Source organism: Heterodontus francisci, unplaced genomic scaffold, assembly GCF_036365525.1.
Source record: "Heterodontus francisci isolate sHetFra1 unplaced genomic scaffold, sHetFra1.hap1 HAP1_SCAFFOLD_178, whole genome shotgun sequence".
NCBI classification, from domain to species: Eukaryota; Metazoa; Chordata; class Chondrichthyes; order Heterodontiformes; family Heterodontidae; genus Heterodontus; species Heterodontus francisci.
Window position 1 is genome coordinate 1,011,787 of NW_027140578.1, and position 72,089 is coordinate 1,083,875.

The following is a 72,089-nucleotide window of genomic DNA, read 5'->3' on the forward strand; positions in this document are numbered from 1 at the left end:
TATATGGACAATAACAGTTCACCTGGAGATATTTATTGGCAGTAACAGCTCACCCGGAGGTGTACAGGACCGGTAACAGTCCACCTGGTGGTGTATATGGACAGTAACAGTTCACCTGGAGATATATATGGACAGTAACAGTTCACCTCGAGGTGTACATGGATAACAACAGTTCACCTGTATGTGTATATGGGCAGTAATAGCTCATCTGGAGGTCTATATGGAAAGCTTCAGTTTCCCTGGAGGTGTACATGGACAGTAACAGTTCACCTGGAGGTGTACATGGACAGTAACATTTCACCTGGAGGTGTACATGGACAGTAACGGTTCACCTGGAGGTGTACATGGACAGAAACATTTCACCTGCAGGTGTACATGGACAGTAACTCTTCACCTGGAGATGTACATGGATAGTAACAGTTGACTTGAAGGTGTGCATGGACAGTAATAGCGCACGTGGAGATGTACATGGACAGTAGCAGTTCGCCTGCAGGTGTACATGGACATTAACAGTTCACCTGGATTTGTTTATGGATTGTTTCAGTTTCCCTGGAGGTGTACATGGACTGAAACAGTTCACCTGGAGGTGTACATCGACAGTAACAGTTCACCTGGAGATGTATATGGAAAGTAACTGTTCACCTGGAGATATATATGGCCAGTAACAGTTCACCTGGAGATGTATATGGAAAGTAACTGTTCACCTGGAGGTGTATATGGACAGTAACAGTTCACCTGGAGATATATATGGCCAGTAACAGTTCACCTGGACATTTAGATGGACAGTAACTGTTCACCTGGAGGTGTATATGGACAGTAACAGTTCACCTGGAGGTGTACATGGACTGTAACAGTTCACCTGGAGGTGTACATGGACAGTTACAGTTCACCTGGAGATATATATGGCCAGTAACAGTTCACCTGGACATTTAGATGGACAGTAACTGTTCACCTGGAGGTGTATATGGACAGTAACAGTTCACCTGGAGGTGTACATGGATAGTAACGGTTCACCTATCGGTGTATATGGGCAGTAATAGCTCATCTGGAGGACTATATGGACTGTTTCAGTTTCCCTGGAGGTGTACATGGACAGCAACAGTTCACCTGGAGATGTACATGGGCAGTAACAGTTCACTTGGAGATGTACATGGACAGTAACGTTTCACCTGGAGGTGTACATGGACAGTAACATTTCACATGGAGGTGTACATGGGCAGTAACGGTTCACCTGGAGGTAAACATGGACAGTAACATTTCACCTGGAGTTGTGCATGGAGAGTAACGGTTCGCCTGGAGGTGTACATGGATAGTAACAGTTGACTTGAAGGTTTGCATGGACAGTAATAGCTCAAGTGCAGATGTACATGGACAGTAGCAGTTCACCTGGAGGTGTACATGGACTGTTTCAGTTGAACTGGAGGTGTACATGGACAGTAACAGTTCCCCTGGAGATGTACATGGACATTAACAGTTCACCTGGAGGTGTACATGGACAGTAACAGTTCACCTGGAGATGTATATGGACAGGAACAGTTCACCTGGAGGTGTATATGGGCAGTAATAGCTCATATAGACGTGCTGATGGACAGTAGCAGTTCACCTGGTGGTGTATAGGGAAGTAACAGTTCACCTGGAGGTGTACATAGGGAGTAATAGCTCATCTGGAGGTGTACATGGACAGTAACATTTCACCTGGAGGTGTACATGGAATGTAACGATTCTCCTGGTGGTGTACATGGACAGAAACATTTCACCTGCAGGTGTACATGGACAGTAACGGTTCACCTGGAGGTGTACATGGATAGTAACAGTTGACTTGAAGGTGTGCATGGACAGTAATAGCACACGTGGAGATCTACATGGACAGTAGCAGTTCACCTGGAGGTGTATAAGGACACTAACAGTTCACCTGGATTTGTTTATGGACTGTTTCAGTTTACCTGGAGGTGTACATGGACAGTAACAGTTCACCTGGAGGTGTACATGGACAGTAACAGTAAACCTGGAGATGTATATGGACACTAACTGTTCACCTGGAGATATATATGGGCAGTAACAGTTCACCTGGACATTTAGATGGACAGTAACAGTTCACCTGGAGGTGTACATGGATAGTAACAGTTCACCTATATGTGTATATGGGCAGTAATAGCTCATCTGGAGGTCTATATGGAATGCTTCAGTTTCCCTGGAGGTGTACATGGACAGTAACAGTTCACCTGGCGGTGTACATGGACAGTAACATTTCACCTGGAGGTGTACATGGACAGTAACGGTTCACCTGGAGGTATACATGGACAGTAACAATTCACCTGGAGATGTGCATGGAGAGTAACGGTTCTCCTGGAGGTGTACATGGATAGTAACAGTTGAGTTGATGGTGTGCATGGACAGTAATAGCTCACGTGCAGATGTACATGGACAGTAGCAGTTCACCTGGAGGTGTACATGGACTGTTTCAGTTTACCTGGAGGTGTACATGGACAGTAACAGTCACCTGGAGATGTACATGGACAGTAACAGTTCACCTGGAGATGTACATGGACAGTAACGTATCACCTGGAGGTGTACATGGACAGTAACATTTCACCTGGAGGTGTACATGGGCAGTAACGGTTCACCTGGAGGTATACATGGACAGTAACATTTCACCTGGAGTTGTGCATGGAGAGTAACGGTTCTCCTGGAGGTGTACATGGATAGTAACAGTTGAGTTGATGGTGTGCATGGACAGTAATAGCTCCCGTGCAGATGTACATGGACAGTAGCAGTTCACCTGGAGGTGTACATGGACTGTTTCAGTTTAACTGGAGGTGTACATGGACAGTAACAGTTCACCTGGATGTGTACATGGACAGTAAAATTCACCTGGAGATGCACATGTACAGTAACAGTTCACCTGGAGGTGTATATGGGCAGTTATAGCTCATCTGGAGGTCTATATGGACAGTAACAGTTTACCTGGGGATGTATATGGACAGTAACAGTTCACCTGGAGGTGTATATTGCCAGTAACAGTTCACCTGGAGGAGTTTAAGGACAATAACAGTTCAGATAGAGGTGAATATGGACAGTAAAAGTTCACCAGGAGGTTAAGGTCAATAACAGTTCAGATCGAGATGCAGAAAGACAGTAACCATTCACCTGGAGGTGTATATGTGCAGTAATAGCTCATCTAGAATTGCATATGGACAGTAGCAGTTCACCTGGAGGTGTATAGGGAAGTAACAGTTCACCTCGAGGTGTATATCGGAAGTAATAGCTCATCTGGAGGTGTACATGGACTGTTTCAGTTTACCTGGAGGTGTACATGGACAGTAACAGTTCACCTGGAGATTTACATGGCCTGTAACAGTTCACCTGGAGGTGTACATGGACAATAACAGTTCACCTGGAGATGTATATGGACAGTAACAGTTCACCTGGAGGTGTATATGGACAGTAAAAGCTCACCTGGAGAAGTACATGGACAGTAACAGTTCACGTGGAGGTTTATATGGATAGCAACAGTTCACCTGGAGGTGTACATGGACAGTAACAGTTCACCTGGAGATTTACATGGCCTGTAACAGTTCACCTGGAGGTGTACATGGACAATAACAGTTCACCTGGAGATGTATATGGACAGTAACAGTTCACCTGGAGGTGTATATGGACAGTAAAAGCTCACCTGGAGAAGTACATGGACAGTAACAGTTCACGTGGAGGTTTATATGGATAGCAACAGTTCACCTGGAGGTGTACATGGACTGTTTCAGTTTACCTGGAGGTGTACATGGACTGTAACAGTTCACCTGGAGAAGTACATGGACTGTAACTGTTCACTTGGAGGAGTACAAGGACTGTTTCAGTTTCCCTGGAGGTGTACATGGACTGTTTCAGTTTACCTGGAGGTGTACATGGACTGTAACAGTTCACCTGGAAGTGTTTATGGACAGCAACAGTTCACCTGGAAGTCTACATGGATTGTTTCAGTTTACCTGGAGGTGTACTTGGACTGTAAATGTTCACCTGGAGGTGTACAGGGACTGCTTCATTTTCCCTGGAGGTGTACATGGATAGTAACAGTTCTCCTGGAGATGTACATGGACAGTAACAGTTCAGTTGGAGATGTACATGGACAGTAACGGTTCACCTGGATGTGTACATGGACTGTTTCAGTTTACCGGGAGGTGTACATGGACAGTAACAGTTCACCTGGAGATGTACATGGACTGTAACAGTGCACCTGGAGGTGTACATGGACTGTTTCACTTTACCTGGAGGTGTACATGGACAGTAACAGTTCACCTGGAGATGTACATGGACTGTTTCAGTTTTCCTGGAGGTGTACATGGACAGTAACAGTTCACCTGGAGATGTACATGGACTGTTTCAGTTTACCTGGAGGTGTACATGGACAGTAACAGTTCACCTGGAGATGTACATGGACCGTTTCAGTTTACCTGGAGGTGTACATGGAAAGTAACAGTTGACTTGAAGGTGTGCATTGACAGTAATAGCTCACGTGGAGATGTACATGGACAGTAACAGTTCACCTGGAGGTGTACATGGACTGTTTCAGTTTACCTGGAGGTGTGCATGGACAGTAACATTCACCTGGAGATGTACATGGACTTTAACAGTTCACCTGGAGGTGTACATGGACTGTTTCAGTTTACCTGGAACTGTACATGGACAGTGACAGTTCACCTGGAGGTGTTTATGGACTGTTTCAGTTTACCTGGAGGTGTACATGGACTGTAACAGTTCACCTGGAGGTGTATATGGACAGCAACAGTTCACCTGGAAGTGTACATGGACTGTTTCAGTTTACCTGGAGGTGTACATGGACTGTAAATGTTCACCTGGAGGTGTACATGGACAGTCACATTTCACCTGGAGGTGGACATGGACAGTAACGGTTCACCAGGATGTGTACATGGATAGTAACAGTTGACAGGAAGGTGTGCATGGACAGTAACAGTTCACCTGGAGATGTACATGGACAGTAACATTTCACCTGGAGGTGTACATGGACAGTAACGGTTCACCTGGAGGTGTACATGGACAGTAACATTTCACCTGGAGGTGTAAATGCAGAGTAACGGTTCACCTGGAGGTGTACATGGATAGTAACAGTTGACTTGAAGGTGTGCATGGACAGTAACAGTTCACCTGGAGATGTACATGGACAGTAACAGTTCAGCTGGAGATGTACATGGACAGTAACGGTTCACCTGGAGGTATACATGGAGAGTAACAGTTCACCTGGAGGTGTACATGGACAGTAACATTTCACCTGGAGGTGTACATGGACAGTAACGGTTCACCTGGAGGTGTATATGGGCAGTAATAGCTCATTTGGAGGTGTATATGGACAATAACAGTTCAGATCGAGGTGTATATGGACAGTAACAGTTCACCTGGAGGAGTTTAAGGACAATAAACGTTCAGATCTAGGTTTATATGGACAGTAACCATTCACCTGGATGTGTCTTTGGACAGTAACAGTTCACCTGGGGATGTATATGGACAGTAACAGTTCATTTGGAGGTGTATATGGGCAATAACAGTTCACCCAGAGGAGTTTAAGGACAATAACTGTTCTGATCGATGTGTATATGGACAGGAACAGTTCCCCTGTAGGTGTATTTGGGCAGCAACAGATCATTTGGAGGTGTATATGGACAGTAACAGTTCACCTGGAGGTGTATATGGACAGTAACAGTTCGTTTGGAGGTTTATATGGACAGTAACAGTTCTCCTGGAGGGGTATATGGACAGTCACAGTTCAGGGAAGATCTTGTTTGAGGGTTTCGAAGAAGGGTCACTGACCCAAAACGTTAACTCTGCTTCTCTTTCCACAGATGCTGCCAGACCTGCTGAGTGAATCCAGCATTTCTTGTTTTGGTTCTTGTTTGACCAACTTGATCGAATTTTTTGAATAAATAACAAGGAAAATAGATGAGGGGACTGCAGTTGATGCTGTCTGCATGGAGTTACGTAAGGCTTTTGACAAGGTCCCACGTGGCAGACTGGTTTAGAAAATAAAATCCCATGGGACCCAGGGAAATGCAGCAAGGTGGCTACAAAATTGGCTCATTGGCAGGAAACAAAGGGTAATTGCTGACGGGTGTTTTGCGACTGGAGGGCTGTTTCCAATGGCGTTTGCAGAACTCAGTACAAGTTCACCTGCTTTTTGTGGTATATATTAACGATTTGTACGTAAATGTTGGGGGCATGAACAAGAGATTTGCGGACGACACTAAGATTGGCCGTGTGGTAGATAACGAGGAAGATAGCTGTAGACTGCAGGAAGATATTGATCGTCTGGACAGATGGGCAGAAAAATGGAAAATGGAATTCAACCTGGAGAAGTGTGAGGTGATGCATGTGGAGATGTCAAACAAGGCAAAGGGACACATGATTCATGGGAAAATGCTAATAAATGTAGAGGAAGTGAGAGACATTGGAGTGAAGGTCAGCAGATCCCCAAAAGTGGCGGGACAGGTCGATAAGGTAGTTAAAAAGGTATATGGAATGCTTTCCTTTATTGCCCGTGGTATAGAATATAAGAGTAGGAGGTTATGTTGGAACTGTATAACTCATTGGTTAGGCCACATCTTGAGTGCTGTGTGCAGCTCTGGTCACTTCATCACAGAAAGGATGTAATTGCACGAGAGAGAGTACAGTGAAGAATTACGAGGATGTTGCCAGGGCTGGGAAAATGCAGCTATGAGGGAAGATTGGACAGGCTGAGGCTATTCTCCTTGGAACAGAAAAGGCTGAGGGGGAATCTGATTGAAATGTACAACATTTTGAGGGGCCTGGATAGAGTGGAGGTGACGAGTCTATTCACTTTAACAGAGTAGTCAGTGATGAGGGGCATAGATGCGAAGTGATTGGTATACAAATTAGAGGGGAGATGAGGAAAAACGTATTCACCCACAGTCGAAACTCTTACTTTCTATTTTATATTAGTAATTAGTGTTACGACCAGGTGAGAAAGGGGTCCAGTGTTCCCTTTCAGCCTTCACCTGGTCTTACTGTCACAGGATTTAATTTGAAACACACTGTGTTTTTAGGTCCACCTTGGTGAATCCTTGTTCACGGCTTACCAATTCTAAGGCAAAGTAACCAGCACAAACAGGCTTTCTTAGATTTAAAGAAGAAAGATAGAAATGTATTAAACTTAAACTCTAATTCGGTTGAAACTTACGAATACACAATGCTCCAAAGCTAGCATGCATACCTGACTCATACATGCAGATGGAGACAGAAAAGAGCAGAATAAAAATAAAGTGAAAAGTTTGTGGTGATATCTGAAGAGTTGTTGTTATGGTTCCTTAAGCTCACTGCAGAGTTCTTAATTGTAGGCAGATCTTGCTTTTCTTTGGGGCCCAGTATTCTTCTTAAACCTTGTTTAGTGTAGGAGACATTTATCTCTTGGGGTTCATGTGGCTTCAGTGGATTCAGAGGCTTGTGTGAAAGTGATGGGAGCAGACAGGAGAGATATCATCGCAGTCCAGGAGCAAACAGAAACTCTGACGTCCAACTCTGTGTGGCCAGTTCAAAAAAAAACCTGGAACAGCAATGTAGTCATGTGACCAGCTGATCTAACCAGTCCTGGCCCTTTTGGATTGTGGCCTCCTTGGCAGGCCCTGGAATGCACTTCGTCACCTTCGATGTACGTTAGTATGTAAAAGTTTTTATTTCAGCCATGGATTATCTGCTAAGCAAGTCATTTCCTCGCTCCAACAACAGTTAAAAATCAACGTTCATGACAAAATTAATGTGCCTTATTCTTGGCACTTGGGTGCCTCGCATGGCACTAGCTTTCCCTCATACTCTACCTTCTGGCTCTTTAAAATGTTTTTGTTATTATGCTGGTTCTTAAAATCTATACAACCTTCTGACCTATCACTAATCATTGCAAATTTGTGCAGTGTTTCTTTCAAATTGATACTATCCTTAACTTTCTTATTTAGCCACGTGCGATGCAATTTTCTCGAAGAGTCTTTCTTTCTCACTGAGATAAATCTTTGCTGAAAGTTATCAATACCTCCTTAAAAGTCAGTAACTGTATCTCTACTGTCCTAACTTTAAATCTAGTATCCCAATTCACTTTCACTAGCTATGCCTTCATAGCCTTGTAATTTATTTTAAAGGCAGGCTCGGGTCTGCAAACGAAACCAGACCCTAGCCCTACAGAACCACATTCAACCCCGAGCCCGACTCAGCACGAGTCGTTCCATTTTTCTCCCGTGCCCGACCCGACCAGACCCGACCATCAGTTAATTTACCTTCCATTTTTCACTTTGTTGCTGATCTGCACAAAGCTTAAAATAACTGAAACAAAACCATCTTTCCAGTCCAAAAATTACATTAACATTGGAGCCAATTAGCTGAGGTTGTGATAGACTGTGTCCCACCAGGTCCGAACTGGCCCGAGCCCAAATGCTGGACCCGGCCGTGTGACCCGACCCGACCCGAACCCGACACATGCTGTCGGATCCAATCGGGTTTGGATTGGGTAGCTAGCCTTTCATTTATCTACCTTTATTTAGTTTAAAAAAAAATAGTCGTCGACTCACAGTTTTCCCTTGAAGCTGAACGCTAAAATTATATCATGTTATGATCATTGTCCCCTTTACCATGAGGTTCTTGATTAATCCTGACTCATTGCACATTACCTGTTCTAGATTATCCTGCTCTATAGTTGGCTCAAGAATGTACCGTTCTAAGGAACTGTCCTGAATACACTCGATGAACTACTTTTCCAGGCTACATTTGTCAATCTGATTTGCTCAATGTACATGTAGATTAAAATCACCCTTGATTATTATGGTAACTTTCTCACACACCACATTTATTTCTTCCTGTATACTCTGCCCTCGAGAAAGCAATGTAGTTCACTGAGCACAGGGATGTCGGGTGAACGAGATTTAGTGTGAGTTAGGATGTGAATAGCGGAGTTAGAACATAGAACATAGAACATACAGCACAGAACAGGCCCTTCGGCCCACAATGTTGTGCCGATCCTTTGTCCTCTGTCAAGGACAATTTAATCTATACCCCATCATTCTCCTTTATCCATATACCTATCCAAAAGCCTTTTGAAAGTCCCTAAAGTTTCTGACTCAACAACTTCCCCGGGCAAGGCATTCCATGCCTCGACCACTCTCTGGGTAAAGAACCTTCCCCTGACATCCCCCTTATATCTCCCACCCTTCACCTTAAATTTATGACCCCTTGTAACGCTTTGCTCCACCCGGGGAAAAAGTTTCTGACTGTCTACCCTATCTATTCCCCTGATCATCTTATAAACCTCTATCATGTCATCCCTCATCCTTCTCCGTTCTAATGAGAAGAGGCCTAGAATGTTCAGCCTTTCCTCGTAAGACTTATTCTCCATTCCAGGCAACATCCTGGTAAATCTCCTCTGCACCCTCTCCAAGGCTTCCACATCCTTCCTAAAATGAGGCGACCAGAACTGCACACAGTACTCCAAATGAGGCCTTACCAAGGTCCTGTACAGCTGCATCATCACCTCACGGCTCTTAAATTCAATCCCTCTGCTAATGAACGCTAACACACCATATGCCTTCTTCACAGCCCTATCCACTTGAGTTGCAACTTTCAATGATCTATGCACATAGACCCCAAGGTCTCTCTGCTCATCCACATGCCCAAGAACCCTACCGTTAACCCAGTATTTTGCATTCATGTTTGTCCTTCCAAAATGGACGACCTCACACTTTTCAGGGTTAAACTCCATCTGCCACTTTTCAGCCCAGCACTGCAACCTATCCAAGTCCCTTTGCAGACGACAATAGCCCTCCTCGGTATCCACAACTCCACCAACCTTTGTATCATCTGCAAATTTACTGACCCACCCTTCGACTTCCTCATCCAAGTCGTTAATAAAAATCACAAACAGGAGAGGACCCAGAACTGATCCCTGCGGCACGCCACTGGTAACTGGGCTCCAGGCTGAGTATTTACCATCTAAGACCACTCTCTGCCTTCTATCAGTTAGCCAATTCTTAATCCAACTGGCCACATTCCCCACTATCCCATGCCTCCTGACTTTCTCCATAAGTCTACCATGGGGGACCTTATCAAATGCCTTACTAAAATCCATGTACACCACATCCACTGGTTTACCCTCATCCACTTGCTTGGTCACCTGCTCAAAGAATTCAATCAGGCTTGTGAGGCAAGACCTACCCCTCACAAAACCGTGCTGACTGTCCCGAATCAAGCAGTGTCTTTCCAGATGCTCAGAAATCCTATCCCTCAGCACCTTTTCCATCAACTTGCCTACCACCGAAGTAAGACTAACTGGCCTGTAATTCCCAGGGTTGTTCCTATTCCCTTTCTTGAACAGGGGCACAACATTTGCCACCCTCCAATCACCTGGTACCACCCCCGTCAGCAGAGAAGATGAAAAGATCATTGCCAGCGGCTCTGCAATTTCATCCCTTGCTTCCCATAACATCCTTGGATATACCCCGTCAGGCCCGGGAGACTTGTCTATCTTCAAGTTATTCAAAAACCCCAACACATCTTCCCTCCTAACGAGCACTTCCTCGAGCTTACCAGTCTGCTTCCCACCGTCCTCTTCAGTAATACACCCCTTCTCATTCGTAAATACCGAAGAGAAGTACTCATTCAAAACCTCACTTATCTCTTCCGGCTCAACACACAGTCTCCCGCTATTGTCCTTGACCGGACCTACGGTCCCCCTAGTCATCCTCATATTTCTGACATACGCGTAAAAGGCCTTGGGGTTTTCTTTTATCCTACCCGCCAAGCATTTTTCATGCCCTCTCTTAGCTCTCCTAATCCCTTTCTTCAGATCCTTCCTGGCCATCTTGTATCCCTCCAGAGCTATGCCTGTGCCCTTTTTCCTCAACTTTATATACGCATCCTTCTTCTTCCTAACAAGACTCTCAACCTCTCTTGTCAACCACGGTTCCCTCACATGACCATCCCTTCCCTGTCTGACAGGGACATGCTTATCAATGGCCCCTACTATCTGCTCCTTGAAAAAGTTCCACATTTCGACCGTGCCCTTCCCTGCCAGCATATGCTCCCAACTTATGCTCCTCAGTTCCTGCCTGACAGCATCATATCTACCCTTCCCCCAATTGTAAACCTTGCCCTGTTGCACATACCTATCCCTCTCCATTACCACAGTGAATGCTACAGAATTGTGATCACTATCTCCAAAGTGCTCGCCCACCAACAGCTCTATCACTTGCCCTGGTTCATTACCTAGTACCAAATCCAATATTGCCTCCCCTCTGGTCGGGCAGTCTACATACTGAGTCAGAAAAGCTTCCTGGACATACTGCACAAACACTACCCCATCCAAACTATTCGATCTAAAGAGTTGCCAATCAATATTTGGGAAGTTGAAATCCCCCATAATTACTACCCTGTGACTTCTGCTCCTTTCCAAAATCTGTTTCCCAATCTGCTCTTCCACCTCCCTGCTGCTATTGGGGGGCCTATAGAAAACTCCCATCAAGGTGACTGCTCCTTTCCTGTTCCTGACCTCAACCCACAGTGCCTCAGTCGGCAGATCCTCCTCGAAAATTCTTTCAGCAGTTGTTACACTATTTCTAACTAACAATGCCACCCCCCCACCTCTTTTACCACCATTCCTAATCTTATGAAAACATCTATAACCAGGTACCTCCAAAAACCATTCCTCCCCCTCACCTATCCACGTTTCAGTGATGGCCACAACATCGTAGTCCCAAGTGCCCATCCACGCCTTCAATTCACTCACCTTATTCCTGATGCTTCTTGCGTTGAAGTATACGCACTTTAACCCTTCTCCGTGCCCATCTGTCCTCTGCGACAGTGCTACCTTCCCCAATACCTCACTACACTCTTTGTCTTTCTGAGTGGACCCACTGGTCCCTGGATTACAAGTCCGGTTCCCAACCCCCTCCCAAACTAGTTTAAACCCTCCCGAACAGTACTAGCAAACCTCCCTCCCAGGATATTGGTGCCCCTCTGGTTCAGATGCAGCCCGTCCTGTTTGAACAGGTCCCATCTTCCCCAGAATGCAGTCCAATTATCCAAGAACTGGAAGCCCTCCCTCCTACACCATTCCTGCAGCCACGTGTTCAGCTGTGCTCTCTCCCTATTCCTAGCCTCACTATCACGTGGCGCCGGCAACAAACCAGAGATAACAACTCTGTCCGTCCGAGCTTTCAGCTTCCAGCCTAACTCCCTAAACTCACTTCTAACATCTGTGCCACCCTTCCTTCCTACGTCGTTGGTGCCAATGTGCACCACGACCTCTGGCTGCTCCCCCTCCCCTTTAAGGATCCTGAAGACGCGATCACAAACATCACGGACCCTGGCACCAGGGAGGCAACAAACCATCCGTGCGTCTCGCCTGCGCCCACAGAACCGCCTGTCCGTACTCCTCACCATCGAGTCCCCGATGACTAGTGCTCTCCCATTCTCCCTCCTTCCCTTCTGAGCCACAGTGCAGGACCCCATGCCAGAGGCCCGGTCACTGCAGCCTGCCCCCGATAGGCCGTCCCCCCCAACAGTATCTAAAACTGTATACTTGTTGTTGAGGGGAACGACCACAGGAGATCCCTGCACTGACTTCTTCCCACCTCTAACTGTTACCCAGCTGCCTTTGATTTGTGGAGTAGCGACCTCCGTGTAGCTTCTATCTATCAACCCCTCAGCTTCCCGAATGATCCTCAGTTCATCCAGCTCCAGCTCCAATTCCCTAACACGGTCTGATAGGAGCTGGAGACGGATGCACTTCCAGCAGGTGAAGTCGGCAGGGCCACCGGAGGTTTCCCTCACCTCGAACATTCTGCAGGAGGAGCAATACACTACACTGGCTGCCATTTCTTTTATTCAATTACCCCTTAGTTAAGTACAACTATAGATATTAACAAAAACAGTAAATAGCTTACCTGCTCAGTCCTTTTTGGTTAGAGGAGGAGGGTAAAAAGGGTCTTATTATTAGGTTAGAGGAGGATGGGTGGGAGACACTACATTTGTAGTGGCTCGGGTTTACTCAGCTCCGCACCTTTAAGGAAAATACCTACCCAGGAGTCCTCGCTGCCGACCAGCTTCCGGTTCCTCCGGCGCCAAAAGAAACTCAAAGACAAGGAAAACAGTAAGTAAAACAGTAAGTACTTACTTTTAAAACACAGCTCCTGATGCCTTCACTCACCCACCGAAGAGTCGCTACCTTCTCCTGCTGCTCCGCCGGGAAATGAGAGTTTTGGATAGACTGTGGCTTATGCCATGTGCAATAGGGAGGGTAAGCAGAACAGCATTGGAATAGACAAGTCTGGATTTAACAAAGGCACAGCTCAAGTTTTATGCAGTAAATGGGCTCACACAGGGGAGGATATCACAGAGGTGGTAGTTGGTAAGAACAGTCTGAGAGTCAAAGAGTCATCGAGTCATACAGCACAGAAACATACAGGGAGGCACAGTGGCGCAGCGATTAGCACCGCAGCCTCAAAGCTCCAGCGACCCAGGTTCAATTCTGGGTACTGCCTGTGTGGAGTTTGGAAGTTCTCCCTGTGTCTGCGTGGCTTTCCTTCGGGTGCTCCGGTTTCCTCCCACATGCCAAAGACTTGCAGGTTGATAGGTAAATTGGCCATTATAAATTGCTCCTAGTATAGGTTGGTGGTAGGGAGTTTTGAAATGCTCCACACGGGGCAGGTGGGGATGCGGTAGGAATATGGGATTAGTATAGGATTAGTGTAAATGGGTGGTTAATGGTCGGCACAGACTCCGTGGGCCGAAGGGCCTGTTTCAGTGCTGTATCTCTAAACTAAACAAAAACAGTCCCTTCGGCCCATCGTGTCTGCGCTGGCAATCAAACACCTACCTATTCTAATCCCTTTTTCCAGCACTTGGCCCGTAGCCTTGTATGCTATGGCGTTTCAAGTGCTCATCTAAATACTTCTTAAATATTATGATGGTTCCTTCCTCTATCATCTCTTCAGGCAGTGTATTCCAGATTCCAGCCACCCTCTGGGTGAAAAGATTTTTCCTCGAATCCTCTCTAAATCTCCTGCCCCTTAACTTAAATCTATGCCCCGTTGTTAATGACCCCTCTGCTAAGGGAAAAGGTTTCTTCCTATCTAATCTATCAATGCCCCTCATAATTTTGTACGCCTCAATCATGTACCCCCTCAGCCTTCTCTACTCTAAAGAAAACAAACCTAGCCTTTTCAGTCTCTCTTCATAGCTGAAATGCTCCAGCCCAGGCAACATCCTGGTGGATCTCCTCTGCACCCTCTCCAGTGCAATCACATCCTTCCTATAATATGGTACCCAGAACTGTACACAGTACTCCAGCTGTGGCCTAACTAGAGTTTTATACAGATCCATCATAACCTGCCTGCTCTTATATTCTATGCATCAGCTAATAAAGGCAAGCATCCCATATGCATTCCAACCACCTTATTTACCTGCTGCCTTCAGTGATCTGTGGACAAGTACACCAAGGTCCCTCTTACCTTCTGTACTTCTTCGGGTCCTACCATCCATTGTATATTCCTTTACCTGTTAGTGCTTCCAAAATGCATCACCTCACACTTCTCAGGATTAAATTCCATTTGCCACAGATCCACCCATCTTACCAGCCCATCAATATCGTCCTGTAATCTAAGGCCTCACTATTTATGACACCACCAATTTTCGTTTCATCTGCGAACTTACTGATCATACCTCCTATATTTACATCTAAATCATTAATATAGACTACAAATAGTAAGGGCCCCAGCACCTATCCCTGTGGTATACCACTGATCACACGTTTGCACTCACAGAAACAACCCTCGATCTTCAACCTCTGCCTCTAGCCATTAATCCAATTTTGGATCCAATATGCCAAGTTGCCCAGGATCCCATGGGCTCTTATATTCTGAACCAATCTCCCATGCAGGACTTTATCAAAAAACCTTACTGAAGTCCATATAGACTACATCAACTGCTTTACCCTCATATACACATCTAGTCGCCTTCTCGAAAAATTCAATTAAGTTGAATTAAGCTGAGAAAGCCATGCTGACTGTTAGAATTAGAATTAGAATTAGAACATTACAGCGCAGTACAGGCCCTTCGGTCCTCGATGTTGCGCCGACCTGTGAAACCATCTGACCTACACTATTCCATTTTCATCCATATGTCTATCCAATGACCACTTAAATGCCCTTAAAGTTGGCGAATCTACTACTGCTGCAGGCAGGGCGTTCCACGCCCTGACAACTCTCTGAGTAAAGAACCGACCTCTCACATCTGTCCTATATCTATCACCCCTCAACTTGAAGCTATGTCCCCTCGTGTTTGCCATCACCATCCGAGGAAAAAGACGCTCACTATCCACCCTATCTAACCCTCTGATTATCTTATATGTCTCTATTAAGTCACCTCTCCTCCTCCTTCTCTCCAACGAAAACAACCTCAAGTCCCTCAGCCTTTCCTCGTAAGAGCTTCCCTCCATACCAGGCAACATCCTAGTAAATCTCCTCTGCACCCTTTCCATAGCTTCCACATCCTTCCTATAATGCAGTGACCAGAACTGCACGCAATACTCCAGGTGCGGTCTCACCAGAGTATTGTACAGCTGCAGCATGACCTCGTGGCTCCGAAACTCGATCCCCCTACTAATAAAAGCTAACACACCATATGCCTTCTTAACAGCCCTATTAACCTGGGTAGCAACCTTCAGGGATTTATGCACCTGGACACCAAGATCTCTCTGTTCATCTACACTACCAAGAATCTTCCCATTAGCCCAGTACTCTGCATTCCTGTTACTCCTTCCAAAGTGAATCACCCCAAGCTTTTCCGCATTAAACTCCATTTACCATCTCTCAGCCCAGCTCTGCAGCCTATCTATGTCCCTCTGTACCCTACAACATCCTTCGGCACTATCCACAACTCCACCGACCTTAGTGTCATCTGCAAATTTACTAACCCACCCTTCTACACCCTCTTCCAGGTCATGTATAAAAATGACAAACAGCAGTAGCCCCAAAACAGATCCTTGCGGTACACCACTAGTAATTAAACTCCAGGATGAACATTTGCCATCAACCACCACCCTGTGTCTTCTTTCAGCTAGCTAATTTCTGATCCAAAGCACTAAATCACCTTCAACCCCATACTTCCGTATTTTCTGCAATAGCCTACCGTGGGGAACCTTATCAAACGCCTTACTGAAATCCATATACACCACATCCACGGCTTTACCCTCATCCACCTGTTTGGTCACCTTCTCGAAAAACTCAATAAGGTTTGTGAGGCACGACCTACCCGTTACAAAACCGTGCTGACTATCTCTAATGAACTTATTCTTTTCAAGATGATTATAAATCATGTCTCTTATAACCTTTTCCAACATTTTACCCACAACCGAAGTAAGGCTCACAGGTCTATAATTACCAGGGCTGTCTCTACTCCCCTTCTTGCACAAGGGGACAACATTTGCTATCCTCCAGTCTTCAGGCACTATTCCTGTCGACAATGACGACATAAAGATCAAGGACAAAGGCTCTGCAATCTCCTCCCTAGCTTCCCAGAGAATCCTAGGATAAATCCCATCTGGCCCAGGGGACTTATCTATTTTCACACTTTCCAAAATTGCTAACACCTCCTCCTTGTGAACCTCAATCCCATCTAGCCTAGTAGCCAGAATCTCAGTATTCTCCTCGACAACATTTTCTTTCTCTACTGTAAATACTGACGCAAAATATTCATTTAACACTTCCCCTATCTCCTCTGATTCCACACACAACTTCCCACTACTATCCTTGATTGGCCCTAATCTAACTCTCGTCATTATTTTATTCCTGATATACCTGTGGAAAGCCTTAGGGTTTTCCCTGATCCTATCCACCAATGACTTCTCGTGTCCTCTCCTTGCTCTTCTTAGCTCTCCCTTTAGATCCTTCCTGGCTAGCTTGTAGCTCTCAAGCGCCCTAACTGAGCCTTCACGTCTCATCCTAACATAAGCCGCCTTCTTCCTCTTGACAAGCGCTTCAACTTCTTTAGTAAACCACGGCTCCCTCGCTCGACAACTTCCTCCCTGCCTCACAGGTATATACTTATCAAGGACACACAGTAGCTGCTCCTTGAATAAGCTCCACATTTCTATTGTTCCCATCCCCTGCAGTTTCCTTCCCCATCCTACGCATCCTAAATCTTGCCTAATCGCATCATAATTTCCTTTCCCCCAGCTATAATTCTTGCCCTGCGGTATATACCTGTCCCTGCCCATCGCTAAGGTAAACCTAACCGAATTGTGATCACTATCACCAAAGTGCTCACCTACATCTAAATCTAACACCTGGCCGGGTTCATTTCCCAGTACCAAATCCAATGTGGCATCGCCCCTGGTTGGCCTGTCTACATACTGTCCCCCATTAATCCCTGCCTCTCCAAGTGGAGATTAATCCTGTCCCTCAGAGTATCTTCCAATAGTTTCCCAACCACTGATGTTAGACTCAGTAATGCAGTTAATCATGATTTATAGCTTTAATAGCTTGATAGAGAGACTTGCGAGGGACACCAACAATAGCGAGGATTTCATAATAAATGCATTGAGTCATCTTCAGTGCATAATAGATCCGATGTGCGAATGGTATCCAATAATAATCTTCAGCAAGATAGTCAATTCAATAGGATAAACTCCTGCCCATTGTTGTAATGTTCCAATCAATTGTTCTCTGATTCTGATCCATTGTTGTAACATTCCAATATGTTAATCTAAGATGCAAACCCATTGCTGTAACATTCCAAAGTATTGTTCCCAGATTCCGATCTATCCTGCCCCTTTCTCTAGAGCTGCTGATCCTTGTTAGTGCCGAGGTGATGCTCCCACTGATACTACGGGATAACACAGTGAAAGGAGACCCTTATTAGTGGAAGGTGGAAGCACTCCAGTGACACAATTAGGGTACATGGACACTGATATTAATTACATTTACTGAACAATCAGGTTAAATGAACCCCTTTCAATCCAGCACTGTTTGTACCACAATAAAGTAGAGCACTTGCCCGCTCTGGATGGGGGTTTCTGATGGAAGGAATTGTGGAAATAGCAGAGTCACTGGGCAGAATGATTCGATACTCCTTGGTTATGTGAGTGATGCCAGTACACTGGAGGCTTTCGTTAATTACACCCTGTTGAAAAGGAAGGATGGGGTAAACCCTATAACTACAGTACAGTAAGATGATCATCGATGAAGGGAATGTTTCAGCCATTAACCGGGACAAATATATCTGTAGTTTTGAAAAATATCAACGGTTTATAAATGTCAACTACCATGAACTTGTTAAAGATAAATTGTATCTTACAATCTTGAAGGAGTTATTTAATGAAGTAATCGAGGGGATTGATAAGGGTGGTGCAGCTGGTATATAAACTTTCAAAAGGGTTTGATCAAGTGCCACTTAATAGACGTTTTAGGAAAATTGAAACCAATGGATCAAAGTGTCACTGGTTGTATAAACATTCAATTGGCTAAGGCACAGAAAATAGAGAGAAGTTGTGAGCTATTGTTTTTCAGGCTGGGGAGAAGTAGACAGTGCTGTTCCGAAGGCATCAATAATAACAATAACTTATATTTATATAGCACCTTTTACGTTCCTAGCTGCTTCACAGAGGCATTATAAAACAATATGTCACCGAGCCATTTAAGGAGATATTAGGGCAGATGACCTAAAGCTTCGTCAAAGATGTCGATTTAAAGGAGTGTCTTAAAGGAGGAAAGAGAGGTAGATAGGCAGCAAGTTGTTGGGAGGCTATTCCAGATCTCAGGGCAGGGGCAGCTGAAGGCATAGCCATCAATCGTGCAGCGATGATAATTGGGGATGCTAAAGAGACCAGAATTGGAGGAGTGAATATATTTTGGAGGGTTGTCGGGCTGAAGGAGTTTGCACAGATAAGGAGGGGCCAGACCACAGATGTACTTGAAAATAAGCATGAAAAGCTTAAAATCGAGCAGTCTTTTAACTGGGAGACAAGGTGTAGCAGCGATCACAAAGGTTGTTATTGTCTAATGTTTTGTTGATTGAAGTTAAATATCGAGTAGTTGAAGGTAATAGGGAGGACAGGTTTTGGGTGTTGAATATTTAGTTGTACTCAGATGTATATATTAACAAGAGCCAGTCAGCACTGACTGGGCATTGTTAGGAGTGGAGTAGTATGCTCTTGGGAAAGGAATAAACAGTCTCCACCAAAGCATCCTCTTCTCAGTGTCTTCTTCACAATAGGCTTGGAAGTTTTTCTGACAATGATAGCAGAAAACGGTTGCTGAGAAGTGAAGATTGGAGACAGAGATTTACTTTCAGTCAGAAGATTATAATTGGAGCTTTTATTTTGAAATAAAATCATGAAAACTAGGTTTAAGGTGTCGGGAAATGATTTCCCACTACTATTTTCTGAAGCTGAACCTCAGAGCAATAGAAAAAATAAGTTTATCTATGGACATGGGCTATGTCTTTACCAAAGAGAAAACAAGGAATAGCCCTTGCACTTTCACTTACTGTCAAACTGAAAATAAATCTGACTCTCCAATCTTTATTTCTAGGCAACCATTTTCTGCTTAAAAAAAAACAAAGTCCGACCACGCCTCGTCGGCATCAGAAGAATATATGATGGAATTTAATTGACTACATGCAAGATTGCAGCGATTCTGCTTGGACATTCTCAGATCAGTACTTGCCTTCAAATTGTTGGATTGTGCGAGGACGTAGGCTGGGATTTTACCCTTGGTGGACTAACTGAAACGTTAGTGGCAAACCTGGCTCTGCCTGGCCTGGGGATCATATCTACATTTTGCGGGCACTCAGCCTTTAAGTGTTCTAAGGCGGGACTTCCACCCGGTAGAGCTGCTGGCCAATCAGCGAGCCGGCATCTCTGTGTCCCATCAGCGCCATGGGAAGAGGAGGCAACTGCTGGGACTCCAACCCAGCTTCATAAGGAAAATGTCTGGAAACCGCGGAATGCAGGTAAGTTTTTGTTGCTCACTGGGGGTGATCGGTCGGGCTCCAGCGAAGCAAGGATGGTCAATTGGTGGGGATGGCGGGCCTATTAATTGCTCGGCGTGTTTGGGGCAGCGGGGACGGCTCTCCTTCGGGTACAGAGATATCACCCCCCCACCCACCACCATCAGAGTGCCACCTGTTATTAACGGGTGGCTTTTCTTGGTCCTGGGCCACGAGCCTGACCCAGGTAAAATCGCCACGGTGGCGGACGGAGGCGCTTAAGGGGCCATTAAGTGGTCATTTAAGGGCCTTGATTGGACTGGGGCGGCTGGGCCACTTTTTACTGCCGCCGCCTGTTGTAAAGTGACGCTGGAGACAGGATCGTGTTGGCAAGGCCCCCTCCAACCCCCACCCCCCAGCCGCGTGCTCAATTTTAACAAAGGGGTAATAGACGCGGCACAGTGGCACAGTGGTTAGCACCGCAGCCTCACAGCTCCAGCGACCCGGGTTCAATTCCGGGTACTGCCTGTGTTGATTTTGCAAGTTCTCCCTGTGTCTGCGTGGGTTTCCTCCGGGTGCTCCGGTTTCCTCCCACATGCCAAAGACTTGCAGGTTGATAGGTAAATTGGCCATTATAAATTGCCCCTAGTATAGGTAGGTGGTAGGGAAATATATAGGGATTGGTGGGGATGTGATAGGAATATGGGATTAGTGTAGGATTAGTGTAAACGGGTGGTTGATGGTCGCCACAAACTCGGTGGGCCGAAGGGCCTGTTTCATTGCTGTATCTCTAAAAAAAAAAGAATGAGAGTAAACTAGTGAGAAACAGAAGGGACTGAAAAAGCCTCTATAGGTAGGTAAAAAGGTAAATTTAGCAAAACCAAATGTGGTGCGTTATAAGCAGAGTCGGGCGAATTGATAATGGGAATGAGGAAATGACAAAGAAACTATACAAATACTATGGGCTGCATTTTAAAGGCACTCCATCGCTGAGAACAGTGGCGGGGGGAGTGGGGGTAATAACGATGGTAATGGAGAAAATCCACCATGACCCAGATGCCAGCAGGCCCCTTCCCGATTGCAGTGGCAGCAAGGCCTCGTGCTGGCTGCCCCGCTACTCTGTGATGGGACCATGATTTCTATATTTAAATTAGTTTACCTAACTGACTTAATGAAGGTATCATCGCCTCTTTATTCACCGCCATGATCTTTATTCGTCTGGCTGGTAATGTCGTGCCTTCAAATCCCCATTCAGGGAGATGAGGGGTGACTCCTGTGAGGAGAGTGGAGGAGTTACTTTTCTCAGTGCGGGAAGGTGGAAGCGGGGTCGAACTGCTCGGATTGGTTGGGGGCAAAGTGGGAAGTGATTGAAGGCTAAAGTTCAAATTTTTTTAGGGTTGAAGGTTACTTTGCAATGTTTAAGTATTTTGGGGGGTGAGCGGGCACTGAATCTAAGGTTAGTGCGTTGGTGGGGGTTGGGGGGTTGTGACTGCTGGGACTCCAACTTTTATTAATTTGTAATGTACTGTTGCTTTCAAAAATTAAATGCTCGTTGAGGGCTGTAAGCCATTTAAATATGGCACCGGTGTCTGTGTATTGGCACTGGACGTGGTTGCCGGGGACGGCTAACCAGCCCCCTGTACGTCATCGGAGGGGTGATCGGGGGCGGGGGGTGGTCGCTGACTCGGGCATGGTAATGAGCTCCACATTTGGAATCGTGGTGGTTATGCGATGTGGACCCTGAGCGGGTGGGCCATAGTTTTTTACACTCGCCTCCTATTTCAGTGGTGGGCTTTTAAAATGCATCCATTTGTGTCTGCCTTCACGGACGAAAATATTAAAAACGTCGCAGAAATATTGGAGAACTAAGGGACTAGTGTAAACGAGGAACTTCAAGATATTAATATTAGTTTAAAAAGTAGTAGAGGCATTAATGAGACTTAAAATAGACAAGTGCCCTGGACCTAATGATTTACACCCCAGAGTGTTGAAAGAGGTGACAGTAGACATAGAAGATGCATTGGCAATCATCTTTTAAAATTATATAAACTCTGGAATCGTTCCTGCAGATTGGAAGGCGGCAATGATAACCCCACTATTTAATAAAGGAGGGAGAGAGAAAACGGGGAACCACAGACCTATTAGTTTACCTCAGTCATAGAGAAAATGCTAGAATTTATCATAAAGAATCTCTAATACATGATAGGACACTAACTAAATAATGTCAAGATTGGGAAGCCTCAACATGGATATATGAAAGAGAAATAATTTTGTTTGAACACACCTGTTGGAGAGTTTTGAGGATGTAAGTAGCAGAGTTGATAAGGAGGAACCGGTAGATGTGGTACATTTTGGTTTTCAGAAAGCTTTGATAAGGTGCCACACAAGAGGCTAGTAAACAAAATTACATCACATGGGTTTAGGGGGAATATACTGGCATGGATTTAGCACTGGTTAACGGGCAGAAAACAGAGTCTAGGAATAAATGGGTCATTTTCATGTTGGCAGGCTGAGACCAGTGGGGTACCACAAGCATCAGTACTTGGGCCACAGTTATTTACAATCAATATCAATGATTTGGATGTAGGTACCAAATGAAATTTTTCCAAGTTTTCAGATGACACAAAACTAAGTGCATGTGTGAGTTCTGAGGAGGATGCTAAGATGCTTCAAAGTGTTTTGGAGAGGCTAAGCAAGTGTGAAACAATTTTCCAGGTGCAATGCAATGTGGAGAAATGTGAAGTTCTCTACTTTAGTAAGAAAAAAAAGAGTATTTCTTACATGGTGAGAGGCTGCCAAGTGGTGAACTTCAAAGGGATTTAGTTGTCCTTATTTATGAGTCACTAAATCTAACATGCAGGTGCAATTAAGAAGGCATATGGTATGCTGGTTTTTGTTACAAAAGGATTTTAGTGTTGGAGTTAAGATGTCTTTCTGCGATTATGCAGAATCTTGGTGAGAGTATTATGCCAAATTGTGGTCTCCTTAGCTGAGAAATTGTATTCCTATAGAGGGAGTGTGACGAAGGTTCACCAAGCTAATTCCTGGGATCAAGTGAATGTCCTAAGAGGAAATATGATATAGATTGGGCCTTTATTCGCTGGATTTAAGACGAATGAGAGCTGATCTCATTCAAACATGCAACATACTTACAGGGCTCCAATGGCTTGATGCAGGATGAATATGTCCCCTGGCTATGGAGTCTAGAAACAGAGGACACGGTCTCAGAATAAGGGCAGATCATTTAGGACTGAGAAGAAGAGGAATTTCTTCACACAGAGGGTGGTGAATCTTTGGAAATCTCTGCCACAGAGGGCTGTAGAATCTCATTCATTGAACATGTTCAGGAATGATATTGATAGATTTTTACATCAACGAATACGGTAATAGTACAGTGAAGTGGTGTTGAAGTAGATCAGCCATGGTCTCATTGAGTGGCAGAGCAGGGTCGAGGGGCTGAGTGGCCTACTCCTGCTTCTGTTTATTGTTTTCTTTTTTCTCCCCCTGGCCTGCGTTAATCCCACCTGGTGTGCTGCTGAGCCCCACGCACAGAGCAGTAAATTTCCATTTTTATCCCTGGCCTGTGTTAACCCAACATAATATGTTACTGAGCCTTATCAAAGTAAAAGTAACAAGCAACCTCTGGCTCGAAACTTGCTGAACGTCTATTGTACAAATCAGGTCATGTCCCAATAGTTTCTGTAGTCACAGATATTTGCAATCATACAGAACACAAGGAGATCATTGGGCCCATCATGTCTTTGCTGGCTCTTTGAAGGATCAACCCAATTGATCCCGCGCCTTTGCTGTTTTCCCAAAGCCGGGTAAATCTCCACTGTCACTATTGATCCAATTTCCTTTTTTTAAAGATAGAATTGAATTTTCTTCCACCATTCTTTCAGGCCATGAATTCCAGATTATGATAAATCACTGCTTAAAAATAGAAGCTCCTCATCTCCTGCTTGTTGTTGGTCATTCATCATAAAATTGTGTCATCTGGTTACCTACTGTTCTTCCAATGAAACCAAATTTTCCGTCGTTACTCCATGAAAGACTGACCAAGGTTTGGCAGATCTCTATTAAATCTCCCCTTAACCTTTGCTGCTCTGAAAATACCAACACCAGTTTGGGATCAAGGAACAAGAGATACAGGGGAATTCAGTGGTGGAATTCAGCTCGAAGTCTAACTCAAAACACCATCACCTCCTCCAGGCCACACACCATCTAGACTTGAACATTTATCACTGTGCTTTCATCGTCACTGGGTCAGAGGTCTGAAACACTTTCTGCAATAGTATTGTGGGTGCACCTGCAACACACGGGCTGCAGCAATTCAAATGAAGGCGCTTCATTTTCTCATGCTGAGCTATATTGGGAAAGTAATGCCAGCCTTGCTAGCGTCACCCATATCCTAAGAACAAATAGACATGAAATAAAATTGGAATATAATCGATGAGTTTGTATTTCACTGATTAAAACCAGCAGAGATCTCTGACCAGAGCAGGACGTCTTTCTCCGATAAGGACATTGTCAACACACCTTGCTTGCTGTTCTGCTGTTACCTTTATCAGGGTGAAAGTCACAGTGAACTGCTGGTTCAAAAACAGCTGCACACCAGTTGTACACACGAGATAAGGCATCAATGGATTCTGTCACCACAGAATAAGAAAATCACTCAGCTTGGATACAATCCATTTAATCCATCGTGTCTTTTTTCCTGCTCTTTTCCCAAAGCCCTGCAAATCCCCCTGTGCCAGTATTTATCCCGTTCCCTTTTGAAACTTGCTTTTGAATCTGTTTCCATCACGTCTTCAGACAGTGTATTCCAGGTTATAACAACTCACTGTCGGAAAAAATGTTTCCCTTATTCCACCTCTCTTTCTTTTTGCAGGCACCAGAGTCTTGTTACCAATCCTTTTTTCCCAGTGGAAACAAATTAACCTTACTCTGTCAAAAGCCCTCATAATTGTGAAAACCTCTATTAAGGCTTTCCTTTACCTTATCCACTCCACAGAAAACAATTCCAGCTTCTCTAGTCTCCCCATGTAAATGATGTCCCTCATCCTAGAACATTCTAGCCAATCTCCTCTGCACCTTCTCCAAGGCACTGACATCCATTCTGATACGTAATGCCCAGAACTGGACATAATTCCACAGATGAGACCTAACCCATAATTTATAAAGTTTTAGTTAGCTTCCTTACTTTTGCATGTTCTGTCTCTATTTATAAAACTAAATATCCTGGATACATGTTTAACAATCCTATCAACTTGCCCTGCCACATTCAAAGACATGTTTTTGTGTGCCTGTTTTTTCCCGTACCCCTTTAAAATTGCACCATTTAGTATATATAGCCTCTCCTCATTCTTCCTCCCAAATGTCTCCTTCACCCATGTCTTCAGTAAATTTCATCTTCCTCATTTCCTCATTCCATGAGTCCTCCTGAATCCTTCTCCTATCATCCTTTTTTCAACATTTACGAGTTTCTGTCATGTGACACCACTGAAATTATGCCTTCGTCATATAAGACTATGTCATTTATACATATCAAAAAGAGCAGTGGTCCGAATACCAATTCGCAGGGAAGAATACTGTATACTCCCCGACAGTACCGGAACAGCAATTGATCACCACCTCTCTGTATGCCGTCCCTTAGCCACTGTCATACCCACACTGCCATTGCCCCTTTAATCAATGAGGTTCAGACTTCCTAACAAGGCTAGAAAGTGACATTTGATTCAATGGCGTTTGATCATCCATTTACATACCATCAACAGTGCTCTCCTCATCAACTCTCGCCAATACTTCATCAAAGGACGAGATCATGTTTGTCAGATATGAGTTCTATTAACATATACCTGCTGCTTATCATCTCATACTGAAGAGTGCCTGCAGATTCTCATCGACAGGTTTGCGGCAACCTGCAATGAATTTGGCCTAACCATCAGCCTCAAGAAAACGAACATCATGGGGCAGGACGTCAGAAATTTTCCATCCATCAATATTGGCGACCACGCTCTGGAAGTGGTTCAAGAGTTCACCTACCTAGGCTCAACTATCACCAGTAACCTGTCTCTAGATGCAGAAATCAACAAGCGCATGGGAAAGGCTTCCACTGCTATGTCCAGACTGGCCAAGAGAGTGTGGGAAAATGGCGCACTGACACGGAACACAAACGTCCGAGTGTATCAGGCCTGTGTCCTCAGTACCTTGCTGTGTGGCAGCGAGGCCTGGACAACGTATGTCAGCCAAGTGCGACGTCTCAATTCATTCCATCTTTGCTGCCTTCGGAGAATACTGGGCATCAGGTGTCAGGACCGTATCTCCAACATAGAAGTCCTCGAGGCAGCCAACATCCCCAGCTTGTACACACTACTGAGTCAGTGGCGCTTGTGATGGCTTGGCCATGTGAGCCGAATGGAAGATGGCAGGATCCCCAAAGACACATTGTACAGCGAGCTCGCCACTGGTATCAGACCCACTGAACGTCCATGTCTCTGCTTTAAAGACGTCTGCAAACGCGACAAGAAATCCTGTGACATTGATCACAAGTCGTGGGAGTCAGTTGCCAGCGTTTGCCAGAGCTGAAGGGCAGCCATAAAGACGGGGCTAACATGTGGCGAGTCGAAGCGATTGAGTAGTTGGCAGGAAAAAACACAGAGGCGCAAGGGGAGAGCCAACTGTGCAATAGCCCCGACAAACAAATTGCTCTGCAGCACCTGTGGTAGAGCCTGTCACTCGAGCATTGGCCTTTATGGTCACTCCAGGCGCTGCTTCACAAACCAATGACCACCTCCAGGCGCGTATCCATTGTCTCTCGAGATAAGGATGCCAAAGAAGAAGAATCATTTGTAAACTCATGTTCTTTCCAAACCTCAATAATCGTGTCCCAGATTATTGACACTCAAATTTTCCCCAACGTTTCATTGCTGTTGGACTGAAGGGCCTGTAGTTACAGTGTTCATCCTGTCGCTACTATTGTACATGACATTTCACACTTATAACGCTCCAGTGTTCTGTCACCACTCCCATATCCAAGGAGGATTGAAGGTTTCTGGTCATGGCTCCGCTATTCCCACCATTCCTTCCCAACCTTAAACATCCCACACAGCCCGGGAAATGTTCTACTTTATTGTGGTACAAGAAAAGTTGGATTGAAAGGAGTTAACTGAACCTGTTTGTTCAGTGACTGTAATTAATTTCAATCTCCATGGGCGCTAAATGGATAACTGCAGGCTTTCCCTCTTCTATTAATAAGGGATTCCTTGCAGTGTATTATCCAATCGTGTCAGCGGAAGCATCACCCCGGAACTGACAGGGATCAGCGGATCCGGAAAGAGGGAGCGGTTAGATCAGAATTTGAGAACAATAGATTGGAAAGTTGCAGCAATGGGTCAGAATCTGAGAACAATAGAGTGGAATGTTACAAAAATGGGCAGGAGCTTCCCCTCTTCGTTTAACTATCTTACTGCAGATTATGATTGGATAGCATTAGATTATCGGACCGCAGCTGCACTGAGGATGATTCAAATGATTTACTTTCCCATTCTCGCTATTACTGGGGTCCCTGGTAAGTCTTTGTATCCAACTATTCGATCAATAATCCATATTGCATTGTATTAGTGTTCATGTTATTTAAATCTTGGGAAGACCAAAGCCATTATATTCAGTCTCTGTCACAAATGTTATTTCCCATCCATTATTTGCAACACCCTCGCTAGGGCTGGGCCAAACTGTTTACAACTTCTGGCATCTAGTTAACGCTAAGCTGTGTTCATCCCCATTTTCTCACCATCACCAGCCTTGCTGACCACCACCTCTGTACTATCACCCGGCTGCAGCTCTTCCTCGGCCCATCAGCCGAAACCCTGATCTGTGCATTTGTTATTTCCACACTTGGTTATTCCAATTCTTCCCTTGCCACCGTCCCAGTTGCAAACCTTCATAAATCACAGCCCATCCAGAACTCTGCTGCCTGTATCCTAATTCGAAGCAAACCCCGATCACCCATCACCCCTGTGCTCACTGATATACATTGGCTCGTGGTCTGGCATCAAATTTATTTTAATATTCTCATTCCTATGTTTGAATCCCTCCATGGCCATGCCACTATGAATTTTGCATATTCCTGCAAATCGTTATCCTTGAAGTCTTATTCCAATCCCTTTAATCTCCCCATCCGTAATTTTCATTCGATTACACCATTAGTGTCAACATTATGGAAGCCTGAATCCATAAAATGATGTGAGCCACACTTCTGGCCACTTTTATTGTGGCCTGCACTGTGCCCCATGCTGGGCAGAGCTCTAGCCCGGCTGCATCATGTGTTTACCATTCGTGTGAGGAGGTTTTAATGTGACGTCAATCAGCATTCCGACAGCTTTCTATGTAAGTCTTTGAAACATGTACATGTTCACTGTCCGCCTATGTTAGTCACTCTCAGCTTAGCATACAAACAGCAGCACGAGTATCCCCCTCTAGTGTTATTTTAAAGGACCAGGTATCCCACTTATAAGAGAGGGGCATTTGACTTACTTCTGCAATTGTAAAGTGTGTGGAGGTGATCAGAGAATCACAGAATCACAGAATAATAGAGTGCATAAGAGTCCCTTCGGCCCATCGAGTCTGCACCGATGCATTATAACACGTGACCTGTATACTTAATCCATTTGCCAGCACTTGGCCCATTGCCTTAAATGTTATGACGTGCCAAGTGCTCATCCAGGTACCTTTCAAAGGATGTGAAGCAACCAGCATCTACCACCCTCCCAGGCAGGGCATTACAGACCGTCACCACCCTCTGGGTGAAAATGTTCTTCCCCAAGCCCTCCTTAAACCTCCCCCCCTCACCTTAAACCTGTGACCCCTTGTAACTGACCCTTCAACTAAGGGGAACAGCGGCTCCCTATCCATCCTGTCCATGCCTCTCATAATCATGTACACCTCGATCTGGTAATCCCTTCATTCTTCTCTGCTCCAGCGAAAACAACCCAAGCCTATCCAACCTCTCTTCAAAGCTTAAATGTTCCATCCCAGGCAACAACCTGGTGAATCGCCTCTGCAACCCCTCCAATGCAAACACATCCTTCCTATAACGTGGCGACCAGAATTGCTCACAGTACTCCAGCTGTGGCCTTACCAAAGTTCTGTACAACTCCAACATGACTTCCCTGCTTTTGTAATCTATGCCTCGATTGATAAAGGCAAGTGTCCCATAAGCCTTTTTAACCACCCTATTAACCTGCCCTTCGGCCTTCAGAGATCTATGGACAAACACGCCAAGGTCCCTTTGTTCCTCGGAACTTCCCAGTGTCAGGCCATTCATTGAATACTTCCGTGTCACATGACTCCTTCCAAAGTGTATCACCTCACACTTTTCAGCGTTAAATTCCATCTGCCACTTTTCTGCCCATTTGACCATCCCGTCTATATCTTCCTGTAACCTAAGACACTCCGCCTCATTGTTAACCACTCGGCCAATCTTTGTTTCATCCGCGAACTTACTGATCCTTCCCCCGACATAGTCATCTATGTCATTTATATAAATGACACACAATAGGTGAGCCAGCACAGATCCCTGTGGTACGCCACTGGACACTGGACAGCCGTCTGTCAACACTCTCTGTCAGCTGAGCCGCCTTATCAAGTTACCTTGTATCCCATGTGCGTTTGCTTTCTTGATGAGACTCCCATGTCGGATCTTGTCAAAGGCTTTGCTGAAATCCATGTTAGCTACATCAATTGCACTAAACTCATCTACACACCTGGTCACATGCTCAAAAAAGTCAATCAAATTTGTTGGGCATGACCTCCCTCTGACAAAGCAATGCTGACTATTCCTGATCAAATTTTTCCTCTCCAAGTGGAGACAGATTCTCTACTTCAGAACTTTCTCCAATAGTTTCTCTGATACTGACGTGAGACTCACTGGTCTGTAGTTCCCAGGATTATCTCTACAACCTTTCTTAAATAGTGGGACCACATTAGCTGTTCTCCAGTCCTCTGGCACCTCCCCCGTGGCCAGAGAAAAATTAAAAATTAGGGTCAGAGCCACTGCAATATCTACCCTCGCCTCCCACAGCATCCTGGGACACATATTGTCCGGACCTGGAGATTTCTCCACCTCGAACCTGCCGAAACCTCCAATACCTTGTCACTCCCGGTGACAATGTGCTCACGAACCTCACAGTCTCTCACCCAAAGTTCCATATCTACATCCTCATTCTCTTGGATGAAGACAGATTAGATTCGATTAGATTAGAGTAGAGATACAGCACTGAAACAGGCCCTTCGGCCCACCGAGACTGTGCCGAACATCAACCACCCATTTATCCTAATCCTCCACTAATCCCATATTCCCAACAAACATCCCCACCTGTCTCTATATTTCCCTACCACCTACCTGTACTGGTGACAATTTATAATGGCCAATTTACCTATCAACCTGAAAGTCTTTTGGCTTGTGGGAGGAAACCGAAGCACCCGGAGAAAACCCACGCAGCCACAGGGAGAACTTGCAAACTCCACACAGGCAGTACCCGGAATCGAACCCGGGTCCCTGCAGCTGTGAGGCTGCGGTGCTAACCACTGCGCCACTGTGCCGCCCTTTGTGGAGTATTCATTCAACACCCTACCAATGTCCTCTGGCTCCACACACAAATTTCCCCTTTGGTCACTAATGGGTCCTACTCTTTCTCTGGATATCCTCTTCCCATTGATATACTTACAGCAAAATTGGGATTATCCCTACTTTTACCAGCAGAGCTTTCTCATATCCCCTCTTTGCTCTCCTAGGGGTAGGCAATGGGATACAGGTCTCTGGCACAGAGTCTGTCCCTGTTTCTCAGAAGCGAAGGGGTAAGAGGAGCAGAGCTTTAGTCATTGGGGACTCCATAGTTAGGGGAACAGATAGGAGGTTCTGTGGGAACGAGAGAGACTCACGGTTGGTGTGTTGCTTCCCAGGTGCCAGGGTATTTGATGTCTCGGATCGTGTTTTTGGGATCCTCAAGGGGGAGGGGGAGCAGCCCCAAGTCGTGGTACACATAGGCACCAACGACATTGGTAGGAAGACAGATGGGGATTTAAGGTCAGAAATTCAGGGAGCTAGGGTGGAATCTTAGAGCGAGAACAATCAGTTGTTATCTCTGGGTTGTTGCCCGTGCCACGTGCTAGCGAAGTGAGGAATAGGGAGAGAGAGGAGTTGAACACGTGGCTGCAGGGATGGTGTAGGAGGGAAGGTTTTGGTTTCCTGGATAATTGGGGCTCTTTCTGGGGTAGGTGGGACCTCTACAAACAGGATGGTCATCACCTGAACCAGAGGGGTACCAATATCCTGGGGGGGAGATTAGCTATTGCTCTTCGGGGGGGGGGGGGGGGGGGGGATGTTTAAACTAATTCAGCAGGGGGATGGGAACCTAAATTGTAGTTCCAGTGTGCAGGATGTTGAGAGCAGTGAGTGCAGAGATACGGTTATAAGGACACAAGAGGGCACTGGCAAGCAAGAGCTTGGTTTAAAATGTGTCTACTTCAACGCCAGGAGCATCCGGAATCAGGTGGGTGAGCTTGTAGCATGGGTGGGTACCTGGGATCTCGATGTTGTGGCCATTTCAGATTCATGGGTAGAGCAGGGGCAGGAATGGATGTTGCAGGTTCCGGGATTTAGATGTTTCACTAAGAACAGAGAAGAGGGTAAAAGAGGGGGGGGGTGGTGTGGCATTGTTAATCAAGGAAAGTATTACAGCGGCAGAAAGGACGTTTGAGGACTCGTCCACTGAGGTAGTATGGGCCGAGGTTAGAAACAGGAGAGGAGAGGTCACCCTGTTGGGAGTTTTCTATAGACCTCCAGATAGTTCCAGAGATGTAGAGGAAAGGATAGTAAAGATGATTCTTGACAGGTGCGAGAGTAACAGGGTAGTGGTTATGGGGGACTTTAACTTTCCAAATATTGACTGGAAATACTATAGTTCGAGTACTTTAGATGGGTCTGTTTTTCTCCAGTGTGTGCAGGAGGGTTTTCTGACACAGTATGTAGACAGGCCAACCAGGGGCGATGCCACATTGGATTTGGTACTGGGTAATGAACCCGGCCAGGTGTTAGATTTAGAAGTTGGTGAGCACTTTGGTGATAGTGATCACAATTCGGTTATGTTTACCTTAGCGATGGGCAGGGACAGGCATCTACAGCAGGGCAAGAATTATAGCTGGGTGAAAGGAAATTATGATGCGATTAGGCAAGATTTAGGATGCGTAGGATGGGGAAGGAAACTGCAGGGGATGGGCACAATCGAAATGTGGAGCTTATTCAAGGAGCAGCTAATGCGTGTCCTTCATAAGTATGTACCTGTGAGGCAGGGAGGAAGTTGTCGAATGAGGGAGCCGTGGTTTACTAAAGAAGTTGAAGAGCTTGTCAAGAGGAAGAAGAAGGCTTATGTTCGGATGAGACGTGAAGGCTCAGTTAGCGCGCTTGAGAGTTACAAGCTAGCCAGGAAGGATCTAAAGGGAGAGATAAGAAGAGCAAGGAGAGGACACGAGAAGTCATTGGCGGATAGGATCAAAGAAAACCCTCAGGCTTTCTATAGGTATATCAGGAATAAAAGAATGACTAGATATAGGTTAGGGCCAATCAAGGATAGTAGTGGGAAGTTGTGTGTGGAATCGGAGGAGATAGGGGAAGTGTTAAATGAATATTTTTCGTCAGTATTTACAGTGGAGAAAGAAAATGTTGTCGAGGAGAATACTGAGATACAGACTACAAGGCTAGACGGGATTGAGGTTCACAAGGAGGAGGTTTTAGCAATTTTGGAAAGTGTGAAAATAGATAAGTCCCCTGGGCCAGATGGGATTTATCCTAGGATTCTCTGGGAAGCCAGGGAGGAGATTGCAGAGCCTTTGTCCTTGATTTTTATGTCGTCATTGTCGACAGGAATAGTGCCGTAAGACTGGAGGATAGCAAATGTTGTCCCCTTGTTCAAGAAGGGGAGTAGAGACAGCCCAGGTAATTATAGACCTGTGAGCCTTACTTCGGTTGTGGGTAAAATGTTGGAAAAGATTATAAGAGATAGGATTTATAATCATCTTGAAAAGAATAAGTTCATTAGCGATAGTCAGCACGGTTTTGTGACGGGTCGGTCGTGCCTCACAAACCTTATTGAGTTTTTTGACAAGGTGACCAAAGAGGTGGATGAGGGTAAAGCCGTGGATGTGGTGTATATGGATTTCAGTAAGGCGTTTGATAAAGTTCCCCACGGTAGGCTATTGCAGAAAATACAGAAGTATGGGATTGAAGGTGAATTAGTGCTTTGGATCAGAAATTGGCTAGCTGAAAGAAGACAGAGGGTGCTGGTTGATGGTAAATGTTCATCCTGGAGTATAGTTTCTAGTGGTGTACTGCAAGGATCTGTTTTGGGGCCACTGCTGTTTGTCATTTTTATAAATGACCTGGATGAGGGTGTAGAAGGGTGGGTTAGTAAATTTGCGGATGACACGAAGATCGGTGGAGTTGTGGATAGTGCTGAAGGATGTTGTAGGTTACAGAGGGACATAGATAGACTGCAGAGCTGGGCTGAGAGATGGCAAATGGAGTTTAATGCGTAAAAGTGTGAGGTGATTCACTTTGAAGGAGTAACAGGATTGCAGAATACAGGGCTAATGGGAAGATTCTTGGTAGTGTTGATGAGCAGAGAGATCTTGGTGTCCAGGTACATAAATCCCTGAAAGTTGCCACCCATGTTAATAGGCATATGGTGTGTTAGCTTTTATTAGTAGGGGGATCGAGTTTAGGAGCCACGAGGTCATGCTGCAGCTGGATAGACCTCTGGTGAGGCCGCACCTGGAGTATTGCGTGCAGTTCTGGTCACCGCATTATAGGAAGGATGTGGAAGCTTTGGAAAGGGTGCAGAGGAGATTTACTAGGATGTTGCCTGGTATGGAGGGAAGGTCTTACGAGGAAAGGCTGAGAGACTTGAGGTTGTTTTCGTTAGAGAGAAGGAGGAGGAGAGGTGACTTAATAGAGACATATAAGATAATCAGAGGGCTGGACGGGTGGATAGTGAGAGCCTTTTTCCTCGGATGGTGATGGCAAACACGAGGGGACATAGCTTTAAGTCGAGGGGTGATAGATATAGGATAGATGTCAGAGGTAGTTTCTTTACACAGAGAGTAGTAGGGGCGTGGAACGCCCTGCCTGCAACAGTAGTAGACTCGCCAACATTAAGGGCATTTAAGTGGTCATTGGATAGACATATGGATGAAAATGGAATAGTGTAGGTCAGATTGTTTCACAGGTCGGCGCAGCATCGAGGGCTGAAGGGTTTGTACTGCGCTGTAATGTTCTATGTTCGATGTTCTAATTGCGTTCTTAAGGTCCATCATCCACTTTCTGTACTCCACTAATGCTTCAATTGATTTGCTCTTCTTGTATTTGCTAAAAGCCTCTCTTTTCCTTATCATCATACCCTGTGATGTGGATTTTGTTCTGGAGGTTATGTTGTGAGCTTTTGCAGACTTTCCGGGAGGTCAGAGGATTTGGTGACCCATCTCTGGACGAGGTATGGTGACTGTAGTTAGAGTGTCTCTGGGTCTGTAACACGACCAACAAATGGAGCAGAGGCTCCAGAGAGGGGAGGCTCAATAATGAGGGAGGAGGAGATGTCTCTGTCCTACCTAGCCCCGGGTTTTGCAAGAGCACTTTTCCTACCTAACCTAACCCAGGGGCAGTGTGTGAGGCGACTCTGGTTCAAGATGCAGGTTTTCACAGAGTTGTGGCACCTCTCATAATCCTACCTGGAGCCTCGCACCAGGTTGAAAATAATCCCATGTATAAGGTGAGCAATGGAGCCACCGGCAATATAGTGGAACTGACAAACGGTGTGTTGCTTGAGCCGCTGGACGGGAGCCCTCCAGTACACACGGGAGCAGGTGTCCATGTTCATGGTGTTCTGCTGCACCCTTCATATCATCACCATCATGTGGACACAGGCTTTGCCAGCAGGAATCTGTCGGCCAGCTCAGCAGGAGGATGTGGAAGCAGGGAGGATATTTCCTGGATGCCGTCGACGGGGACAGGCTTGTGGAGACTGTCTTCTAAGATTCTGGTTCCCATAGTACAATTTCCCTTACTTACAATGGATCCCCCATTCACCACCATTACACCCTTCTGAGACACCCCATCACAGCGTCTCTTTGTTCATCATCCTGCAATAAAAACCACCGACATAAACCTTTTCATTAACATCTTGATCCAAGACGACATCCAATTGTACAAACAAAGCTGAACTATTCACTCTTGTGTATTCCCTCAATGCCTCTCTTTTGGTTTACCTCGACGTGCCTCATGCTCCAACACTGTGTTTCCCCTGTGACTGCTACATGGCTGGTGTAAGATTGCTGACTTTCACTGGAGGAGACTGCAGATGGCCTTGCAGGACGTCCTCGAGCAGCTCTGGGCCTTGAGGTTTCAGATTCGGTCTGCAACACCTCGGCATGGGCAGCAGCAGGCTGGGCTGGCAAATGGTAACAGCAAGGACACGTGTGGAGTGACAGTAAAGGGAGAATAAATACTGTCATCCTGAGAGAGAACAGCAGGTTCGTGCTCCATGGAGCCACTGCCACTCCCACGGGGCGACACCTCAGCAATCCTAGTAAACTACCGGATCACAGATTGCTGGACTGCTGTGTGAATGGACCACCTGGCACTGACAGAAGCACTGGAAACGACAAGGTCAAATGTAGCCCTGTTGACCCTGCAAAGCCATCCTTACTAACATCTGAGAGCACGTGCCAAATTTGGGAGAGCTGTCCCACAAACCAGTCTCGCAACAGCCTAACCTAGTCAAACTCGTGAAATCATACCTTACATGCAGTGTTCAGACACCACCATCTCTGTAGAGGTGGCGCCACAATGGTATATAGTAGGGAGGGAGTTGCCCTGGGAGTCCGCAACATCGACTCCAGATCCCATGAAGTCTCATGGCAACAGGTCAAACATGGACAAGGAAACCTCCGGCTGATTACCACCTACTGCTCTCTCTCAGCTGATCAATCAGTACTCCTCCATGTCAAATAGCAAGAGGAGGTGACCAAGAGGATTGACGAGGGCAGGGCGATGGACGTTGTTTACATGGACTTTAGCAAGGCCTTTGACAAGGTCCCACATGATCGGCTGGTCCAGAAGGTTCGAACACATGAGGTCCAGGGTGAGCTAGCAAATTGGGTACAAAATTGGCTTGGTGATAGGAGGCAGAAGGTGGTAGTGGAGCGTTGTTTTTCAGATTGGAGGCCAGTGACCAGTGGTGCACCACAGGGATCGGTGTTGGGCCCTCTGTTGTTTGTCATATGTATTAATGAATTGGACGTGAATGTCAGGGGCATGATTAGTAAATTTGAAGATGACACAAATATTGGTGGTATGGTGGACAGTGAAGAAGGTTGACTAAGGTTACAACAGGATATAAATCAATTGGGAAAGTGGGCAAGGAGTGGTAAATTGAATTTAATGCAGACAAGTGTGAAGTGATGTTTTGGGAAGTTAAGCCAGGGAAGGACATATACATTGAATGTCAGGGCCCTGGGGAGTGTTAGTGACCAGGTAGACCTTGGGGTGCAAGCATATAGTTCCCTGAATGTGGCAACACAGGTAGACAGGGTGGTGAAGAAGGCATATGGCAGGCTTGCCTTCGTCTACCGAGGCATTGAGTACAAGAGTTGGTGCATCATGTTACAGTTGTACATAACGTTGGTTAGGCTGTATTTGGAGTACTGTGTGCAGTTCTGGTCGCCGCACTACAGGAAAGATGCTATTAAGCTAGAGAGTGTGCAGAAAAGATTCACAAGGATGTTGCCTTTGTTTGCACTGGAGTGCTGACTTGGGTTGCATTAGAGTGATAAAGTGGGATGTTTGTGACTGAGGGAGTTTGGTGAGGAGGAAGCGAGGAGCTCCTTTCATTTCCTACCTGTCCTCAAAGAGAGTGAGGGGAGCCGAAAGTTTCCACAGAGCATCGCTGACTGGTGAGTAAGTCCTGGTAGGTATTTTTCAAACTAAATTGAATTGTAAGTCATTGTTTTAGCAAGACATTGTTGATTTTTAAAATTATAATACTCTTCTAAAGTTTTAAATTTAAAGGGTCTAGTCATGGCAGGAGAACTTAAAGCCGTGGTTTGCTTCTCTTGCTGCATGTGGGAATCTGGGAACATTTCAAGTCCCCGGGACCAGCATGTGTGCAGGAAGTGTGTCCAGCTACAGCTCCTGGAAGCTCGGGTTTCAGAGCTGTAATGGTGGCTGGAAACACTGTGGAGCATCCGTGAGTCTGAGAGCATCGTGGATAGCACGTATAGAAAGGTCGTCACACTGCAGCTGAAGGGACTTGAGGAAGGAAGGGAATGGGTGACCACCAGGCAGTCCAAAATAAACAGGCAGGTAGTTCAGGAGTCCCCAGGGGTCCCGCTTGCAAATCGGTATTCCAGTTTGGAGACTGATTAGGCTGCTTCCTCCAGGGAGTGCTGACAGAACCAAGCTTCTGGTACCGCAAGCAGCCTGTCTGCACAGGAAGGGAAAAAGAAAGGAAGAGCAATAGTAATAGGGGATTCTATAGTCACGGGAACAGATAGGCGCTACTGTGGTCGTCAACGTGACTCCAGGATGGTGTGTTGCCTCCCTGGTGCCAGGGTCCGGGATGTCACTGAACGGCTGCAAAGCATCCTGAAGGGGGAGGGTGATAAGGCAGAGGTCGTGGTACATGTTGGTACCAATGACATAGGCAGAAAGAGGGATGAGGTCTTGCATCAGGAATTCAGGGAGTTAGGCAGTGGACGAAAAAGCAGGACCTCTCGGGTTGTAATCTCTGGATTACTCCCAGTGCCACGTGCTAGCGAGTATAGAAATAGGAGAATAGCACAGATGAATGCATGGCTTAAGAGTTTGTGCAGGAAGGAGGGTTTTAGATTCCTGGACCACAGGGGCGGTTTCTGGGTAAGGTAGGACCTGTACAAGCGGGTCCGTCTACATCTGAACCAGAGCGGGACTAACACCCTTGCAGGCGAGTTTGTTAGTGCTGTTGGGAGTAGTTTAAACTAATTTGGCAGGTGGAGGGGACGCAGACTCCGAGCAGAATAGGGACGCAGCTGAACACAGGAAAGCAAACAAGTCAGGGGAATACAGCGGAAGTAAGTTTCAAGGGAATAAGACCAGGATGGATCGCCTCTACTTTAACGCCAGGATCATTACAGCTAAAACGGATATGTTAAGGGCAAGGATTGACACGTGGAATTGTGAAATCATAGTCATCACAGAAACATGGTTGAGGGAGGGGCAGGATTGGGGACTCAATATCCCGGGATATAGAATCTTCAGGCGAGACTGTGGAGAGGGTAAAAGAGGAGGGGGCATTGCAATATTAGTTAAGGAGTCAGTTACTGCTGTAGGGAGAGATGATATCTTGGAGGGGGCATCAAATGAAGATTTATGGGTAGAGCTCAGGAATAAAAAAGGGACAACCACATTGCTAGGTGTTTATTTTAGACCCCAGATAGTCAGCGGGAATTGAGGAGCAAATACGTGCGCAATTTGCAGAGGTGTGTAAAAGTAATAGGGTAATTATATTAGGTGATTTAAACTTTCCCAACATTAATTGGGATAGTCATTGTGTTCAGGGCTTAGATGGAGTGGAGTTCTTTCAATGTATACAGGAAAACGTTTTCGCTCAATATGTTGAGAATCCAACAAGGGAGGGTGCAGTGCTGGACATGATTCTGGGGAATGAAGCGGGACAGGTGTTTGATGTGTTGTTGCGGCAGCATTTTGGTGATAGCGACCACAACATGGTACAATTTAATCTTTTTATGGAGAAAGAAATAGACAAGTTGCAAAAAAAGGTTTTGGATTGGGGAAAGTGAATTTTAGTAAAATAAGGCAGAATCAGGCCAAGGTAGACTGTACAGAGTTACTTGTCGGGAAATCTACAGAAGAGCAGTGGGGGACATTCAAAAAGGAAATGGGGAGGGTACAGGCCCAACATGTTCCCTCTTGGGTAATAGGTAGGAGCAACAAGCCCAGAGAACCATGGATGACCAGAAACATTCAGGGTACGATGAGAAGGAAAAGAGAGGCTTTTAGCAAAGACAAGGAGAGCAAATCAACGGAAGCATTCGTGGAGTACAGAAAGTGTAGGATGGAGCTTAAGAAAGCAATTAAGAGATCAAAGAGGGGATACGAGAAAACTTTGGCTGGTAAAAGTAGGGAAAATCCCAAGATATTCTTTAGGTATATCAATGGGAAGAGGATAATCTTGGAAAGAGTAGGACCCATTAGGGCCAAGGAGGAAATCTGTGGGTGGAACCAGAGGACATTGGTATGGTGTTGAACGAATACTTCACATCTGTCTTCGCCCAGGGAAATGATGATGTAGATATTGAACTTAGAGAGAGAGACTGTGAGATTCTTGAGCAAATTTTCATAGGGAGTGACAAGGTATTGGAGGTTTTGGAAGGCTTAAAAGTGGATCAATCTCCCGGTCTGTACGATTTATGTCCCAGGATTCAGTGGGAGGCGAGGGTGGAGATTGCAGGGGCACAGACCCAAATTTTTAAATTCCTCTCTGGCCACGGGGAAGGTGCCAGACGACTGGAGCACAACTAATGTGGTCCCACTATTTCAGAAAGGTTGTTGAGATAAGCCAGGGAACTGTAGACCAGTGAGTCTCACGTCAGTGGTAGGGAAGCTATTGGAGAAAATTCTGAAGGAGAGAATCTATCTCCACTTGGAGAGGCAGAATTTGATTAGGAATAGTCAGCATGGCTTTGTCAAAGGGAGGTCATGCCTAACAGATTTGATTGAATTTTTGAGCATGTGACCAGGTGTGCAGATGAGGGTAGTGCAGTTGCTGTAGTTCCCATGGATTTCAGCAAAGCCTTTGACAAGGTCCGACATGGGAGACTTACAAGAAAGCAAATGCACATGGGATGCAGGGTAATTTGATCAGGTGGATTCAAAGTTGGCTTAGCTGTAGGAGACAGAGAGTGATGACAGACGGCTGTTTTAGTGACTGGAGGCCAGTGTCGAGTGGCGTACCACAGGGATCTGTGCTGGGCTCCCGATTGTTTTTCATTTATATAAACGACATAGTTGACTATGTGGGGGGTAGGATCAGTAAGTTCGCAGATGACACAAAGATTGGCCGAGTGGTTAACAGTGAGGTGGAGTGGCTTAGGTTACTGGAAGATACAGACGGGATGGTCAAATGGGCTGTAAAGTGGCAGATGGAATTTAACGCTGAAAATTGTGAGGTGATACACTTTGGAAGGAGTAATCTGACATGGAGGTATTCAGTGAATGGCCTGACACTTGGAAGTTCCGAGGAACAAATGGACCTTGGCGTGTTTGTCCATAGATCTCTGAAGGCAGAATGGCAGGTTAATAGGGTGGTGAAAAAGGCATATGGGACACTTGCCTTTATCAATCGAGGCATAGATTACAAAAGCAGGGAGTTCATGTTTAAGTTGTACAGAACTTTGGTAAGGCCACAGCTGGAGTACTGTGTGCAATTCTGTCACCACATTATCGGAAGGAGGTGATTGCATTGGAGGGGGTGCAAAGGCGATTCACCAGGATGTTGCTGGGATGGAACATTTAAGCTATGAAGAGAGGTTGGATAGGCTTGGGTTGTTTTCGCCGGAGCAGAGAAGACTGAGAGGTGACCTGATCGAGGTGTACATGATTATGAGAGGCATGGACAGGGTAGATAGGGAGCTGCTGCCAACCTTAGTTGAAAGGTGAGTTACGAGGGGTCACAGGTTTAAGTTGAGGGGAGAGGTTTAAGGGGGATCTGAGGAAGAACCTTTTTACCCAGAGGATGGTGACGGTCTGGAATGCCCTGCCTGGGAGGGTGGAGGAGGCAGGTTGCCTCACATCCTTTAAAAAGTACCTGGATGAGCACTTGGCACGTCATAACATTCAAGGCTATGGGCCAAGTGCTGGCAAATGGGATTAGGTAGACAGGTCAGGTGTCTTTAATGCATCGGTGCAGACTCGATGAGCCGAAGAGCTTCTTCTGCACTGTATTATTCTTTGATGCTGTGATTCTGTGGCTCCTTGCAAAGGTTCGCATCCCCCTGATATTTTAGTTCAAACCCTTCCCAACCACACGAGCAAATATTCCCCCTCTCCCCTCTCCCGAGGACATTAGCCCCGGTCCTGCCCAGGTGCAAACTGTCCAGTTTGTAATGGTCCCACCTCCCCCAGAACCGTTCCCAATGACCCAGGAATCTAAAACCCACCCCCTCACAACATCTCTTCAGCCACGTATTCATCTGATATCGTCTGAAATTTACTCTGACCAGCACGTGGCACTTGTATTAATCCTGTGATCACTACCTTTGAGTTCCTACTTTTCAACTTACTTCCTGACTCCCCATATTCTGCTTTTAGGACCTCATCCCCTTTTTTACCTGCGTCGTTTGTACCAATGTGTACCACGACCACTGGCTGTTCACCCTCCCCCTTCAGAATGTCCTGTAAACGCTCTGAGACATCCTTAACCCCAACACCAGGCAGGCAAAAAATCATCCTGGAGTCTCGTTTGTGCCGCAGAAACGCCGATCTATTGCCCTCACCATTGCATCCCCTAAAACTATTGCATTCCCACACTTTTAACTCCTCCCCTGTGCAGCAGAACCAACTGTGGTGCAACGAATTGGGCTGTTGCTACTTTCCCCTGAGAGGCCATTCCCGCCAACAGTATCCAACGCAGCATAGCTGTTTTGTAGCGGAATAGCCACAGGAGATTCCTGAATTGCCTGCCTAGTCCTCTTGCTCTGCCTGGTGGTCACCCATTCCCCTCCTGCCAGTGGGGTCTGAGCCTGCGGTGTGACCACCTCTCGACACGTGCTATCCACGATACTCTCCGCCTCGAGAATGCTCCACAGTGTCCCCAGCTGCCGCTCCAGCTCCGAGACCCGGGCTTCCAGGAGTTGCAGCTGGAGACACTTCCTGCACACATGCTGGTCCCGGGCACTGCACTTGTTCCCGGCTTTCGAAATAGAGAACGAGGAGCACACCACGGCTTTGAGCTCTCCTGCCATGACTTAACCTTTTAAATTAAACTTTTTGGAAGATGCTTAATATATAATAATATCAATTACTCTAGGGCACTTCTTCCCTGGTCCTCGTTACTACAGAACTCCCTAAAAACATTAATTACTATATACGAAAATAAACTGTAGAACTTTCTTTCCTTAGTTACGAAGCCAACTATTCAGAGCGATTCCCTAACAGCAGTTATTCACCAATGAATCAGCTCGCAGTTTTCCTGTGCGGTCCCTGTTGAATTTTTTTTTCAAACTCCTGTGTGCCTGGACTGCTCTCCCAGAAAGTAAGAGACTGGGCCTCAATCCGTGGGTTCGATCTATAGGCTCCAAGCTCGGTGTTCTCCCCACAGGTCCGCCCCCAGAAGGTATGAGTCTGGACCTCGATCCTCGCGTTCAATTTATAGGCTCCGCTGTTGATGTTCTCCCCACAGGTCCGCAACGCTCTGCTCCCGGAAGGTAAGATCCACTCGACCCCTCGAGCCTGCTCTGCCATTCAATAAGTTCATGACTGAACTGATCACTCCACATTTCCACCTACTCCGGATAATCTTCCACCCCCTTGATTGTCAAGAATATATCTACCTCTGCCTTAAAATAATTCAAAGACTCTGTGTCCACTGCCTTTTGAGCAAGGGAATTCCAAATATTCAGGACCCTCTTAGAGAAAAAATTCTCCTCATCTCTGTCTTAAATGGGCGACCCATTTTTTTTAAACAGTGACCCCGAGTGCGAGATTCACCCACAAGGGGAAACATCCTTTCCACATGCACCCTGTCAGCACCCTCCAGGAGCTTATATGTTTCAATCAATTCGCCTCTTACTCTTCTAAATTTCCGGGGCCTCCTACCAGGCCTGGTGTATTACTGGTTGTGGATCCCAGTGTCTGACTGGTCCCAGTGTCCTTGCTCCATGTACCTGGTGGTGGGGGCAGCTGCGATGGTGTTTCTCGCAGGCCTGGTGTATTATTGGCAGTGGCCCTCACTCACTCAGTGGCCCTACCGACTTTGTCACACCGACCTAGTGTCCTGGGCTCCAGAGGTAGTCCTGCTCCCAGGCCTAGTGTCATACTGGCAAATTTACTGCTCATGATGGCATTACTGATACTACTGAGCTGCTGGTTCTCTGATTGTTCAGCAGCTTTTGTTGGCGGGATCCCCATTCTTAAAGGGATGTGGACCATGGCGCTGGGCAGTTAATTGCCTGAACACCACTGAATTGCGCTAGGTGGGGACTTTGAATTGCTGAGGTGGGATTCCCCTCAACATTTGAGCCCGCCATCTGGACCACCACAGGTTAAACTAAGTTCAACTTATTGGGCTGGATTTCTACAGGACACCGACATCGGGATCCGTATCGGCCGGGGCATGAAGTTGGCTCCTTTTGAAACCTCGAAGGCACCCTTGTGCCCCTCAACCCCCGCCGCTGGACATTGGACTACAAATTAAATATTTAAATTAATAAGAACTAATACATTTAAATATACTTACCCAAGATCTTGAGGACACCCACCACGATCTTCTGAACGACTGCTAGCACTCCTGCTCCTTCAGATCCCCATCCAGGGAAAGGCACATTGACACTGGTAGGGAGATTTTCTAGTGTGGGAGGAAGGGGCAGGGTCAAAGAAACACAATTGCTGTAGGGGATGGTGGGAAGTGTTGTACTTTGAATTTTGTGAAGTTTGTGGGGGGAAGGTCAGTTGTTAAATGTAAATGTATTTTGGGGGGGCTGGCAAATAGTTAATGTAATTGTTATTGGGGTGGGAAAAGGGCGTTAGATCTCTAATTTTGAGGGTTCAGTCTTTAAATAAACAAATTTGCCAGCACGGATGGCTGCCCTTTAAAATGGGCACCAGTACCGACACACAAGCAGCTGATACCTTTGGAAGGGACGGACAGCTGGCCCAGCTATTTAAATGAGCAGTCACACTTAAGATCATAGCTGCTCTTTGGTGTGTGTCCCACGTGGGTGGACTCTTAAAATCCAGCCACATGTTTCTGGTCACTGATTCTTTGTCGGAACTGGGAATGTTTAGAGATGGCACAGTTTTTAAAGCAGGCAGGGAAAGGAGAGAGGGGAAGGATTATAATCAGCATTGAGTTCAACAATTTCAGTACAATCCTTTTCTCATTTAATCTCTCCTGCCTTCCATCAGATCACAGACCTTCTCATTTGTTCTTTCAGGTCCAATCATTTCAGTATATCACTGGATACAGGAACGCATTTATAAATCTCAATAAGTTCTCTATCAAACTGGTAACTTTGTTCGCAGTCTGATGTATAATTTCTCTGTTTATTTCTCTTCCTCAAAGTTAACCTGCTGAGTATTGGGATCCTGTCTCGGTGAAAGTGCCGTCTCTCAAAATGTGTCACTCACTACCTTGTGGCCATGGCAGTGGCGGATCTCCTGGGTATTATCCTCGACCTGATACTGAGACACATTCCCATTGTTTATTCTGAACAATTTCAGTTCCTGTATTACATCCCTGTGTGCAATATCCATGCTGTCTTGCTTTACACGGCTACAGACTGTTCTGTCTGGTTCACAGTCACGTTCACCTTTGATCGATTTGTGGTCATTTGTTGCCAGAAGCTGAAATGTAAATATTGTACTGAGAAAACGGCGTCTGTGGTTCTGGGAACAGTGACTGTGCTGAGCTGTTTAAAGAACATCCCCTGGTATTTTATGTTCACGGGATGGTATTGGCTGATGAACCTCCCCTGGTTCTGTGATGTAACATTGGATGTTTGGCACTCTCGTCTCTGGATAACATTCGAGTTTCTCCATAACATTGTAAACCCAGTAGTCCCATTTGTGGTGATTCTGCTGCTCAACGCTTTCACCATCAGACACATTTTAGTGAGCAGCAGAGGACGCAGGATACTCCGAGCTCACAGCAGTGGGGAGCGTTGCAGAGACCCAGAGATGGAGAGCCGAAGGAAATCCATCATGTTACTGTTAGCTATCTCGGCCAATTTCATCTTGTTATGGGCAGTGCTACTGTTCTATTCAAAATGGAATCGAATGCGGTATTTGGTGTCTCTATCTGTACGTCTACTCGAGTTTCTGCGAGAAGCAGGCTTCATGCTGCAGCTCCTGAGTTGCTGCACAAACACTGCGATTTGTGTCGTGACCCAGACTCAGTTCAGAGAGAAGTTGAAGAATGTGCTGAAATATCGCTTTACTCCAATTGTTATGTTCTTTCAATGATGAGAGGAAGTTAGTCACTGACTATTTCCAGCAGCGGGAGGTGGGGTCTACCGCCATGGTGACAGTGACGTGGGGGCGGGTCTTTTCTCCATGGTGAAGGGGGAGTGGTGACGGGGCCTGCTCCTAAGGTAACAGAGCGGGGCGTGGTCCGTTATCAATGGTGACAGGGGCATGGTGGCGGGGCCTATTATAGAGTCATAGAGTCGTGCAGCACAGAAACAGGCCTTTCGGCCCACTGCGTCCATGCCGACCATAATGCCTATCTACACTAATCCCACCTGCCTGCATTAATTCCATATGCCTCTATGTCTTGCTCATTCAAATACCTGTCCAGATGCTTCTTAAATGTTGCTACTGTTCCTGCCTTCACCACCTCCTCAGGCAGCTCATTCCAGATACCCACTATTGTTTGTATGGAAAATTTACCCTTTTGACTACATGTAAACCTCCCCCTCTCGCCTTAAATCTAGACCCTCTAGTTTAAGTCACACGTACCATGAGAAACAGACTCTGGCAAGCTACCCTATCTATGCCTCTCATAATTTTATTTACCTCATTCCTGTCCCCTCTCAGCCTCCTTTGCTCCAGGGAAAACAGATTTATCCAATCCAATCTCTCTTTATAACTCAAGCCCTCCAAACCAGGCAACAGCCTTGTGAATCTTTTCTGCACTCTCTCTAGCTTCATCACATCTTTCCTGTAGTGCGGTGACCATAACAGCACACAGTACTCCAAATGCGGCCGAACCAACATTATGTGCAACTGTAACATGACGTCCCAACTCTTGTACTCAATGCCTCGGCCGATGAAGGCAAGCATGCCATACACCTTCTTCACCACCCTGTCTACCTGTGTTGCCACTTTCAGGGAACTATGTACCTGCACCCCAATGTCTCTCTGCTCAACAACACTCCCCACGGCCAGCCATTCACTGTTTATGTCCTGCCCTGGTTTAAATTCCGAAAATGCATGACTTCGCACTTGTCCATGTTAAATTCCATTTGCCAATCCCTTGCCCACTTTCCCACTTCATCTATATCCTGTTGTAACCTTATGCAACCTTTTACAATGTCCACTATACCACCAACTTTGGTGTCACCTGCAAACTTACTAATCATGCCCCCTGACATTCACTTCCAAGTCATTAATATAAATGACAAACAACAGAGGGCCCAGCACCAATCCCTGTGGCATACCACTCTTGACCGGCCTCCATTTTGAAAACCAACCCTCCACTACCACCCTCTGCTTCCTGTCAACAAGCCAATTTTATTTCCAATTGGCTAGCTCACCCTGGATCCCATATGTTCGAACCTTCATGACCAGCCTACCATGTGGGACCTTGTCAAAGGCCTTGCTAAAGTCTATGTAGACAACGTCCATCGCCCTGCCCTCTTCAATCCTCTTGGTCACCTCATCAAAAACTCAATCAAACTCGTGAAACGTGATTTCCCACGCACAAAGTCGTGCTGACTATCCCGAATCAGACCTTGCCTTATCAAATGCATATAAATCCTGTCCCTCAGAATCCCTTCCAAGAACTTTCCCACCACTGATGTAAGGCTCACCGGCCTGTAGTTCCCTGGCTTATTCCTGCTGCCCTTCTTAAATAAAGGCACAACACTAGCTATGCTCCAGTCTTCCGGTATCTCATCAGTGGCTAACAATATACAAATTTCTCTGCCAGGGGCCCAGTAATCTCCTCTCTTGCTTCCCATAACATCCTAGGCTACACCTGGTCAGGCCCTGGGGATTTATCCATTTTAATGCACTTCAAAACCTCCAGCACATCCTCCTTTGTAATGTTGATTTGCTCCAGGATATCGCTGTTCCCTCCCTGTAACTCACTAGCTTCCAGCTTCTCCACTTAAATACAGCCGAGAAGTACTTATTTAAGATCTCGCCCATTTCCCGTGTCTCCATGCATAGATTCCCACACTGATTCTTAAGGGGACCTACTCTCTCCCTAGCGACTCTTTTACTCTTTGAAAACTTCCAGAATCTATTAGGATTCTCCTTTATCTTATCTGCCAGGGAAATCTCATGGCCCCTTTTCGCCCTCCTAATTTCCTTCTTAAGTATAGTCCTACATCCCCTATGCTCGAAGGACTCGCTTGATCCTTGATGCCTATATCAGACATATGCCTTCTTCTTTGTCCTGACCAGACCCTCAATATCGCTGGTCAGCCAAGGTTCCCTAAACTTGCCAACTTTGCCCTTCCATCTAACAGGAACATGCCAGCCCTGAGCTCTTCCTATCTCACTTTTAAAAGTCCCACAATTGCCAGACGCTCCTCTACCTGTAAACAGCCTCTCCCACTCAAATTTTGAGATTTCCTGTCTGATGCCATCGAAATTAGTCTTACCCCAGTTTAGGACTTTGTCCTGAGGACTAGTCCTATCCTTTTCCATAACTATCTTGAAGCTAATAGTTATGGTCACTAGTCGCAAAGTGTTCCCCCACTGACACATGAACCACCTGCCCAGCGTCCCCTCCTAAGAGGAGGTCGAGTGTAGCCCCTTCTCCAGTAGGGCCATCCACATACTGCTTCAGAAAATTATTCCTGGATACACTGAACAAATTTTTCCCCATCTGATCCCTGAACACTAAGGCAGTCCCAGTCAATATTAGGGAAGTTAAAACCACCTACTATTACAACCCTATAATTCCAACACCTATCTGTGATTTCCATACATACATGCTCCTCCAATTCCCTCTGACTATTGGGGGGCCTATAGTATATTCCCACCAAAGTGATCACCCCTTTATTATTTCTAAGTTCTACCCAATATGGAGTCGCTGGACGTTCCCCGGGATATCCTCTCTAAATACTGCCGTGATGTCCTCCCTAATCAATAGTTCAAGTCCACCTCGTCTCTTACCTCCACCTCTGCCACGCCAGAAGCATCGATATCCCGGAACATTGAGCAGCCAGTCCTGCCCATCCCACAAACACGTTTCCATAATAGCTATAATATCACAATCTCACGTCCCGATCCATGTACCTGTAAAGCTTCTTGCATTAACATAATTGCAGTTTAGCCGACCAGACCTTCCACGCTCCCTGTCCTGCCTACTGGATTGCTTGCTTGAACCTCCACATTTGCCTCAACTATCTCATCTGAGAGACTACTACAGTGGGTCCCACCCCTCTGCAAGACTAGTTTAAATCCTCCCGAGTAGTACCAGCAAACCCCCCCCCCCCCCCCCCCCGCAAGTATATAGGTCCCCCTCCAGTTCAGATGCAACCCGTCCTTCTTGTACAGGTCACCTCTGCACCAGAAGAGATCCAATGATCCTAGTAGCCGAAGCCCACACCAGCTCTTCAGCCACGCATTCATTTGCCTAATCCTCCTATTCCTAAACTCACTCGTTCGTGGCACAGGGAGTAATCCTGAGCTTCCAACTCTGGAGGTCCTGCTTTTTAACCTTCAGCCGAACTCCCTATATTCACTTTGCAGGACATCATCTCTCTTCCTGCCTGTGTCGTTAGTACCAAATTTGACCACGACCTCTGGGTGCTCAGCCTCCCCTTTCAGAATGTCCTGCAGCCTCTCCAAGACATCCTTGACCCCAGCACCAGGGAAGCAACATACCATCCTGGAGTCTCGTTTGCGGCCACGGAAATACCTGTCTGCATCCCTGAGGATAGAATCCCCTATCACGATAGCTCTTCCATCCCTTTTCCTCCCCTGCTGTGCAGCAGAGCCCTCCGTGATGCCACGAACTTGGCGGTTGCTGCTTTCCCCTGGGTGGTCATCACCCCCAACATTATCCAAAGCAGTATATCTGTTTGAGAGGGGGATGGCCACAGGGGACTCCAGCACTACCTTCCTGCACCTACTACTCCGTCTGCTGGTAACCCACCCATTTTCTGCCGGTGCATACATTACTTGGGGTGTGACCACCTCACTAAACGTATTATCCACGATGTCCTCAGCATCGCGGATGCTCCACAGTGAATGCACCCGCAGCTCCAGCTCCGTATTGCGGGTATGCACACATGGTCGTCAGAGACATTGAAAGCATTCCTGATTTCCTTCATCGCGCAGGAGGAGCATATCACGGGGCTGAGCTCTCCTGTCAGGACATACCCTTAGATTAATCAGTTACTCCCTTACTTAAAAATACCAATACTAGGGGCGTTGTTCTACCCACTCCAATCTAAAGTCCTTAAAAAAACACTTCAAAGTACTCACCTCAGCACCAGAGGTTTTTCCAACATAAAACTTTCCCCTTATTTTTCAAGACTTGTAAATGCACTAACAGCTGCGACTCACCAACCAATCACCTTGCAGCTCTCCTCTGACGTCACAGTTGGCTTTTATTTTTCAAAACTCCAGGGCGCTGGAGGAGCTACATTCTGTTCTTGGAAGGTAAGAGAATGGGCCTTGATCCTCAGGCTGGATTTATAGGCTCCACTCTTGGCGTTTTCCCCACAGGTCAGCTCCGTTCCTCTCCGCTCTGCTCCCGGAAGGTAATGCTGCAGTGTGGACAGGGCTATTCCCATGAAGATGTCGGGGTAGGGGCGGAGCCTGTTCCCTGGAGTGATGGGGAAGTGGTGGTTTCCCGAATTCTGCACCATTCCGATGTTGTAACCTTTACCCTACCTGGTTATTTTATGTTTTTCTTTCAATTATTTACTCCCCTGATAAATAACATAATTAGCATTGGACTTGAATCCTGCAAGAGCCCCCAATTAATATGTTTCGACCAAGGCGGGAGTAATGAACTGTTAATGCAGTCCCACTACTCATCACGTCGCAGTATATTGTTAAAGTTTTCCGCCGACTGGAAAATAGCCAAAGTAAACACTTTATTTATCCCCCAGAATAAGGCACACTAAATCAGGTTTCTTTAAACCACAACAAAATTAACTATTCATTGACAAACTAAATTGTAAACGATAATGGGATAAATCTAAATATATGAAAATATTGTAAAACGTTTTATTCTTCCTCACCCTCATGCACACACACAAACATTCAAAAACTAGTTAACCAGGGAAAAAGGCTTTTTGGTGTTCAACTGTTTCTTAGGAATAATAAAATACATCATTGTCACGGTCTGATAGGAAATTTAGGGATTGGTGAGGTGTCCCGGAGTGGAATAGTTGGATGACATTTGAAGTCTCTCCAGGCGGGATTGATGAACAGCCTGTGATGGGTAGATGCTCAAGGCAATTCGTCTGCAGTTGGCGTCACACAGATCTTTTAGCAAATGGTGTCGCAAAAAATCTACTTGAATTTTGAAGTAGCAGTCTAGCAGTAGACATTTCCTTGAGATTTCAAAATCTACCAAAACACAAAAGGCAACAGGAATCACTCTTGAGGCAGGGATTCTTCAGAGCTTGATGCAAAAGTATCTGCCACACCCAAAATGCAAGACTTTCTCTCTGCAAAGCAGTGTTCCTCCACAGAATGTAACAACTCCTCTTTTCTTGAGTCTTTTCTCTCTCGTCAGGCAGGTCAAAGCCGCACCTTAAATGTAGAATTTCCTTCCAAGAGATGCAAGACTTCTTCTGCAGAGAGTGGTAAGCCCTTTTCTGGATCTTCCTGTCTCTGCAGGCAGGGCAAAGCAAAGATTTTAAAGCTTCCTCCTTGTAGAGTTCACTGTTCACTTTCAATCCCAAATCGAAACTAAAAACGCCAACAATCAAGTCATCTGACAGCAATAAGTCTACCTCGTAGCTTGGAAATAGGTCTTGCAGTCTGTTCCCAGAGCTCAAACACCAAGCACTGAGTGTAGACAGAAAATGCCTTTGAGCTTTCAAAAAAAAGCTCTTGTGGCATCTGCATCCTTGGCGAAATGAAATGTCATTGTTGAATGCGTTTCATTTCAATGTAGAACAGAAATGTAGGAACGTTTTTAGCATATTCTCACATTCATGCTACTTAACACAATTTTGCTTTGTACCATTGCTACTCATGTTGCTACTCAGTGCAGCAGCTTTTTCGGGAGCAGAGTGTGAGCGAGTGAGCAGCTGGGAAAGTCAGTTTGAAAGTAAATTTAATTTCCTTTTGTTTTTCGGCGGAGGCCAGGGGGCTGCTGGGTAAGTAAAACACTATATATTTGGGCGGTTTAAAATAACTTTCCTTTCAGTGCAGCAGCTTTTTCGGGAGCAGAGTGTGAGCGAGTGAGCAGCTGGGAAAGTCAGTTTGAAAGTAAATTTAATTTCCTTTTGTTTCTCGGCGGAGGCCAGGGGGCTGCTGGGTAAGTAAAACACTATATATTTGGGCGGTTTAAAATAACTTTCCTTTCAGTGCAGCAGCTTTTTCGGGAGCAGAGTGTGAGCGAGTGAGCAGCTGGGAAAGTCAGTTTGAAAGTAAATTTAATTTCCTTTTGTTTTTCGGCGGAGGCCAGGGGGCTGCTGGGTAAGTAAAACACTATATATTTGGGCGGTTTAAAATAACTTTCCTTTCATTGCAGCAGCTTTTTCGGGAGCAGAGTGTGAGCGAGTGAGCAGCTGGGAAAGTCAGTTTGAAAGTAAATTTAATTTCCTTTTGTTTCTCGGCGGAGGCCAGGGGGCTGCTGCGTAAGTAAAACACTATATATTTGGGCGGTTTAAAATAACTTTCCTTTCAGTGCAGCAGCTTTTTTGGGAGCAGAGTGTGAGCGAGTGAGCAGCTGGGAAAGTCAGTTTGAAAGTAAATTTAATTTCCTTTTGTTTTTCGGCGGAGGCCAGGGGGCTGCTGGGTAAGTAAAACACTATATATTTGGGCGGTTTCTGAACCCGAGACACCACACTTGTAGTGTCTCCCACCCGCCCTCCTCCTCTAACCAAAAAAAAAGGACTCGGTGGGGTGTTTATAAGGTAAGGCTTTTTCGATTTCTCCGGTTTTATTGTGATTGGTAAAAACTTTTCGTTCCTTTTTCATTTAACTAAGTTTAAACTTAGGATTAAAAATGGCAGGAGATCTCAGACCCGTATCATGCTCCTCTTGCTCAATGTGGGAGCTCAGGGACACGGCTGATGTCCCTGACTCCTTCACGTGCAGGAAGTGTGTCCAGCTGCAGCTCTTGTTAGACCGCATGACGGCTCTCGAGCTGCGGATGGACTCACTTTGGAGCATGCGCGATGCTGAGGAGGTCGTGGATAGCACGTTTAGTGAATTGGTCACACCGCAGATTAGGGAGAAAGGAAATGGGTGACCAAAAGGCAGAGAAAGAGCAGGAAGGCAGCGCAGGAGTCCCCTGCGGTCATCTCCCTCCAAAACAAGTATACCGTTTTGGATACTGTTGAGGGAGATGGCTCACCAGGGGAAGGCAGCAGAAGCCAGGTCCATGGCACCGTGGCTGGTTCTGCTGTTCAGAAGGGCGGGAAAAAGAGTGGAAGGGCTATAGTCGTAGGGGATTCGATTGTAAGGGGAGTAGATAGGCGGTTCTGTGGTCGAAAACGAGGCTCCCGAATGGTATGTTGCCTCCCAGGTGCACGGGTCAGGGACGTCTCAGATCGGCTGCAGAACATTCTGAAGGGGGAGGGTGAACAGCCAGTTGTCATTGTGCACATAGGCACTAATGATATAGGTAAAAAACGGGATGAGATCCTACAAGCAGAGTTTAGGGAGTTAGGAGCCAAGTTAAAAAGTAGGACCTCAGAGGTAATAATCTCAGGATTACTACCAGTGCCACGTGATAGTCAGAGTAAAAATGAAAGAATAGTCAGGATGAATGCGTGGTTTGAGAGATGGTGCAGGAAGGAGGGGTTCAGATTTTTGGGACATTGGGACCGGTTCTGGGGGAGGTGGGACTATTACAAATTGGACGGTCTACACCTGGGCCGGACTGGAACCAATGTCCTTGAAGGTGCTTTTGCTAACGCTGTTGGGGAGGGTTTAAACTAATGTGGCAGGGGGATGGGAACCAATTGAGGTCAGTTGACAGTAAGGAGGTAGTAACTAAAGCCTGTAAGGAACTAGATAATGAAGTCAGTGTGACTAAGGGGAAGAGCAGGCAGGGAGCAGATGATGAATATAAAGGGACTGGTGGTCTGAGGTGCATTTGTTTTAATGCAAGAAGTGTAGTAGGTAAGGCAGATGAACTTAGGGCTTGGATTAGTACCTGGGAGTATGATGTTATAGCTATTACTGAGACTTGGTTGAGGGAAGGGCATGATTGGCAACTAAATATCCCAGGATATCGATGCTTCAGGCGGGATAGAGAGGGAGGTAAAAGGGGTGGAGGAGTTGCATTACTGGTCAAAGAGGGTATCACAGCTGTGCTGAAGGAGGGCACTATGGAGGACTCGAGCAGTGAGGCAATATGGACAGAACTCAGAAATAGGAAGGGTGCGGTAACAATGTTGGGGCTGTACTATAGGCCTCCCAACAGCGAGCGTGAGATAGAGGTACAAATATGTAAACAGATTATGGAAAGATGTAGGAGCAACAGGGTGGTGGTGATAGGAGATTTTAATTTTCCCAACATTGACTGGGATTCGCTTAGTGTTAGAGGTCCAGATGGAGCAGAATTTGTAAGGAGCATCCAGGAGGGTTTTCTAGAGCAGTATGTAAATAGTCCAACTCGGGAAGGGGCCATACTGGACCTGGTGTTGGGGAATGAGCCCGGCCAGGTTGTTGAAGTTTCAGTAGGAGACTACTTTGGGAATAGTGATCACAATTCCGTAAGCTTTAAAATACTCATGGACAAAGACGAGAGTGGTCCTAAAGGAAGAGTGCTAAATTGGGGGAAGGCCAACTATACCAAAATTCGGCAGGAGCTGGGAAATGTAGATTGGGAGCAGCTGTTTGAAGGTAAATCCACATGTGATATGTGGGAGGCTTTTAAAGAGAGGTTGATTAGCGTGCAGGAGAGACATGTTCCTGTGAAAATGAGGGATAGAAATGGCAAGATTAGGGAACCATGGATGACAGGTGAAATTGTGAGACGAGCTAAGAGGAAAAAGGAAGCATACATAAGGTCTAGGCGGCTGATGAAAGACGAAGCTTTGAAAGAATATCGGGAATGTAGGACCAATCTGAAACGAGGAATTAAGAGGTCTAAAAGGGGTCATGAAATATCTTTAGCAAACAGGGTTAAGGAAAATCCCAAAGCCTTTTATTCATATATAAGGAGAAAGAGGGTAACTAGAGAAAGGATTGGCCCACTAAAGGACAAAGGAGAAATGTTATGCTTGGACTCAGAGAAAATGGGTGAGATTCTAAACGAGTACTTTGCATCGGTATTCACCGAGGAGAGGGACATGACGGATGTTGAGGTTAGGAACAGATGTTTGATTACTCTAGGTCAAGTCGGCATAAGGAGGGAGGAAGTGTTGGGTATTCTAAAGGGCATTAAGGTGGACAAGTCCCCAGGTCCGGATAGGATCTATCCCAGGTTACTGAGGGAAGCGAGAGAGGAAATAGCTGGGGCCTTAACAGATATCTTTGCAGCATCCTTAAACACGGGTGAGGTCCCGGAGGACTGGAGAATTGCTAATGTTGTCCCCTTGTTTAAGAAGGGTAGCAGGGATAATGCAGGTAATTATAGACCGGTGAGCCTGATGTCAGTGGTAGGGAAGCTGCTGGAGAAGATACTGAGGGATAGGATCTATTCCCATTTGGAAGAAAATGGGCTTATCAGTGATAGGCAACATGGTTTTGTGCAGGGAAGGTCATGTCTTACCAACTTAATAGAATTCTTTGAGGAAGTGACAAAGTTGATTGATGAGGGAAGGGCTGTCGATGTCATATACATGGACTTCAGTAAGGCGTTTGATAAGGTTCCCCATGGCAGGCTGATGGAGAAAGTGAAGGCGCTTGGGGTCCAAGGTGTACTAGCTAGATGGATAAAGAACTGGCTGGGCAACAGGAGACAGAGAGTAGCAGTAGAAGGGAGTTTCTCAAAATGGAGACGTGTGACCAGTGGCGTTCCACAGGGATCCGTGCTGGGACCACTGTTGTTTGTGATAAACATTAATGACTTGGAGGAAAGTATAGGTGGACTGATTAGCAAGTTTGCAGACGACACTAAGATTGGTGGAGTAGCAGATAGTGAAGGGGACTGTCAGAGAATACAGCAGAATATAGATAGATTGGAGAGTTGGGCAGAGAAATGGCAGATGGAGTTCAATCAGGGCAAATGCGAGGTGATGCATTTTGGAAGATCCAATTCAAGAGTGAACTATACAGTAAATGGAAAAGTCCTGGGGAAAATTGATGTCCAGAGAGATTTGGGTGTTCAGGTCCACTGTTCCCTGAAGGTGGCAACGCAGGTAAATAGAGTGGTCAAGAAGGCATACGGCATGCTTTCCTTCATCGGACGGGGCATTGAGTACAAGAGTTGCAGGTCATGTTACAGTTGTATAGGACTTTGGTTCGGCCACATTTGGAAAACTGCGTACAGTTCTGGTCGCCACATTATCAAAAGGATGTGGATGCTTTGGAGAGGGTGCAGAGGAGGTTCACCAGGATGTTGCCTGGTATGGAGGGCGCTAGCTATGAAGAGAGGTTGAGCAGATTAGGATTATTTTCATTAGAAAGACGGAGGTTGAGGGGGGGCCTGATTGAGGTGTACAAAATCATGAGAGGTATCGACAGGGTGGATAGCAAGAGGCTTTTTCCCAGAGTGGGGGTTTCAATTACTAGAGGACACGAGTTCAAAGTGAAAGGGGAAAAGTTTAGGGGGGATATGCGTGGAAAGTTCTTTACACAGAGGGTGGTGGGCACCTGGAACGCATTGCCAGTGGAGGTGCTAGATGCGGGCACGATGGAGTCTTTTAAGATGTATCTAGACAGATACATGAATGGGCAGGAAGAAAAGAGATACAGAACCTTAGAAAATAGGCGACATGTTTAGAGAGAGGATCTGGATCGGCGCAGGCTTGGAGGGCCGAAGGGCCTGTTCCTGTGCTGTAATTATCTTTGTTCTTTGTTCTTTGTTCTATGTAACTTAACAGGAATATCTTTGCAACAATGCATTAGCGATAACATTGTTCTTATTTCTCCACAGAAATGTATACATCCTTCAAGTGATAAGACTACAACAATAAACTCCACCGAAATATTCTGGAATTTTGGGTTTTAATTTTTTCCATGAAAGTTAATGGGTTATGGTCAGTGTATATTCGTGTTCCTTTGTAGTTGTGGCAGAAATATACTTGGAAATGTTTAAGAACCAGCAATAGTCCTAATATTTCTTCTTCTGCAGTGGAATACATTCTTGGTGGCGATTCAGTTTTCTTGAAAAGTACCCTCCTGGTTTGTCTATGCCCGATTCGTTATCCTGCAATAGGACCCAGGTCACCAGCACCAAATGCTACCTTGAAGGGTTTAGCAAAATTTGGTGCAGTCAACACTGGTTCATTAGTTAAAATTCCCTTTTGCTTTTTAAAAGATGTCTGGCATTGACCCAACCATAATACCTTGATTTCCTTTTTCGATAGCAAATTTGTTATTGGAGCAGCTGCAGCACTAGAATTCGGTATAAACTATCTGCAGAAACCACATATTCCCAAAAACCTCATGATTTCACGCTTCGACTTAGGGATAGGGAACTCCACTAAGGCATGTACTTTTGCTATTCTCAGCTATACTTGTCCTTTCCCCACTATATGCCCGAGCGAGGCCACTCTTGCATTTCCAAATTCGCTCATTGCCAGATTTAACACTACATCCGTGGCTTCTAATTTTGTAAACATAGTTTCTTGCTGTTTTATGTGTTCCTTCCAAGTGTCACGAATGGCATCGCTCAGCATTGCTAAAGACCGTCTGCGGTGACAGAAGCTGATATTTCTTCAGCTCGAGGTGTCAAAGAAACTTGTCAGTATCTCTTTAACTAATCTATCGAGGAAAGAAACATAAAAGTGAAACCGTGTCAATACAGTCTTCAAAGCTAGGAATCGGGTAGGAGTCTGCCTTCATTACTGCATTGAATTTTCTGTACTCTATGCAAAGTTGGGTTGATCCATCAGGTTTAGGCACGAAGACTATTTGTGAATTCCAGGCGCTTGGACTAGGTTCAGTTTGGCTATTTATTTCAGCATGTATTGGATTTCTGCTTTTACTTGGGCCTGTTAGTCTGGATTCAAACTGTCAGGATGCTGTTTTATAGCAACGGATTCCCCTACATCCACCTATTGTGTGGCTAAGGTTGTACATCCTAGCTTATTCCGACAGGCTCTTTTAAATACTGGGATGCACATTGTTCGGTCTTTTCGTTGTTCTGCATCTAAGTACAGAAGCATGTTGGCCAATTTTTCAAGCCATGCTGCATTTGCTAACGAGATAGTGGTCGGCTCAATCTAAGAATATTCTCGGCCTACTTCTTTCTCATCCTCATTATTCATTTCCTTCTCAACAGTCCCCATTACCTGATATACCTGCACTGGCTTATCCTCCTCCGTACGATAATAATGCTTTAACATATTGATATGACACAGTTGATTCATTTTCCGGTGATCAATTGTAGCAATCAAGGCATTTACCTTGCTCACTCTTTTGAACACTTTATATGGACCACTGAAACATGCTTTTAATTGTTCACCCTCTAACGGTAACAATGGTAATACTTCATCCCCTGGTTGAAAATCTCGGGTCTTTGCATTCTTGACTGCCCATTTTTTTCATATTGGCTTGGGATGCTTTAAGGAGTTCCAGAGCCACATTGCAAGCTTTCGTGAGCCTTTCCCAGAACACAAATATCTAGTCTAATATCAAAGATATATTCCTTTGTTCTGAGAACCCATCTTTGATGAGTTTTAGAGGACCTCTTATTCCATGTCCGTAAACCAATTCGAAAGAACTAAAACCTGTCGACTTATTTGATGAATCTTTGGTGGCAACGAAAGGAAGGTGTAGCACTTTATCCCAATTGAGGGTCTGTTCATGACAGTATGCTTGAATCATTGTTTTGAGAGGGTAATGGTATCTTTCTAAATCTCCCTGTTTCTGTGGGTGATATGCTGAAGATTTTAACTGTCTGGCACCCAAATTATCCATGACTTCTTGAATATCTTAGACTTGAAATAAGAACCTTGAGCCGATGGAACGGGCGGCACAGTGGTGCAGTGGTTCGCACCGCAGCCTCACAGCTCCAGAGACCCGGGTTCAATTCTGGGTACTGCCTGTGTGGAGTTTGCAAGTTCTCCCTGTGTCTGCTTGGGTTTCCTCCGGGTGCTCCGGTTTCCTCCCACAGCCAAAAGACTTGCAGGCTGATAGGTAAATTGGCCATTATAAATTGCCCCTAGTATAGGTAGGTGGCAGGGGAATATTGGAACAGGTGAGGATGGGGTAGGAATATGGGATTAGTGTAGGCTTAGTATAAATGGGTGGTTAATGGTCGGCACAGACTCGGTGGGCCGAAGGGCCGGTTTCAGTGCTGTATATCTAAATCTAAAAAATCTAAAGTGCTAATACATATCTCGTAAAGAATTGGGTTAACCTCTCTACGACTACTTTAGCAGTAATTGTTCTCAAGGGAATGGCCTCTGGAAATCGAGTAACCATATCCATGATAGTAAGTGTATATTGACGGTCGGCTTTTGTTTGTGACAAGGTTCTTACGCAGTCTACCAACACCGTAGTAAATGGATTCTCAACAACTGGTATGGGAATTAGAGGTGCTGATTTTATGGTATTTTGCAGTTAGTTTTCCCAACATTTGGCCTGTATAGCATGTCGTACAAAACTGTTTCATGTCGTTTGTAAGGCTGAGCAGTAATAAAATTGATTATACATGATTTGGTCTTCCGGATCCCGACATGTCCTGCTACAGGAATGTCATGTGCTAACCTTAGGGTTCAGGTTAGGAATAGGTGTTAGGGTTAGGGTTAAGGGTTAGGCGGTTCGGGTTTGCGGTTAGGGTTAGGGTTAGGGTAGGGTAATCGGGCCGCATGAGTGGGAAAGCCTCCCCTCATGTGCTTATATGCTCATTTGTTGAGTTTACTTTCACTAGCAGCTGCCAATTTTATTCGGCCAACACCTTAAATTGGTGTCCATGCATGTCCGCTTGCCTTTCCAGCTAGAATTTTCAATGGAATTAAAAAGCATGTACTGTTAATTTTGCAATGAGAATATCTAAATGAAGGATCAGTCGTTTCTAAGGTCTGGAGAAAGTATGGGACAACCTCAAAGTCAGAGGTTAGGTCAGGGTCTGGATCCGGGTCGGGGGTGGGGGTGGGGTTGGGTAGGCTCGTAATAGGTGGGGGCGGGCGGGGTTGGTAGGTTAGGAATAGGCTTAGGGTTATGGGGAGGTGTCGTGTTAGGCTTAGGGTTGTGTTTTTTTTTGTTTAGACCTTAGAGTTAGGGCTGGTCCAGGGGCAACGGTTATATTGATGTTGTGCAGGGTTCGGTTAGGGATTGTGACTGGGGTTGGGGCATAAGGCTTTCGCTTTTTGGGTTTAGGGTTATGTTTTTGGGTTCAGGCTTATGGTTAGGCTTAAGGTTAGGATTTTGGGGTTAGGCTTAGGGGTAGGCTTAGGGTTAGTGTTCGCCTTAGGTTTAGGGTTATGCTTAGAGTTAGCATTATGATTAGGATTCGAGTAAGGTTTAGTGTTACGCTTAGGGTTAGGGTTATGTGTTGGAGTTGGAGCTGTGGTCGGTGCATTAGGCTTTGGGATTCGGCCTTAGTGTGGGGCTGGGTCCACGTGCAAGGAAGTTAGGGTTTAGGTTTTAGCGTTCAAGCTTTAGGGTTAGGCTTAGGCTTCGGCCTAGGGTAAGGCGTCGGGTTATGGTTACGTGTTGGAGTTGGAGTTGGGGCTGTGGTCGTGATATTAGGCTTTGGGGTTAGGGCTTAGGATTGATGCTCGGTACAGGGGCAAGTTTTTTAGGGTTAGAGTTAGGGTTAGGAATAGGCTCAGGGCTAGCGTTAAGCTTATGGCTAGTGTGACGTGTTGGAGTTGGGGCTGTGGTCGGGGTGATATGCTTTGGAGTTAGGCCTTAGTGTTGGGGTTGGGTCCAGGGTTACATCGATGTTCTGGGGGTTGGCTTAGAGTTGGGGCTGGGGTTGGGGGGTTAGGCTTTGGTGTTCGGCGTTCGGGTTGGGGATGGTTCCGGGGACGGGGTTTACATGTATCTTTTGGGGATTTGGTTTAGTGCTCGGGCTGGGACTGGGGTCGGGGCATAGGGGCGGGGCTTAGGTTTAGGCCTTGGCGTTAGGGGGCGTTAGGGTTGGGTCTGGGGGCGAAGGTCAGACTGGCTCGGTCATGGTTGCTCGCAGGTGTGGGTCAAGCATCCAGGCCAACCTTAGGGTTTGGTCGCATTAAGTTATAGGTTAGGATTGGGGTATTTGGGCAACGGGGTTTGTTTAGGGTTCTGCCATGATGCGTGCAAACGATTATGACTTTTGTCATATTCGGACTAGTCCATTTAGGCCTTGGGGTTTTGGGGTTTTAGATTAATAAAATTATTTAATTGGGTTCCCCAGTCCACCAATTTGCTTTGGGTAGATGGGTTACTTCTATGGCGAGCGTCAGTGTTCGAGATGGTTGTGGATGGTATGCTGTGTTCCCATGGATCAGGGGTATGTGGAGTTCAGGATTATTGTGCATGTGTTACGTTTTAAGTATGGGTAAAAAAAAATTTGTGCTGTCCTACATTTGGTTCAGACCCTTTGGTAACTGGGTCTGTAATGTTAAGATCCACCATCTCTCTTTCCTTTTCCTTTGTATTGGTGTCCAATTCAAGTTAGTTTCAAGCCCCATGATTTCCAGGGACTGAATTCCATGTTGCATAAAATGTCTGGTTATCACCTTGTCTTCCTTCCCTGTCCGGATGGAACTAAGGTGTCTCGCAAATCTAGTTATTAAAGTGTTCCCTGTTTCCCCTATGTATAAAAAGTAGCACTGCTTACATCGAATTGCATAGACTACATTTTGTTGCTCGCATGTAATTCTTTGCTTTATTAAAGCGGGTTTTCCTGTGTTGTCGTTTTGTAAGATTTTTAAGACCTTTAGGTGCTTACATGTTCCACATTGTCTGTCACCACAATTTAGTACGGCTTGTGCCTTTACGCTGCGAGTCACCAATAGGTCTTTTAGGTTTTTGCCTCTTTTAAAAGCTGATGTTATACTATATTGGCTAACTGAGTTAACATCCCCTTTTAACTTTCCAAAATGGTTTCTCACTACCCTTTCTATCTGTTGAGCTGTTGCAAAGTATGTTGTAACAAGTGATAGTCTTGTAGTTGGCCTATTTCGTGGCTGTGGGTTCTCCATTTCCGTCAGAAAATTGGACTTGATATGTCTGAGGAAGCTCTTTGTGTACCCCCTCCCTCTCAGTGCGCTGAAAAGGGTAGTGACCGCTTTGTTGAAATCTTCCAGTTTTGTGGACATGTGGAGGAACCGCATGAGTTGTGACTTTAACAGTCCCCTAAAGGTGTGCCTGGGATGATGGCGTTTCGTGTGCAGGAGAGTATGTGTGTCAGTTACTTTGAAGAATACCTTTGTTGCTAATTTGTGACTGTTGTTCTCTAGTGACAAATTGAAAACTGTAGTGTCGAGAAAGTCAATGCTTTCCTTGTGTGTTGTGGCTTTACTTTTAATGGAGCGGTGATGATTATTGAGAGTGCTGAATAAATCTTCTAATTCTGATTCTGTGTGCGTCCAAGCACCCCATATATAATCCAAGTACCTATAATAGCACATTGGGCGCGTGGGACACTTTTTGAAGACACTCTCCTCCCATTCTGCCATGTAAATGTTTGCATAGGTCGGGCAAAATGTTTGCCCATAGCTGTGCCCTTAATTTGGAATCACGATGCCCCATCGAATTCAAAGCCATTTTGTTTTAAGCCCAGATGTAGGAGCTGAATTATAGCGTCATCTGGTCTTTTAGGGTGGGGAAATTTAGCGAGGGCATTTTTAACCGCCTGCATAACTCTGTTTGTTTCTAAAATAAAAGCAAAATACTGCGGATGCTGGACATCTGAAATAAAAACAACAAATGCTGGAACCACTCAGCAGGTCTGGCAGCATCTGTGGAAAGAGAAGCAGAGTTAACGTTTCGGGTCAGTGACCCTTCATCGGAACGTTAGCTCTGCTTCTCTTTCCACAGATGCTGCCAGACCTGCTGAGTGGTTCCAGCATTCCTTGTTTTTACTTCTGTTTGTTTCTATATTTGTATATAGGCTTTCGATGTCCAGGGTAAAATGAAGGGCATTAGGGGGTCCCGTCAACGGGTTATCTTTTTCTGTGAAGTGATATGTGTCCTTGATATAACTGGGTTGCTTCTGGGCCAAGGGCTTCAGGAAATGAATCAATGTATTCAGCTACCCTGTAGGATACACTGCCACAGTCTGACACAATGTTTCTTCGCGGTGGTATCTCCCCTGGAATTGTCCTGGATGTTTATGTTTTTTGGGCAATATGTAAAACTTTCTGGGCCGCGGTTGTTCCCCTCTCAGGTATTCAACCTGTTTCCGTTTTATAAATTTATACTTATGGAGTTATCTTGTCAAACTCTTTTTGTGTTTCGCGAGAGGTGGGTTTTGTTAATTTAATGTAGTGGTCCATATTATTTAATTGTCTGCGTGCTTCATACAGGTACTGTTGTTTGTCCATGGGAACTATACTACTGCCCTTATCTACTGGTTTGCAAATGATGTTCGGGTTAGTTTTTAATTCCCTAATCGCCTGACTTTCTCTTCTGGTGAGATTCTGTCCCCACCCCCGACCCGGATCCAGACCCTGACCTAACCTCTGACTTTGAGGCTGACCCAGAACTTTCTCCAGAACTTAGACACGACTAAGCCTTCATTTAGATATACTCATTGCAAAATTAACTGCACATGCTTTCTAATTCCACTGATAATTCTAGCTGGAAAGGCAAGCGGACATGGATGGACACCAACTTAAGGTGTTGGCCGCATAAAAGTGGCAGCTGCTAGTGAAATCAAACTCAACAAATGAATATATAAGCACAAGAGGGGAGGCTTTCCCACACCTGCTGCCCATTACCCCACCCTAACCGTAACACTAACCGCTAACCCTAACCGCCTAACCCCTAACACTAACCCTAACACCTCTTCCTACTTTCCTTGGCCTCCTTATCTCGAGAGACAATGGATACGCGCCTGTAGGTGGTCAGTGGTTTGTGAAGTAGCGCCTGGAGTGGCTATAAAGGCCAATTCTAGAGGGACAGGCTCTTCCACAGGTGCTGCAGAGAAATTTGTTTGTCGGGGCTGTTGCACAGTTGGCTCTCCCCTTGCGCCTCTGCCTTTTTTCCTGGCAACTACTCAGTCTCTTCGACTCGCCACATTTTAGCCCCGTCTTTATGGCTGCCCGCCAGCTCTGGCGAATGATGGCAACTGACTCCCACGACTTGTGATCAATGTCACAGGATTTCATGTCGCGTTTGCAGACGTCTTTAAAGTGGAGACATGGACGGCCGGTAGGTCTGATACCATTGGCGAGCTCGCTGTACAATGTGTCTTTGGGGATCCTGCCATCTTCCATGCGGCTCACAAGGCCAAGCCATCTCAAGCGCCGCTGACTCAGTAGTGTGTACAAGCTGGGGATGTTGGCCGCCTCGAGGACTTCTGTGTTGGAGATACGGTCCTGCCACCTGATGCCAAGTATTCTCCGGAGGCAGCGAAGATGGAATGAATTGAGACGTCGCTCTTGGCTGACATCTGTTGTCCAGGCCTCGCTGCCATAGAGCAAGATACTGAGGACACAGGCCTGATACACTCGGACTTTTGTGTTCCGTGTCAGTGCGCCATTTTCCCACACTCTCTTGGCCAGTCTGGACATGGCAGTGGAAGCCTTTCCCATGCGCTTGTTGATTTCTGCAACTAGAGAAAGGTTACTGGTGATAGTTGAGCCTAGGGAGGTGAACTCTTGAACCACTTCCAGAGCGTGGTCGCCAACATTGATGGATGGAACATTTCTGACGTCCTGCCCCATGATTTTCGTTTTCTTGAGGCTGATGGTTAGGCCGAATTCATTGCAGACAGCCGCAAACCTGTCGATGAGACTCTGCAGGCACTCTTCAGTATTCCTAACCTGAACCCTAACCCCTAACCTAATCCAAACATGAACCCTAAACCTAACACTTATTCCTAACCCTAACTCTAACCTCCTACTCTAATCCTAACCCATAACCCTAACCCTAACCCCTACCCCTAATTCTAACCCTAATCCCTAACCCTAACCCGTAAACCGAACCCTAACCCCTAAGTCTCGCCCTAACCATAATCCTAACTACTAAACCAAACCCTAATCCCTAACCCTAACCCTAATTCCTAAACCTAACCCTAACCCCTAAGCCTCGCCCTAACCATAATCCTAACCACTAACCCTAACCCTAATCCCTAACCCTAACCCTAATTCCTAAACCTAACCCTAACCCCTAAGCCTCGCCCTAACCATAATCCTAACCACTAACCCTAATCCTAATCCCTAACCCTAACCCTAACTCCTAAGCCTTACCCTAACCCTAAACCTACCCCTAACCGCTAACTGTAACCCTAACCCCTAAACCTAACACAAATCCTTTCAATGTGCCAGAAACATATTCATGCACGATGCAAAATAGGGAGTTCCCACTCCCACAGAGAGGAGATTGAAGTCATCAATGGGGCTGCATGTGAAGTTTTCGTATAATTCCAGATGAATGTTTCTGTTTCTGGACAATGCAATGAATTCCATAGTAATGTGGTATGCACAGCCACCATTTGAAAATGAGATCAATCTGTGGTGGTCATTGCAAGTGCTTTCTGTCTGCAGCAAAGATTTGAAGTGGTTATGCAGAGCAGCCGTTTTAACTGGCATGCGCTGCATCCAATTTAAGTGAAGTGCAGTCAGACCATTTTAAGTGTTATGCAGTGTCATCATATCAGGTGATATGCACTATGGCTATTGTCAGTCTTATGCAGTGTGGCCATTTTAAGTGAAAAGCACTGTGGCCATTTTAAGAGATATTTGTTGTTGTGATTTTAAATGATCTGCATTGTGGCCATTTTAAAATGAGAGTAAAACACAGTGGTCGTTTTAAGCGGTATCTGCCTGCTGCAGCGATTTTATGTTATGTAAATGGTTATACATGTCTATAAAGGACAGGTAGTGGTGCCACCTAAACATGAACAGGAACGATTAAGGTTTGCACATGACATTCCTGTAGCAGGACATGTCGGGATCCGGAAGACCAAATCATGTATAATCAATTTTATTACTGCTCAGCCTTACAAACGACATGAAACAGTTTTGTACGACATGCTATACATGCCAAATGTTGGGAAAACTAACTGCAAAATACCATAAAATCAGCACCTCTAATTCCCATACCAGTTGTTGAGAATCCATTTACTACGGTGTTGGGAGACTGCGTAAGAAACTTGTCACAAACAAAAGCCGACCGTCAATATACACTTACTATCATGGATATGGCTACTCGATTTCCAGAGGCCATTCCCTTGAGAGCAATTACTTCTAAAGTAGTCGTAGAGAGGTTAACCCAATTCTTTACGAGATATGTATTAGCACTTTAGATTTTTTAGATTTAGAGATACAGCACTGAAACCGGCCCTTCGGCCCACCGAGACTGTGCCGACCATTAACCAACCATTTATACTAAGCCTACATTAATCCCATATTCCTACCCCATCCTCACCTGTTCCAATATTCCCCTACCACCTACCTATACTAGGGGCAATTTATAATGGCCAATTTACCTATCAACCTTTTGGCTATGGGAGGAAACCGGAGCACCAGGAGGAAACCCAAGCAGACACAGGGAGAACTTGAAAACTCCACACAGGCAGTACCCAGAATTGAACCCGGGTCGCTGGAGCTGTGAGGCTGCGGTGCTAACCACTGCACCACTGTGCCGCCCGTTCCATCGGCTCAAGGTTCTAATTTCAAGTCTACGATATTCAAGAAGTCATGGAAAATTTGGGTGCCAGACCGTTAAAATCTTTAGCATATCACCCACAGAAACAGGGAGATTTAGAAAGATACCATTACCCTCTCAAAACAATGATTCAAGCATACTGTCATGAACAGCCCCTCAATTGGGATAAAGTGCTACACCTTCCTTTCGTTGCCACCAAAGATTCATGAAATAAGTCGACAGGTTTTAGTTCTTTCGAATTGGTTGACGGAAATGAAATAAGAGGTCCTCTAAAACTCATCAAAGATGGGTTCTCAGAACAAAGGAATGTATCTTTGATATTAGACTAGATATTTGTGTTCTGGGAAAGGCTCACGAAAGCTTGCAATGTGGCTCTGGAACTCCGTAAAGCATCCCAAGCCAATATGAAAAAAATGGGCAGTCAAGAATACAAAGGCCGGAGATTTTCAACCAGGGAATGAAGTATTACCATTGTTACCGTTAGAGGGTGAACAATTAAAAGCATGTTTCAGTGATCCATATAAAGTGCTCAAAAGAGTGAGCAAGGTAAATGCCTTGATTGCTACAATTGACCACCGGAAAATGAATCAACTGTGTCATATCAATATGTTAAAGCATTATTATCGTACGGAGGAGGATAAGCCAGTGCAGGTATATCAGGTAATGGGGACTGTTGAGAAGGAAATGAATAATGAGGATGAGAAAGAAGTAGGCCGAGAATATTCTTAGATTGAGCCGACCACTATCTCGTTAGCAAATGCAGAATGGCTTGGAAAATTGACCAACATGCTTCTGTACTTAGATGCAGAACAACGAAAAGACCTAACAATCTGCATCCCAGTATTTAAAAGAGCCTGCAGGAATAAGCCAGGATGTACAACCTTAGCCACACATGATGCGGAAGTAGGGGAATCCGTTGCGATAAAACAGCATCCTGACAGTTTGAATCCATTCGAACAGGCCCAAGTAAAAGCAGAAATCCAATACATGCTTAAAAAAATAGCCTAACTGAACCTAGTCAAAGCGCCTGGAATTCACAAATAGTCTTCGTGCCTAAACCTGATGGATCAACCCAACTTTGCATAGAGTACAGAAAATTCAATGCCGTCATGAAGGCAGACTCCAACCCGATTCCTAGCTTTGAATACTGTATTGACACGGTGTCACTTTTATGTTTCTTACCTAGATAGATTAGTTAAAGAGATACTGACATGTTTCTTTGACACCTCGAGCTAAAGAAATATCAGCTTCTGTCACCGCAGACGGTCTTTAGCAATGCTGAGCGATGCCATTCGTGACACTTGGAAGGAACACATAAAACAGCTAGAAATGTTGTTTACAAAAATTAGTAGCCACGGATGTAGTGTTAAATCTGGCAAAAAGCGAATTGGAAAAGCAAGAGTGGCCTCGCTCGGGCATATAGTGGGGAAAGGACAAGTATAGCCGAGAATAGCAAAAGTACATGCCTTAGTGGAGTTCCCTATCCCTCAGTCCACGCGTGAAATCATGAGGTTTTTGGGAATATGTGGTTTCTACTGATAGTTTGTACCGAATTCTGGTGCTGCAGTTGCTTCAATAACAAATTTGCTATAGAAAAAGGAAACCAAGGTATTATGGTTGGGTCAATGCCAGACAGCTTTTAAAAAGCAAAAGGAAATTTTGACTCATGAACCAGTGTTGGCTGCATCAAATTTTGCTAAACCCTTCAAGGTAGCAATTGGTGCTGGTGACCTGGGTCCTATTGCAGGATAACGAATCGGGCATAGACAAACCAGGAGGGTACTTTTCAAGAAAGCTGAATCGCCACCAAGAAGGTATTCCACTGCAGAAGAAGAAATATTAGGACTATTGCTGGTTCTTAAACATTTCCAAGTATATTTCTGCCACAACTACAAAGGAACACTAATATAAACTGACCATAACCCATTAACTTTCATGGAAAAAATTAAAACCCAAAATTCCAGTATATTTAGGTGGAGTTTATTGTTGCAGTCTTATCACTTGAAGGTTAAGCATCTAAGCACAGAAGCATTTTGGTCAATTTTCCAAGCCATTCTGCATTTGCTAACCAGATAGTTGTAGGCTCAATCTTAGATTTTGAAATCTCAAGGAAATGTCTACTGCTGGACTGCTACTTCAAAATTCAAGTAGATTTTTTGCTACACCATTTGTTAAAAGATCTGTGTGACGCGAACTGCAGACGAATTGCCTTGAACACCTACCCATCACAGGCTGTTCATCAATCCCGCCTGGAGAGACTTCAAATGGCATCCAACTATTCCACTCCGGGACACCTCACCAATCCCTAAATTTCCTATCAGACCGCGACAATGATGTATTTTATTATTCCTAAGAAACAGTTGAACACCAAAAAGTATTTTTCCCTGGTTAACTAGTTTTTGAATGTTTGTGTGTGTGCATGAGGGTGAGGAAGAATAAAACGTTTTACAATATTTTCATATATTTAGATTTATCCCATTATCGTTTAAAATTTAGTTTGTCAATAAATAGTTAATTTTGTTGTGGTTTAAAGAAACTTGATTTAGTGTGTCTTATTCTGGGGGATAAATAAAGTGTTTACTTTGGCTATTTTCCAGTCGGTGGAAAACTTTAACAATATGCTGCGACGTGATGAGTTGTGGGACTGCATTAACAGTTCATTACTCCCGCCTTGGTCGAGACATATTAATGGGGGGCTCTTGCAGGATTCAAGTCCAATGCTAATTATGTTATTTATAAGGGGAGTAAATAATTGAAAGAAAAATATAAAATAACCAGGTAGGGTAAAGGTTACAACATCGGAATGGTGCAGAATTCGGGAAACCACCACTCCCCCATCACTCTGGGGAACAGGCTTCACCCCCCACTCCTACATCTTCATGGGAATGTCTCTGCCCACACTCCAGCATTATCTTCCGGGAACAGAGTGCAGAGGAACGGAGATGACCTGTGGGGAAACGCCAAGAGCGGAGCCTATAAATCCAGCCTGAGGATCAAGGCCCATTCTCTTACCTTCCAGGAACAGAGTGGAGCTCCTCCAGCGCCCTGGAGTTTTGAAAAATGAAAGCCAACTGTGACGTCGGAGGAGAGCTGCAAGGTGATTGGTTGCTGAGTAGCAGCTGTTAGTGCATTTACAAGTCTTGAAAAATAAGGGGAAAGTTTTTTGTTGTAAAAACCTCTGGTGCTCAGCTGAGTACTTTGAAGTGTTTTTTTCAGGACTTTAGATTGGAGTGGGTAGAACAACACCCCTAGTATTGGTATTTTTTAAGTAAGGGAGTAACTGATTAATCTAAGGGTATGTCCTGACAGGAGAGCTCAGCCCCGTGATATGCTCCTCCTGCGCTATGTGGGAAATAAGGGATGCTTTCAGTGTCTCTGACGACCATGTGTGCATACCCGCATTACGGAGCTGGAGCTGCTGGTCGATTCACTGTGTCGCATCCGCGATGCTGAGGACATCGTGGATAATACGTTTAGTGAGGTGGTCACACCACAAGTAATGTGTGCACAGGCAGAAAATGGGTGGGTGAGCACCAGACGGAGTAGCAAATGCAGGAAGGTAGTTCAAGAGTCCCCTGTGGCCATCCCCCTCTCAAACAGATATACTGCTTTGGATAATGTTGGGGGTGATGACAACCCAGGGGAAAGCAGCAACAGCCAAGTTCGTGGCATCACGAAGGACTCTGCTGCACAGCAGGGGAGGAAAAGGGGTGGAAGAGCTATAGTGATAGGGGATTCTATCCTACGGGATGCAGAAAGGTATTTCCATGGCCGCAAACGAGACTCCAGGATGGTATGTTGCTTCCTTGGTGCTAGGGTCAAGGATGTCTTGGAGAGGTAGCAGGACATTCTGAAAGGGGAGGGTGTGCAGCCAGAGGTCGTGGTCTATATTGGTACTAACGACACAGGCAGGAAGAGAGATGAGGTCCTGCAAAGTGAATATAGGGAGTTCGGCTGAAGGTTAAAAAGCAGGACCTCCAGTGTTGGAATCTCAGGATTACTCCCTGTGCCACGAACGAGTGAGTTTAGGAATAGGAGGATTAGGCAAATGAATGCGTGGCTGAAGAGCTGGTGTGGGCGTCAGCGACTTGGTTCATTCGGATCTCTTCTGGTACAGAGGTGACCTGTACAAGAAGGACGGGTTGCATCTGAACTGGGGGTGGGGGGGTGGGGGAACCTATATCCTTGCGGGGGGTTTTACTGGTATTACTCGGGAGGGTTTAAACTAGTCCTGCAGGGGGGTGGGACACAGTGTAGTAGTCTCTCAGATGAGATAGTTCAGGCAAATATGGAGGTTAAAGCAAGCACGTCCAGTCGTCAGGCCGGGCAGGGGCAGGACAGGGAGCGTGGAAGGTCTGGTCGGCTAAACTGCAATTATGTTAATGCAAGAAGCTTTACAGGTACATGGATCGGTACGAGAGATTGTGATATTATAGCTATTATGGAAACGTGTTTGAGAGATGGGCAGGACTGGCTGCTCAATGTTCCGGGATATCATTGCTTCTGGCGTGGCAGAGGTGGAGGTAAGAGACGAGGTGAACTTGAACTATTGATTAGGGAGGACATCACGGCAATATTTAGAGAGGATATTCTGCGGGAACGTCCAGCGACTCCATATGGGTAGAACTTAGAAATAATAAAGGGGTGATCACTTTGGTGGGATTATACTATAGGCCCCCCAATAGTCAGAGGGATTTGGAGGAGCATATATGCATGGAAATCACAGATGGGTGTTGGAATTATAAGGTTGTAATAGTAGGTGGTTTTAACTTCCCTAATGTTGACTGGGACTGCCTTAGTGCGAAGGGATCAGAAGGGGAAGAATTTGTTCAGTGTGTCCAGGAATAATTTTCTGAAGCAGTATGTGGATATGCCTACTAGAGAAGGGGCTACACTCGACGTCCTCTTAGGAAGGGAGGTTATGCAGGTGGTTCATGTGTCAGTGGGGGAACACTTTGCGACGTGTGACCATAACTATTAGCTTCAAGATAGTTATGGAAAAGGATTGGACTGGTCCTCAGGACAAAGTCCTAAACTGGGGGAAGACTAATTTCGATGGCATCAGACAGGACATCTCAAAATTTGAGTGGGAGAGGCTGTTTACAGGTAGAGGGGCGTCTGGCAAATGGGGGACTTTTAAAAGTGAGATAGGAAGAGTTCAGGGCTGGCATGTTCCTGTTAGATGGAAGGGCAAGGTTGGCAAGTTTAGGGAAACTTGGCTGACGAGCGATATTGAGGGTCTGGTCAGGCCAAAGAAGAAGGCATATGTCAGGTATAAGCTGCGAGGATCAAGCGACACCCTCGAGGAGTATAGGGGATGTAGGACTATGCTTAAGAAGGAAATTAAGAGGGCGAAAAGGGGCCATGAGATTTCCCTGGCAGATAAGATAAAGGAGAATCCTAAAAGATTCTGGAAGTATTTTAAGATTAAAAGACTCGCTCGGGAGAGAGTAGGTCCCCTTAAGAATCAGTGTGGGAATCTATGCATGGAGACACGGGAAATGGGCGAGATCTTAAATGAATACTTCTCGGCTGTATTTAAGTGGAGAAGCTGGAAGCTAGTGAGTTCCAGGGAGGGAACAGCGATATCCTGGAGCATATCAACATTACAAAGGAGGAGGTGCTGGTGGTTTTGAAGTGCATTAAGGCGGATAAATCCCCAGGGCCTGACCGGGTGTAGCCTAGGATGTTATGGGAAGCAAGAGAGGAGATTGCTGGGCCCCTGGCAGAGATTTTGGTATATTGTTAGCCACGGATGAGATACCAGAAGACTGGAGCATAGCTAGTGTTGTGCCTTTATTTAAGAAGGGCAGCAGGAATAAGCGAGGGAACTACAGGCCGGTGAGCCTTACATCAGTGGTGGGAAAGTTCTTGGAAGGGATTCTGAGGGACAGGATTTATATGCATTTGATAAGGCAAGGTCTGATTCGGGATAGTCAGCACGACTTTGTGCGTGGGAAATCACGTTTCACGAGTTTGCTTGAGTTTTTGATGAGGTGACCAAGAGGATTGAAGAGGGCAGGGCGAT

At 45.7% G+C, this 72,089-nt stretch overlaps 1 pseudogene; it reads left to right on the forward strand.

Annotated features, from left to right (window-relative positions):
- Window positions 1–18,229: 18,229 nt before the first annotated feature.
- Window positions 18,230–45,274, forward strand: LOC137360198 (G-protein coupled receptor 39-like; annotated as a pseudogene).
- Window positions 45,275–72,089: the final 26,815 nt, after the last annotated feature.